This window comes from Mirounga leonina, unplaced genomic scaffold (assembly GCF_011800145.1).
Source record: "Mirounga leonina isolate KUSES-001 unplaced genomic scaffold, KU_Mleo_1.0 Mir_170, whole genome shotgun sequence".
In the NCBI taxonomy this organism is placed as follows: Eukaryota; Metazoa; Chordata; class Mammalia; order Carnivora; family Phocidae; genus Mirounga; species Mirounga leonina.
In genome coordinates this window covers 7,637,474-7,706,013 of record NW_023270433.1, presented here as the reverse complement: position 1 = coordinate 7,706,013, position 68,540 = coordinate 7,637,474, and the positions used below count along the sequence as shown (strand labels likewise).

General features: G+C 54.2%; 3 protein-coding genes across 5 annotated transcripts in view; 2 read left to right on the top strand and 1 right to left on the bottom strand.

Moving 5' to 3' along the window:
* CDK9 (cyclin dependent kinase 9) overlaps positions 1 to 2,428 on the top strand; it is a 3,829-nt gene extending 1,401 nt beyond the window's left edge. Inside the window, exons 4-7 of the mRNA XM_035015746.1 lie at positions 275 to 441; positions 560 to 731; positions 889 to 1,037; positions 1,526 to 2,428. Coding sequence (XP_034871637.1) covers positions 275 to 441; positions 560 to 731; positions 889 to 1,037; positions 1,526 to 1,891 — 854 coding nt within the window. The 3' untranslated portion in view covers positions 1,892 to 2,428. The remainder of the gene's footprint in view (positions 1 to 274; positions 442 to 559; positions 732 to 888; positions 1,038 to 1,525) is intronic.
* Positions 2,429 to 18,126: 15,698 nt separating this feature from the next.
* On the top strand, positions 18,127 to 28,156 carry FPGS (folylpolyglutamate synthase). 2 transcript variants are annotated; one of them, XM_035015744.1, is made up of 15 exons: positions 18,127 to 18,297; positions 19,473 to 19,601; positions 19,692 to 19,745; positions 19,830 to 19,894; positions 22,136 to 22,250; positions 22,367 to 22,447; positions 22,551 to 22,612; positions 22,692 to 22,794; positions 23,032 to 23,109; positions 23,339 to 23,486; positions 23,590 to 23,679; positions 24,665 to 24,815; positions 25,065 to 25,140; positions 25,915 to 25,981; positions 26,976 to 28,156. In XM_035015744.1, the coding sequence occupies exons 1-15, from the start codon at positions 18,160 to 18,162 to the stop codon at positions 27,383 to 27,385; spliced, it is 1,767 nt and encodes a 588-aa protein (XP_034871635.1). In that variant the 5' UTR covers positions 18,127 to 18,159; the 3' UTR covers positions 27,386 to 28,156. The 2 variants fall into 2 exon arrangements, with proteins under 2 accessions (XP_034871635.1, XP_034871636.1); XM_035015745.1 differs by lacking the exon at positions 18,127 to 18,297 and adding an exon at positions 18,595 to 19,040.
* Positions 28,157 to 28,264: 108 nt separating this feature from the next.
* Positions 28,265 to 62,328, bottom strand: ENG (endoglin). 2 transcript variants are annotated; one of them, XM_035015742.1, is made up of 15 exons: positions 61,908 to 62,328; positions 53,144 to 53,286; positions 42,713 to 42,853; positions 40,085 to 40,247; positions 39,199 to 39,364; positions 38,809 to 38,935; positions 38,200 to 38,374; positions 37,853 to 37,995; positions 33,032 to 33,169; positions 32,766 to 32,804; positions 32,143 to 32,259; positions 31,593 to 31,844; positions 30,289 to 30,343; positions 29,177 to 29,278; positions 28,265 to 29,046 (listed from the first exon to the last, which is right to left on the bottom strand). In XM_035015742.1, the coding sequence occupies exons 1-15, from the start codon at positions 61,972 to 61,974 to the stop codon at positions 28,922 to 28,924; spliced, it is 1,953 nt and encodes a 650-aa protein (XP_034871633.1). In that variant the 5' UTR covers positions 61,975 to 62,328; the 3' UTR covers positions 28,265 to 28,921. The 2 variants fall into 2 exon arrangements, with proteins under 2 accessions (XP_034871633.1, XP_034871634.1); XM_035015743.1 differs by having other exon boundaries at positions 32,143 to 32,256.
* Between the last annotated feature and the right edge of the window lie 6,212 nt (positions 62,329 to 68,540).

Below are 68,540 nucleotides of genomic sequence, written 5' to 3'. Positions count from 1 at the left end.
TGGACACACCTAAATTGCCTCTTCTTAACCCAGACATACCAACTGTGACTGCTGTCTCGGGTCCCTTCATCGTAGCTGTTGCTGCCCCAGGGCCTGCCACAGCACCCCGCCCAGAGGAGGCACTCAGGAAATAGTTTTCCAGTGAAGGAATGCACAGCCGGATATCCGAGTGTCCACGGGTTGGAGGGGTGGAAGCTGGTTGTGGGAAAATGAGTTGCACGTGGGGTTTTTTACTTTCTTTTTCTCCCCCCTCCCCCCATTCTTCCCATCTCAGCTTCCCCCTATAACCGCTGCAAAGGCAGTATATACCTGGTGTTTGACTTCTGCGAGCATGACCTTGCTGGGCTGCTGAGCAACGTCTTAGTCAAGTTCACGCTGTCCGAGATCAAGAAGGTCATGCAGATGTTGCTCAACGGTCTCTACTACATCCACAGAAATAAGGTGGGGGTCAGAGTGGGGAAAGGGACCGAGGCTTGGGTTGGCCTTGGCTCCCACTGCTGGGTGGGTGTGACTGAAGGGTCCCCGGAAGCCTGATTGAGCCCTCTCACGCTTCCTGCAGATCCTGCACAGGGACATGAAGGCAGCTAATGTGCTCATCACTCGCGATGGGGTTCTGAAGCTGGCCGACTTTGGGCTGGCCCGGGCCTTCAGCCTGGCCAAGAACAGCCAGCCCAACCGCTATACCAACCGTGTGGTGACGCTCTGGTACCGACCCCCGGAGCTGTTGCTCGGTGAGGACTCCCGAGCGGGCGGAGGGGGGCAGGGGCTGGGCACTTACCCAGCCTCCGTCCCCCACTGCCAGGGCTTCTTGAGCCACCGGCCCCGGGGCGTTGCGTCTCAGGAGGCTCTCGGGCTCAAGGGGCCCTCCTGGTGCGCTCTTCTTCCCAGGGGAGCGGGACTACGGCCCCCCCATTGACCTGTGGGGTGCTGGGTGCATCATGGCGGAGATGTGGACCCGCAGCCCTATCATGCAGGGCAACACCGAGCAGCACCAGCTTGCCCTCATCAGCCAGCTCTGTGGCTCCATCACCCCTGAGGTGCGTGGCCAGGCTGCCTGGGCCCCTGGTCCCCACAGGATGCAGAGATCCAGAAGTCCTCCTGGCAAGGGAGGAGCGGGGAGCGGAGTAGAAGGAAAGCTCTGGACAGGTGGCTGGTGGACGGACAGGGCCTGCTCTTTAGAGCCTCGCGGGCTATGCTTGAGTCTCGCCCCCATCACAGTTCGTGGCCTTGGGGAGGGCATTTGAATCCCTCACCTCGGAGCGGAGTTTCTCTTCTGTGGAACAACCATGCCTATATCAGGCTTGGTGGATGTATTCCAGGTGACTGTATAAAAGGGCCTGGCACTTGGGGTGTGCCAGGTACATGGTCACTGCTGCTTTTACCTTGGAGAGGTCAAGTTTGCCCTCCAAGGGTGGTCTGGGAGCATCTGAATGGGAAAGTTTTAGTCCCTTCGGGTGCCTAGCCAGGGGACAAGCCACGCACCCCCTGAATTAACACCCATCTTGTCTCCATGTCTCCTGCGCAGGTATGGCCCAATGTGGACAAGTACGAGCTATTTGAGAAGCTGGACCTGGTCAAGGGCCAGAAACGGAAGGTGAAGGACAGGCTGAAGGCCTATGTGCGAGACCCCTACGCGCTGGACCTCATCGACAAGCTGCTGGTGCTGGATCCCGCACAGCGCATCGACAGTGACGACGCCCTCAACCACGACTTCTTCTGGTCAGACCCCATGCCCTCGGATCTCAAGGGCATGCTGTCCACCCACCTGACGTCCATGTTCGAGTATCTGGCGCCGCCGCGCCGGAAGGGCAGCCAGATCACCCAGCAGTCCACCAACCAGAGCCGCAATCCCGCGACCACCAACCAGACGGAGTTCGAGCGAGTCTTCTGAGGGCCAGCTGCCCATGCTTTTCGTTAGGGTGGTTCTATTCTTTCTTCTGCTTTGTGACTTGGACTGTGGAGATGATGGGGCATCTGAGTTTTCTCTAGTGCTTATTTCATTTCATCCCCACCCTGGGGCACTGGGAACACCAGCTGAGCGGACTGGAGGAAAGCTTTGGCTGAGAGGCCAGGAGGGCACTGGGGTGCCTCGCCGTGTTCCTTGGCTTTCCATTTACCTTCAGACAGGAATGGGGTGGGAGGAGAGGCACACCCCACCAGTGACTTTCTAAGAGTTCCCAGCATGATAGGAGGAAGGGACAGGTCCCTTGCCTGTCGCCAGCCCTCCTCTCAGGATGAGAGACTTGCGTGGGGGACAGAACTGGCCCCAGGAGTGGGCCACTCTTGGTCCGACCCTCAGAAGCCCTGGGGCTGGCAAAAACTTGGTTTTTTCAATAGAGAATTTTATCGTGTTTCATTTGTTCAGTTTGGAGACATCCCTGGACACCGTTTGGTCAGTTACAATTAAAGTTGACTTTTTTTTCAGTAAGTGGCTGCGTGCTGTGTTCTGTGTTCAGACCCCCAGCTCTTCACGCTGTGGCCAGCACAGTGGGCCTAACAATTGGGATTTGATTTGTCAAGTCTTGATTGTTTTCTTCATCCCAGTTCATGTCCCCGGACATAATTGCAGAGGACTTTTGTCTTTTGAGTACCTTCCAGAACACTTGTCCTGCTCCACCAAGGAGCGGGCGCTATTATGCTCCCTTGCTCCTGTCCCTCGGTGTCTGAGGGAGAGGGAAGACAGGGACAGGGTCTCGGCTCCCCGGAGAGGGAACCGGGGAGAGTCTACTGTGTGCCCTGGCTCGCCTGACGTGCTCGAACTTGACTCATGAGCACAGGAGGCTGCAGAAGGCTCTCCATCAGCGAGTGACAACAGATCTGTAACTTGCGAAGGTCCCTCAGGCTGCTGAGCAGTGGGAGACCTAGGGGAGGCAAGAGAGAAAGGACCAGAGCCATTGGAGGATGATCTCCAGGGTCTTGGGGAGGTGGCAGTCACTTGGATTAGGATGGCGAGTGAGCAGAAGGACAGAACAGTGGGAAGGTTGAGGTGTCACATGTCAGAGCTATAATCCTTGGAGAAGAAGCACATTTTGGTGGATACATTTGCTGTGAGTGTGAAGCTGGGGACAGACACATTTAAGGCAAATTCTACATTCGTGTCACGGGAGGAGGCCTTTTGAAGGAGGACCCCGAAGGAAGGTTGGCAAAACTTTAAACCAGAACTGTCTCTGTAGAAATTGACCCAGATCTCCAGATCTCAACTTCACAAAGACCAGAAGTTTAAAAACAAAAAAACAAAAAAACTAAACTTCTGACTAGTGTTTCAGTTTGTCAAGGCTGCAGTAGAAAATCACACCGTCACACAGACAAGGTGGTTTACAACAGAAATTTATTCTGTCACAGTTCCAGAAGCTAGAAGTCTGAAACCCAGGTGTCAGCAGGGTTCATCAGCGGGGCTCTGCCAGAGAATGTTCCATGCCTGTCTCCTAGCTTCTGGTGATGGCTGGCAGTCCTTGGCTTTTCTTGGCTTGTAGATGAACCTCTCCAATCTCTGCCTCTGTCTTCACCCTGTGTTCTGCCTTCTGTGTGTGGCTGTCTAATAAGGACACCAGTCATTGGATTTAGGATCCACCTTGATCCGGTATGATCTCATCTTAACCAGCTACATCTGCAAAGACCTTTTAAAAAAATACATATATATATGTACATACATATATATATATTTTTTTATTTGAAGGAGAGAGAGAGTGAGCAAGAGAAAGCACAAGTGGTGAGGGGTGGGGAGCAGCAGAGGGAGAGGGAGAAGCAGATTCCCCACTGAGCAGAGAGCCTGATGTGGGGCTCGATCTCAGGACCCTGAGATCATGACCTGAGCTGGAGGCAGACACTTAGCTGACTGAGCCACCCAGGTGCCCCTGCAAAGACCTTTTTATTTATTTTTTATTTTTTAAATATTTTATTTATTTATTTGACAGAGAGAGATACAGCGAGAGAGGGAATGCAAGCAGGGGGAGTGGGAGAGGGAGAAGCAGGCCTCCCGCGGAGCAAGTAGCCCAGTGCGGGGCTTGATCCCAGGACCCCAGGATCATGACCTGAGCCGAAGGCAGCCGCTTAAGCAACTGAGCCACCCAGGCGCCCCGCAAAGACCTTTTTAAATAAGATCACATTCTGAGGTTCCAGGTGGACACGGGCTTCTATTCAACTCAACACACTAGCAAGTAATCAAATCCATATGGAAACAACTGTGAGGTGTCCTAATGGCTATTGAGTCAATAGTTTGTTTTTTTTAATGATTTTTAATTTATTTGCATGCAGAGGGAGGGGCAGAGGGAGAGGGAGACAATCCCAAGCAGGCTCCACACCCAGTGTGGAGCCGGTTGGGGGGCTTGATTTCATGACCTAGAGACTATGACCCAAGCCGGAACCAAGAGTTGGACACCCAACCAACTGAGCCACCCAGGCGCCTCTCAAGTCAGTAGGTTTTTTGTTTTTTTTTTTAAAGATTTTTATTTACTTATTTGACAGAGAGAGACATAGTGAGAGCAGAAACACAAGCAGGGGGAGTAGGAGAGGGAGAAGCAGGCTTCCCGCGGAGCAGGGAGCCTGATGTGGGACTCGATCCCAGGACCCTGGGATCATGACCTGAGCCGAAGGCAGACGCTTAACGACTGAGCCACCCAGGCGCCCCCAAGTCAGTAGGTTTTGAATGACCTAACTGATGAGGGAAAACTCACGGGGCTGGCCAAAATTGTCAGAGGTGTGGTTTTTTCTCTGAAGGATAAAGAAAGCTGCTGTGAGAGAGGCTCATGTTCTCTGACCAGCAGTTCCTCTTACAGAAGTTTCCACTGACACACAGTGACAGCCCATTACCTCATCGAATCCTCACTACCAGCCCAGTAGTTTCATTCCTTCATTCAGCGTGTATTTATTGTCTGCATCTTCCAAGGACCAGACTTTTCTAGACTTAATAGTTAATAAGCCGTGGCCACCCCCACCTCTATGGAACTCACATTCTAGTAGGTTCGAACTAGTCTGATGGGAAAGATTGTGTGGCAAACGATAAAGTGGAATAAGAAGGGAAAAGAGTGGGAGTCAGTGGAGGGGCTCAGGGTGACAGGGGAGAGCAGAAATCCCAAGAGAATGGGGCATATGGGGGGGCTAGAGGGTCGCACAAGTGCCAGGATCCAAGGCTAGGAAGTTTTCAGAGAGCCTTGTGCGGAGGGGGACACACGTTTCAAAAGGTCCCAGTGACTATGTTGGAAAAAACAGAGCTGGAAGCCGGGGGAGCAGTTCGGGCTGCTGGAATAATCCAGGCATGAGGTGATGGCGGCTTGGGCCGGCCTGGTGATGTAGCTGTTGGCATGTGTGTTGATTTATGCGTGGCTGTGAGGGCAGGTCTGTTTTCAGGTTGGATGTGAGTGTGAATGAAAGTAGTCCAGTGAGTCCCAGCTTTGCTGGAGGGAGAGCGGGGTTGCCATCTGAGAGACCGGGGAGGCTGTAGGAGGTCAGGCCAGGGCGTGGATGGCCCAGCATGGTAAGATGAAGAGGACAGATGGACAGCCACTTGAGTTGGCAGGTGTATATCTAAGGCTGGCTCAGGGCCCCCGGAATCTGGGCTGGGGGCACACTTGGGGGAGCTGCCAGTGCCATGGTTGGGAAAGGTCCAGGGCAGGAGGAGATCACGTGGCAAGAGGGGAGAATGGAGATCGTGGTCTCCTGGGCCCTCCAGTGTTCAGAGGTCCTCAGGGAATCAAGAGCAGCACCGATGAGGTAGGAAGGGAGCAGAGGGAGAGGGTGTTCTGGGCAGGAGGGAGTGGTGGCTTGGACAAGCGCCACTGATAGGTCTAAACAGTGGAGTGAGGGCTGACCATCAGGCGGAGCCACGTTGGGGTCAGTGGTGGGTGCTTCGGATGAAGGCCTGCCGAGAGCAGTAGGATTACTGGAGATCGAAGGGAATCCAAGACGGGAAACAGCAGCATCTACTGTAAAGGAGGAGTAGGGATCCAACTAGTCTTGGGTAGTCTCAGACGAGAGCCATGATGTCGTGGAATGACCCAGGAAAGACACACGGCACATGTTGATTCTCGTCCTATAGACAGAAGGGCCATGTGGCCAAGTGTTCAGTGGCCAAGCAAGGGCTCCTCCCCTAACCCGTTCTCTGCTACCTCCTCCCAGTGGGTCCATGACCTTCAGGGCAGCTCTGTGTGTGTGGAAAAGCTGGGAAAACCTCTGTCGGCTTCAGTAAGTTCAAGCAGCTCCTCACCTTCAGCGTATGTCCAGACCCGGGACTCACAGGTCGGGGTGGGCGCCGCTAAGCATGAGGCTGCTGGTTGGGACTCGGGCAGCACTCGCAGAGCGCAGGCCCACCATGGAATGCGAGGCAGCTGTGAAAAAGGATGTGGACGCATGCGCACGGGGACAGAAAGATGTTCCAGAAACAACCGGTGGAAAGAGCGGTTAATAAAATATCTATTGCTTGAACTCATTTTATACCGAAAACGAGGACTCACACGAACACATTACCTGTGGTTATTCTGGATGGTTTTGTCCTTCGTGTTTCTCTGTGTTTTCTCCTATTTCCTGAATTCATATTTTCACTCATGCAGTCAAACTGTATTTTATTTTATTTATTTTATTTTTTTAAGATTTTATTTATTTATTTGACAGAGACACAGCGAGAGAGGGAACACAAGCAGGGGGGAGTGGGAGAGGGAGAAGCAGGCTCCCCGCTGAGCAGAGAGCCTGATGCGGGGCTCGATCCCAGGACCCTGGGAAGGCAGACCTGAGCCGAAGGCAGTCGCTTAACGACTGAGCCACCCAGGCGCCCTCAAACCGTATTTTAAGCCAACAAAGCAGGCCCTAAGCCCTGGAGCTGCTGGCTCCGAGCTCCCCCAACACAGAACTCCCCCAAGAGGGGGCTGGACTAGCCAGCCTCAGACCCTGGTGCGCTGGAGGGGTTGCCCCGGTGGAGGGGGCTGGCTGGGAATAAAAGCTCCCAGGGGGCAGGGCCGCGTGGGGCATTCCCCTGCGGCACCTAGAGGAGGGCCTGGCATCTGCGAGTCCCCACTACCACACTGAGTCAGCCCACACAAGCAGTGATTGAAGAGGCCGTGTCTTGTCAGGGGGAAAGGCCTCCTCCAGCTCCTTTGGGCCGGCTCTCCGTGTCACCTGGTAGGCCGGGAACTCGGTCTGTGTCCTGGCTCCTTTTTGAGCACATGATTTGGTGAAACACAGCTTCTCCCCCACAGCAGGCTCTGACTCCTCAGGTCAAGGGTGCCTGGGTGTCCCCTTGGGGGTGGGGACTGCACGCAGGGCCGGCGCAGAAACGGCCCTAACCATAAGTGGAGGTGGGCTGTGATAACAGAGGCCAGATAAGGCCAGCCCCAGGGTCTGGAAGTTTTCCAAGTGCTCCCCTGCCTGCCCACTCACCTATTTAACCTTCCCCAGGCTATTATTTAACTTGGGAGATTCCCGGGAGAGGTCCCTCCCTGGGCCGATCCCAGGATGAGAGCAGACACCTATCAGGTAAGACTGTCCTCCCCGCACACAGGGGAGGCCTGGGCCAAGGGGCAGGGAGAGGGAATCCCCAATATTCCCCCTCCTCTCTCTGGCCCAGCTGAACCTCAGGCGGAGCAGGCTTGACAGAGGTGCCCTCGCCCATGAATCACTTTGTGCCCAGCCTCGCTGGGGTGCGGGAAGCCCGGGGATGAAAGGTGCCAGGTCCCTGGCAACCCTCTGGCCGGCGGCTGAGAAGGTGTGGTGGAGAGCAGCCATGGAGCGACCAGGCCCATCTGCGAGTCCTTTGTCAGCTAAAACTGCCTCCTTCCAGGTAGGAGAGCTTCGTTACTTTGGGCCTGCCTCTCCAAGCTTCCATTTCTTTCCTCTGTGTAATGTGTGTAAATACCCCTCGGGGCCCAGGGCCATCAACAATGATAACCCCACACGTGGCAGGGCCCCAGGGGCAAACCGTGTCCTCGCTAAACCTCGTTCTATTGGCTTGGGGTGATCAGGGGCCCTGCTGCGGGCCCCTTCAGACCCAGCTGGTTCCACCTTCAGACCCAGCTGGAGGCTCCAGGGAAGCTCCTGCCTACTGTGGTGGTCGGGGAGCTCTTGCGGAGGGGTCTCCAGAGCAGAACTGACAGCAGGCCTGGGAGGTGCTGAGGCCCCCTCCTGGGGCTTCCTGTGCTCCAGGCACTGTGGATGTGGTTTCTAGACTGGATCTCACCGGATTTAACTCTGTTCTGTCAGGAAGGCTTGTTAGCTCCATTTAACTAATAATAATAGTAGTAATAATGGCAACCCTGGTCCCATGCTTCCTACCTGCTGGCCCCATCCAGTGTCCATGCTGTCTTCGTTTTATAGATCCGGAAGGTGTGGTTGTGAGCAGTTAGGGACCTAGCCCGTTAAAGATTTCTTTTTTTTTTTTTTTAAGATTTTATTTATTCATTTGACAGAGAGAGACACAGCGAGAGGGAACACAAGCAGGGGGAGTGGGAGAGGGAGAAGCAGGCTTTCCGCGGAGCAGGGAGCCCGATGTGGGGCTCGATCCCAGGACCCTGGGATCATGACCCGAGCCGAAGCCAGACGCTTAACGACTGAGCCACCCTGTTAAAGATTTCTTTTTTTCTTTTTTTTTTTTTAAGATTTTATTTATTTATTTGACAGAGAGAGAACACAAGCAGGGGGAGTGGGAGAAGGAGAAGCAGGCTTCCCACGGAGCAGGGAGCCCGATGCGGGGCTCGGTGCGGGGCTCGATGCGGGGCTTGATGCGGGGCTCAATCCCAGGACCCTGGGATCAGGACCTGAGCCGAAGGCAGACGCTTAACCATCTGAGCCACCCAGGCGCCCCCACCCTGTTAAAGATTTCTAACCCCCATCTGGAGCTTGCTCTGGGCTCCAGGCCCAGCACCCTCTCATTCTGCCTCACCCCACCCCTCTGAGGTGGGCACGACAGCGACCCCTGCTTTACAGATGAGGAAATGGGGCTCAGAGAGGTGAGGAGACTGGCCCAGGCCGCCCACTCTGGCTCCTGCGAACACTGGCAGGAGCTGGGGTAGAACCGGCCAGGCTGCAGGAGTCCAAGCAAGGAGATCAAGGTTCAGGACCCGACAGGCACTAGACCAGTCTCTTGGCCTCATCAAGCCTCAGTTTTCTCCTCTGCTGAATGGGCACACAGCGAGTCAGTGCCTCCCTCCCTCTCGGGGCTGTAGTCTGAAGCCCAGTCCAGCACTGTAAGCCTGCCGTCAGCCAGTGTCCCCTGGAGCTGCATGCCAGGCCAGACCAGGCCAGGCCGCCCTTACCCAGACTGTCCTGGCCCACAGAACCTTCTGCCCAGCAGCAGAGGAGGGGTGGCCTCAGATGCCAGGGTTTGAGGTCATCCAGGCCCCCTTACCTGAGAGGCCAGGACCCTAGGGAGGTGAGGTGACTTGCCCAGGGTCACACGGTGTGGGTCCCCTCACCAGGGGAGAGAGAACTGAGGACCCCAAGGGCTGTGGGGTATCGACATTTCACATGGCTCCTGGAGGCAGTAGGCCTCCCTCTGAAGTAAGAGCCAGCTCAAGGCCAGAGCCCCATTGATCAAATGACCAGGTCACCTGGCAGGACATGGGGGGGAAGGTCCAGGGGTGACCTGGGGGTGGAGTCTGGGGCCCAGCATGACAGACACCTGTGAGTGACTGAGCTGTTTTCCCTAGTAGGCCTTCCTCTGCCTCCCCTGAGAAATGGGTCCAGGAACAGAAGCAGTGCGTAAAGATCTCTGCACAGTGCTGATGTTTAGAAAGAATTCGTGTTAACTATTATTTAAGAAAATCCAAGTCACCAATAAAATAAAATAAAAAAAGCCAGGGATTCCCAAGCTTGATCAGAGGTTCTAAATCAGAAGCGGCTGGGGGCCCCCGGCTGGCTCAGTCGGTGAAACACGCTACTCTTGATCTTGGGGTTGTAAGTTCAAGCCCCACACTGGGTGTAGAGAAAAAATAAAATAAAAAAATAAATAAATCGGGGCGCCTGGGTGGCTCAGTTGGTTAAGCGACTGCCTTCGGCTCAGGTCATGATCCTGGAGTCCCGGGATCGAGTCCCGCATCAGGCTCCCTGTTTGGCGGGGAGTGTGCTTCTCCCTCTGACCCTCCCCCCTCTCATGTGCTCTCTCTCTCTCTCTCTCAAATAAATAAATAAAATCTTTAAAAAAAAAAAATAAATAAATCAGTAGCGGGGTGGAATCAAATGGAGCTGGGACTGAGCCGAATCCTTGCTCTGCCACTTGTCAGCTGGGGAACTTCACGCAGGATTCTGCACCTCTGGCCCTCAGTTCCTTCCTGGTCAAAGGTGCTCAGCACAGCACCTGCCAAGGAGGAGACTCATAAATCTCACACCCCAGGGAGGAGGTGCTGAAGATAATTGTGGTTGCAGAGTGAGATAACCAACTGAAAAAAGAAAATAATTCCAGACACTTTCTCCCCCTCTGAAGGTCAGTGAGATAGCTGTCCGTAGGTATGAGCAGAGAAGGCGTCAGCCAGCTCAAAGAGCACTCAGACCCCTGGGGAGGAGGCTGGACTGAAACCAGCCTTTCTGGGGCCTGGCCCATTGCAAGGCCTCGTGCCACACGCCTGGTGCCCTCTGAGGGCCCCTCTTGGCCATTGAGTGGGGAACCCCAGGAACACCCCAAGAACATCCGTGGAGCCATGCCTGGTTCCAGGTCAGCTGTGGCCCCTTGCTGGGCCTCGGTGTCCCCAGCTGCTGAACAAAAGGGCAGATGGTGAGCACAGTGTGGCAAGAGGATGACATTTGAGCAGAGACCTGAGATGATGGGGAGTCAGTCATGGGAACTTTTGGGGGAAGAATGTTTCAGGCAGAGGGAACCACCAGTGCAAAGGCCCTGAGGCTCTGTCATGCATTCGCTCTGTGTGACCTTCAGCTGGCTGAGTAACCCTCTGTGCCTCAGTTTCCCATGTGTATAATGAGGATAATCACAGTGCTGGAAAAGCTGTTGTGAGGATGACATGAGTACCTTTAATGCTAAGGGCTCACTGGCCATGGACCTTTGCAGAGATGATGGGTTGTGAGCCGGTGTATCTGAGGATTACAGAAGGCCAGCAGGGCCGGGGGTGATGGTAAGAGATGGTAAGTTCAAAAGTTTGGATGTCACCCGAAGTGCTATGGGAATTCACCGGAGGGGTTTCAGCAGAAGAGAGACAAGATCTGATCTTCTTTAAAAAATGACAAGAGAATGTTTTGGGGGGTCAAGAGGAGCAGCAGCGAGACTCCAGGGCAGATCAGCAGTGGTGACGTGGAGAGAAGTCGGTGGCTGCTGGAGAGGCTGTGCATTGGTGGGGTTGGAGGGCGAGGGAGAGGGCAACCCAAGGTGAGAGCAGCTGGGCAGATGGTGAAGCTGTGCCCCAAGCTGCGGAGGCCCGGCTCGTTTCAGGGAGGAACACAAGGGAACACCTGCTATGGGTGTGACGGTTTAAGATGCCTGCTGTGGTCAAGCCTGGGGGAGATGTCAGGACGCCTCTCGTGTCCGCAGCTCAGGGAAGAAGGGCATTTGAAAGTCAGACATCATCCCAAACCTGGGACCTTGGAGAGAGAGAAGCATGAGCCCTGGGCCCTCCAATATGAGGATGCTGGGGGGACAGGGGGGGACGGTGCAGCCAAGCAAGAAGAAAGAAGAAGTAGAACCAGGGAGGGAGGTGTCAGGGAAGCCCAGAGAACAAAGGGTTTCGGGAAGGAGGGCATCATGAGCCTTGGATTGTAAACCTGCCATCTAAGATGGAGGGTGATCAACATAGCCCGTGGGGCTCTGAACACAGTTCCAACTGTTTCCTCAAGGTCAGTTTTAGAAGTGGAATTGCAGGATCAGAGGGAGGCCCGTTTTTAAGGCCCCAGTTGTCCTCCCAATAAACTAAAGCCATGGACGCCTTAGTAGCCGGACTCAGGGTAGGGATTTGCTACAGCCGCACCACTGAGGATATGGAATTCCGTCTAAGGCAAGTTTTCTTCCCCCAGTTACAGAAAAGTGTTTTCTTATAGGCCATTGGATGTAAATAGATATTCAGTGGTGGAGGAGTCCTTATGTTTATCAGAGGGTCAAAACCCTGGGGTGGCTGTCAGGCTTCTGCACAAACCTGCCAATGAGCTTGAACCTCCCTTGGTCTCCACAAGGGGGAAAGGGACATCTGGACCCCTCTAGTCCAGGCTCTCTGGAGTACAGTGGCCTTTGGAGACTCTTGTCCTCAGTGAAATACCCACCCATATATATCCCCAGGAATTATGGGCTGGGGCAGAGCTCATTTCAGCTCTCACGCTACTAAGGAGGAGACCAAGGGTCAGACAAGACCAGAGAAGGCAAGCAAACTGCTCAGGGTCACATAGCACATTGACAACAGGTGAACCTCCATTTCTCCACCTATAAAATGGGGCCAACTTCTAATTCACACAATTTTCAAGAACTTGAAAAGAGATTGCAATGTCAAGTACAAGGATAAGTGCTTAATAAATGTTAGCTGAAAGCAACCTGCCTGAAAAAGCAAAGGAGAAAAGCATAGGGGAAATGTATTTCAGGCAAAGGTAAATGTGAACAAAAGCTTGGAGGTGGAAGACACCAAGGCCAATTCCTACAGTCCTTGCCAGCTGCAAGGATGGTGCCCTGTGGGGTGGATGAGGTGGGAGGTGGGTAGAAGCCAGGCAACGGTGAGCTTATGGGCTTTATTAATCTGGAGGGCATGATGGGCCAAGAGAGGGGACAGTGACTCAGGCAGATCTGAGTTTAGAAGGTCCACCCTGGGGCCCACCTGGGGCCTTTGCTGACTTGCTGTGTGACCCCAACTGTCTCTGTCCCTCTCTGGGACTCAGTCTCCTGTCTCTATAGCAGTGAAGATGGCTCTGATCACGGTTATCAGGGTTTGCAAATATGTATCTTCCTTTCTGAGTTTCCTTCTTTACTGTCTTCCCACCTTGGACAGGGAGCTCTGCAAGCAGGACTTTGTCATCTGTCCCCAGAACCCAGTGTCTCCAGCACCAAGCCCAGGGTCTGGCACAGAGGTGAATGAGTGAATAGATGAATGAATGGATGGGTGGATGACACCCTTTCCCTTTGGGAGGGTGGGGGTAAAGTAGAATCCCCGGCTCTTACTCCACACACACCTGCAGATCTGCCTCTAGAGGGTGGACACTGACCCACTTGCCAATTTTCTTGCACCCTTGTTTTCTTTTTTCTTTTTTTTTTCTTTTCTCTCTCCAGACAATGGCTTTCTTTGTATTGTTCTTTCTGGAGAGCAAGAACACTTTCATGCTGGCACCAAAAAGCCAACATTTGTCCTCCAGGTGTGTGATGAAGGTGCTTTTGATTTTCTCCTTTACACATTTCTCTGTTTCCTTCATGAACATCTGTGGCTTCCAAAAGAAAAAGCAATGATACAAAAGAGGTTAGCAGATTACACGTACAAATGATTTTTAAACATAAGAAAAAGTGCTCAGCATCCTCCAAATAAAATAAATGCAAGTGATAACTACCTTGAGAATCCGTTTCTCCACCTATGCAATTGGCAAAGATCAAAGGTGGCTAAGGTCTGTGTTGGTGAGGAAATGGCTGGCTTGTGCATGCTTGGGCATGGGGGTGGAAACTAATCCTACCTATCCTTTTGGAAGACAATGTGTATGTGTATGTGGCAATATGTATGAGGGTGTTGAATGCCAATCACCTTTGACCCAGCAATTGCACTTCCTGGAATTCATCCATCAGATGTCCTCACACATGGAAGAAATGATGAGGGTAAAATATTACCCATTGCAACATTGCTTGTGATGACAAAATATTAGAAACCTAAATGTCCATCAGTAGGAGACTGGCTGAATCCACAGTAATACTTCCACACCAGGGAGTACTGCTCAGCTTCAAAAAAATAAATTAGCCAATGAGGCAGCTCTTATGTACCAACACAGTCCAAAATAAGGTCCAGGATATAAAGGTACATGGAAAAAGTACAGTGCAGATTTGTGTATATAGTCTACTATCTGTAAGTATAAAAGGGAAATCTCTATATATTTATATTTGCTTGCAAATGCATAACATATCTCTGGAGCAATCATGGGAAACATAACTGATTGTTTTGTTTTTTAAAGATTTTATTTATTTATTTGAGAGAGAGAATGAGAGACAGAGAGCGCGAGAGGGGAGAGGGTCAGAGGGAGAAGCAGACCCCCCGCTGAGCAGGGAGCTCGACGTGGGACTTAATCCCGGGACTCCAGGATCATGACCTGAGCCAAAGGCAGTCGCTTAACCAACTGAGCCACCCAGGCGCCCTGTTTTGTTTTTTTTTAACTGATAGCTTTTGGAGAGGGGAATTAGGATGCTGGGAACTGGCGTGGGAGGGAAGCTTTTCATTGTACCTTTTTTTTGTACTTATATTTGAATGATATGATGTATTATCCATTCAAAAAATATTAGGATTTATTTTATTTTGATTTTTTAAAATCTTTTTTAGAGAGTGCATGGGGTGGGGGGAGGGGCAGAGGGAGAGAGAGAGAGAGAGAGAATCTTTAGCAGGCTCCATGCCCAGCGCGGAGCCTGCCGAGGGGCTTGATCTCACAACACTAAGATCATGACTTGAGCTGAAATCAAGAGTCAGACATTTAACCGACTGAGCCACCCAGGCGCCCCCCACCTCCCCCCAAAATATTAGAATTTAAAAACAAAATAAAAATAGGAAAAGTTTTAATAAGGAAAAGAAGATAACTCTATTCTACCCCTGCCCCCTTAAATGACTCCTACAAATTTCCCAGTGTCAGTGGCTATGATGAACATTTCCTTGGAGACCATGGAGTAGAGGTCCAGGGGAAAGGTGACATGACCTGCCCAAGGCCCCTGGGTGGCTTTGCCAAGGCCCCAGTCACCACTTATAATTTCCTGCACAACTGGGATGAACCAGGTAGACCCCTGGAATTTTCTGGGCTGCCGCTTGCTTTCATGCTTGTGCATCTATTTCTATTTCCAACTGGAGCTGAAGTCAGTAGCTTGATGATTTTCAAGATTGCAAATTCACGGGGATCTAGAGAAGGCCTGAGGGGAAAATTGACACAAACTTCTTTGCTCAGGGCAAAGAGAAAGAGATTAGTTAAGATTCAGTAATGTAGACAAGCTGACCTGGGAGGAGGGAATCTCCCTCCTGGGATCTCATTTTCCCTGCCATCTCATTCTTGGAGGAATGACCCAGAGCAGGATGTTAATACTAGCACCTGTCGGGGCACCTGGGTGGCTCAGTCGTTGGGCGTCTGCCTTTGGCTCAGGTCATGATCCCTGGGTCCTGGGATCAAGCCCCATGTCAGGTTCCCTGCTCCGTGGCAAGCCTGCTTCTCCCTCTCCCCCTCCCCCCTTTGTGTTCTCTCTCTCTCGCTGTGTCTCTGTCAAATAAATAAAAAAATCTTAAAAAAAAAAAATACTAGTACCTGTCTTATAGGGTCATGACAGATAAATGACCAACTATATAGAAAGTGTTTAGAACAGGGCCTGGCTCAGAGAAGCGCTCCTTAACTATTTGCTTAGTATCTTCGAGGGATCCCTGTAAGCTTATTGTTGACTAAGAGTGTTAAGAGGCAGAAAATAGGGGCGCCTGGGTGGCTCAGTAGGTTGGGCGTCTGCCTTTGGCTCAGGTCATGATCCCAGGGTCCTGGGATCGAGCCCCGCATCGGGCTCTCTGCTCGGCGGGAAGCCTGCTTCTCCCTCTCCCACTCCCCCTGCTTGTGTTCCCTCTCTCGCTGTGTCTCTCTGTTAAATAAATAAATAAAATCTTAAAAAAAAGAAAAAGGCAGAAAATATTGTTATGTGCATCGACAAAGTCCTATAGATGTCTAGATGTGTCTGTCATCTCATGTGCTTAGAAAACTGTGGGATGCATACTTGGATGTCACCAAAGGTGGAAGGTAAGGGGTGAGAGGGTGAGCAAAAGAAACCATTTGTTTTTTATTTTTAAAGATTTTTATTTTTAAGTAATCTCTGCACCCAACATGGGGCTCTAATTTATAACCCCGATATCAAGACTTGCATGCTGTATGGACTGAGCCCGCCAGGATCCCACAAAGAAAAACATTTAAAGCTCCTTTAAAAGATCATTTGTATGCAGTTATTATGCAGTGTATGCATAAGCATAGAGAACATTTCAATGATGAAGAAGAAGAAGAGGAAGAAGAAGAGGAGGAGGAGAAGGAGAAGAAAGCCAAGAAAGAAGCACCTTTCTATTTCCCATGGAGCCAGGGTCAGGGTGCCCAGCAGTGATGTGAAGAGCAGAAGTCCAGCCAATGATGGAATCTTTCCAACATGCCATAGGTTTATTTCAAAATCAAACAATCTGATAAATATTTACCCCCAATGCTGGCAGGAAAGAGGGAGGAAAAACAACATCCCATCAGTTGTTTGAAGGATGGTCTTTTGTCTGTGGGGACTTCCCTAGAGGGTTGTCTGTAGCAACCCCCTGCCCCCACCCCCCAAAATCTACACATCTTTCTGACACCTGAGATATAAAAAGGGAATCTCCAAGTCAGGTCAGCTGTGGAGGGCATGGGAGCCTTTGCTGCCAGGAGCTGTCTGCCCCGGTGCCCAGGCTGCCAGCCTTTGGATGGATGGGGATTCTTCACTGGTGACTGTCGCTTCAGCCTTCCTGGTGTGGCTGATAGTCAGATTGCTCTGTTGTGCTCCTTCACCTTCTCCTAAAGATGCATTCTCTTATTTCTACACTTGCACACTGAAGAATGCAACATCTTGATTAGCTTGCTTAAGGAATGTCATAAAAATCACAGCATTCTGAAATTGTTTGGTCATTGCAATGATCTCGATCAGGGAGATGAGAAAATGCTTGAAGAATGAATACAAGGAAAAGAGGACCAAGAGCAGGGAGCATGGCAATGCCACGCAAAAGAGACTTTTTAATCCCTCAGAGGGATCTGAAAAATAAATTACAGGCATATCTTGTTGTATATTAAAAAAAAAAGGAATCTCCATGCTACTTTTTCCATGCTAGCAGTTGGGGCCAAGAAGGTCAAAATCAGGAAAAAGTCCTGGATGAGTCCTCCTCACCCATAGCTAGGATAGATTACTGTCTCCTCCCCACATGGCTCTCCAATTCACTCTCCACACGGTAAGTCTTCCAAAGTGCAAACCTGATCTTGTCATCTTTTTTTTTTTTTTTTAAGATTTTATTTATTTATTTGAGAGAGAGAAAGAGAGCGAGCACAAGCAGGGGGAGCGGCGGGGGGGGGGGGGGGGGGGGGAGAAGCAGGCTCTCTGCTGAGCAGGGAGCCTGAGAGAAGAGGGTGATAGGTCCCAGGACCCACAGATCATGACCTGAGCGGAAGACAGACGCTTAACCGACTGAGCCACCCAGGCGCCCCTTGTCATTTTTCTTTAAGGCCATGTTATTGTTGTCCAAATTTAATCCAAATTTCTTAGGCTACAAGGTCCCGCTGGATCTGGTATTCTGGGGCAACCGGGCCCCCACCCGGTGGAAGTGCAGTTGCCTCGGGCTAGTTAGTTCTCTTTCTCTCCTCCTTCTCTCTCTCCCCCCACCCTATTCACCCCTCCCTCTCTTCAGTCCTTTGCTTTTCAAACGCATTCTCTCCCTTTGCCTGGAAACCTCTCCCAACCCCCCACCCGCTCCGCCACCTCGCTGACTCCGCCTCATCCCCAGGCCTCTGCCAGGATGTCGCTTCTTCCAGGACGCCTTCCCAGGCTGCCCAGGGACGGTAGTGACCCCAGTAGCGAAGGTGCTTGGGTTTTGGTCTATTGCCTCCCAATCGGGTTGTCAGATTCAGAAGTGCAGAGGCCCAATACCCGCAGCCTGCGGTCTCTGCGTTAAGCCTCGACCTTTCGGGGCTTGAATTCAATGACCTCCATACAAGCGCACGCTAGCTGCGTCTTCTATCCCGGCTCAGAGTTAGTTCTGACGGATCACCAGAACGAGGGTTGCAGACTGGGACTAGTTTTGGGGTGTGGCCAGGTCCTGGCGAAGCTGAGTGCGTGCACAGAGCGCCGCGGAGAGCGTGCCCCTCACAAAGAGGGACGAAGCCCTCCACCCCGCCCCCGGGCCTGCCCCTCACAAATATGGCACCCCGCGGATTCCTATTGGTTCCGGAAGACTCCCTGGGCGATGCTGACTGGCGGAGGGCAGGGGCGGGGCGGGGAGGGGCGGGGCGTCTCCGGCCCGGGCCTGGCGAGTGGTAACAGGCGCTAGGAGTATGTCGCAGGCACGCTGCCACCTGCGTGCCGCTCTCTTCCTGGCAGCAGTTTCTCCGCGCGGTGCAACGACCGGGGTCACGGCGCGGCGAGGGTTGAGCGCGTGGCCCGCGCCGCAGGAGCCCGGCATGGAGTATCAGGTATCCGGCGGGCCGACGGGCGGTACTGCGACGACACGTGGGCCGGGCCTGAGCCACACAGCGTCCGGACTCCGCGGCCTGAGGCTGGGGTGGACTGGGAACCTGGCAGTGGGGGACTCGGGGGCGGGGACAGGGACCAGGAAGTTGGGTCTGGGCCGCGGGTTCTGGGAATGCTGAGGCTCAAGTGTCCCGCCTTAGTGGGAAGGGGCGCCCAGTGATAGGAGGTCCAGAGCCCCAGCTAGCGGTTGGGGCGTGGGGGGTGGGAGGGGAAAGAGTTTCAGGAGTTCAGACTTGAGAGATCCAAGAGTTGATATATGGGGTTGGAGTCTCCAGGAATCGGGAGATAGAGATCCAAGTGCCAGGAATTGGAGGCAGGCAGGAATCAGGGGTGTTGGTGGGGGTAAGATTCTGGAAAACAAAATTTCCACCTGGCTCTGTTGTAAGGGCCGGTTTCCATAGACCACACCTGCTGCCTGCCAGGCAGATGACACAGTTTAATGGGTGTGGGGCTGCCGGCCAGCTGTTGAGGCCCCTAAGGGGAAATAAATAGCATCTCCACTGTCAGCCCCAGTGGACTCTCCTGAGGCTGCAGCGACCCACCTTCCTGGCTGGGTGGCCCCGGGTATACCCTTCTTCCCTGGAGCCTCCTCTTCCCCATCTGGATGCTTCAAGCAGCGCTTCTTTGGGTCAGAATGTGGAACCCCATTCTCAGGGTTGGGCATGGAAGCCTCCAGGGATCCCTGGTTCGAATTCTTCCTGTTCTAAGACCCCAGCCTTCTGTGGTTCTGCTCCTGCACCCCCTCACTCCCCCCTCCCAATTTAGGGCCCAGTATAGCTATGGACGTCATTGGAGGGAATGAGGGCAAAGGCCTGGGTGTGGGGGGTGAAGATTGGGAAGCCCAAACTGGGAACAGGAAGCAAGGCTTCTCCCGTTAGGCACTTAACCTGCTTTGCCTGACACTTGTGGGTGGGGCCAAACTGCCCCAGGCTCCCATCTCTGCCGGAGCTGGAAAGATGCCACTTCTCTCCCACCAGTGCCTAACCTCAAGGCTGGGGCAACGGGGCTGGCATTGGTAGGCTTGGTGCCCTGGCTTGGCAACTGATGCCTGGGGTCTCTCTGTTTCTGGGGACTGTTGGTGAGTCTTAACATGCTACCTGGGGACTGTGGTTGCTAGGATGCTGTGCGCACACTGAACACCCTGCAGACCAATGCTGGCTACCTGGAGCAGGTAAAGCGCCAGCGGCGTGACCCTCAGACACAGCTGGAAGCGATGAAGCTGTTCTTGGCCCGGAGTGGGCTGCAGGTAAGGTGTGCAGGGCCTGGGACCACCCCCATCCCCATCCCCACCCCCACCCATGAGTCTGTGGCTGAGGCATTTGTCTATATGTCTCAGGTGGAAGACTTGGACCAGCTGAACATCATTCACGTCACTGGGACCAAGGGGAAGGTGAGGGATAGGACTCAGGGATAAGGTATTCACCTGATGGGGTGGGAGGGTGGGGCCCGCCCAAACAAGACCTTTTCTTTCTAGGGTTCCACGTGTGCCTTCACCGAACGTGTTCTCCGCAGCTATGGCCTGAAGACGGGATTCTTTAGGTACTGAGGTGTGGAGAAATATGGGATCTCTTAGCTCTCTGGGGGCACCGTGGAACCAACTAGCAGGAGCTCAGCTGCCTGTCTCTTTGCCCAATGTTGATTGATTCAGTAACCATTCCCTTAGCTTTTATTTTATTTATTTTTAAATTTTTTTAAAGATTTATTTATTTATTTATTTGAGAGAGAATGAGAGAGAGCATGAGAGGGAGGAGGGTCAGAGGGAGAAGCAGACTCCCTGCCGAGCAGGGAGCCCGATGCGGGACTCGATCCCAGGACTCCAGGATCATGACCTGAGCTGAAGGCAGTCGCTTAACCAACTGAGCCACCCAGGCGCCCCTCCCTTAGCTTTTAACATATTGGCCAAAGTTTGTGGCAGTCTTTAATTTTCATAATGAAACAAATTCGGGAGGGGGGCAGCAACTTGAATGTGTAAATGAAGTACATAGCTAGAGTCATCAGGTACCTTTTTATTAAATTCCATGTACAGCTTTTATTAAGATTATTTTATTTTTAGGGGTGCCTGGGTGGCTCAGTCGGTTAAGCGGCTGCCTTCGGCTCAGGTCATGATCCTGGGGTCCTGGGATCGAGCCCCACGTCCGGCTCCCTGCTCAGCAGAGAGCCTGCTTCTCCCTCTCCCTCTGCCTGCCACTCTGCCTACTTGTGCTCTCTATCTCTCTGTCAAATAAATAAAAAAAAAAAATTATTTTATTTTTAAGTAATCTCTAAACCCAATGCGGGGCTTGAACTCACAACCCCACAATCAAGTGTTGCATGCTCTACCAACTGAGCCAGCCAGATGCCCCCACATACAGCTTTAAAATCACAGAGAAGTATTTATCACTTCGGATGTCTTTGCAGTGAGGAGCAGAAGATCTGGCTTGTTAGGGCTTAAGCACTGAGGTAGTTTATTATGTTGGCGTGTCGAGGCCTCCCTTCCGCTCTGTGGGCCTCAGGTGCCGCGTCACTCTCCAGGCAGCATCTCCTCGTGCTCGCCCTCAGGCACCCAAACTCACACCAGAGGATGGGGTATGGACCAGACGTGGGGCCCTCTTCCCTGCGCTGCATACACCTCTCCTTAGCTGGTCACCAGTAAAGCAGTGGGATTATGGTGGTGGTGAAGTCCTCAGGATTTGGTCCTTGAGGTGGAGGGACTTAAGATTTTTGCTTCCTTTTATTTTACAAGTTCCACCAAGTGACTTCTGTAACTGTCTGAAATCAGCTGACTGAGGCTCATTTCAGGCCATATTTTCTCTCCACAGTTCTTTGTTCAAAAGAAAGAAATGTAGGGAAGGACTTCTTTTTTCTTTTTTTTTTTTTTAAAGATTTTATTTATTTATTTGACAGAAAGAGACAAAGCGAGAGAAGGAACACAAGCAGGGGGAGTGGGAGAGGGAGAAGCAGGCTTCCCGCCGAGCAGGGAGCCCGATTCAGGGCTCGATCCCAGGACCCTGGGACCATGATCTGAGCGGAAGGCAGACGCTTAACGACTGAGCCACCCAGGCGCCCCTAGGCAAGGACTTCTAATACAAGAGGGGCTTGGAGGATTCAAATATAAGCTGACGGACGATCTCTCTTCTAAAATAATTTCTGGGGTGGGGCGACCTGGCTGGCTCAGTGGGTGAAGCGTGCGACTCTTGATCTCTGGGGTTATGAGTTTGAGCCCCATGTTGGGTCTGGAGATTCCTTTAAAAAATAATGAAATCTTAACAAAAATGTTTTTAAAGATATTTTTGGGGGTTAAAAATCCAGCCTTTGACTTCGGCCCATGTAGCCTTGTGGGTCGGCCTGGGGATGCATCTTGAGTACACAGACGGGGCCTTGCCCTCCAGGGCTGGAAGACACAGTGTGGGGGCAGATGTTGGCAGAGTGACTGATGGGTGTGTGATGGGTAAAGCACAGGGACCTGTTGGAGCCCAGAGCACATTCCTGATCAGCCTGTTGGGGTACCGAGTGGGGCGGGACAACTCAGTTGAGACGTGTGGAGTGAGCCAGGTGCGGGGGGCAGGCCGGAGGGGCTGGGCCACAGGGAACTGCTGGGATACAGGAGGGGTGAAGCACAGAGGCCAGCAGCATCAGTCCCACCAGGACCTGGGAGGCTGGGTGAGGAGCTGGGACGCTGGAGGCCAGAGGGAGGTCCCAGAAGGACTGTCAGCAGGGCAGTGCATGGTCAGATCTGGGTTTCTGAAGACAGGTGTGAGGGGCTCGGGAAGGGAGTCCCGATGACCACAGGTCTCCCGGCAGCTCTCCCCACCTGGTGCAGGTGCGGGAGCGGATCCGCATCAACGGGCAGCCCATAAGCCCCGAGCTCTTCACCAAGCACTTTTGGCTCCTCTACCACCGGCTGGAGGAGACCAAGGTGAGCGTGCAGGACGACTGGTGGGTGGGCAGGGTAGGGGGCGCTACGTCCCAGAACCCCATCTCCCCAGAGCGGAGGTGACAGGGCCTTGGGCTCTGACATGTTCTTGTCCACAGGACAGCAGCAGCTGTGTCTCCATGCCTGCCTACTTCCGCTTCCTCACACTCATGGCCTTCCACGTCTTCCTCCAAGAGAAGGTCTGTGCCCACTCCCCAGAGTCCTGTGTCCGAGGCCATGGGGAGGGGAATCTCAGCAGGCTGGGTGCGCGGGGCCCCTGACGTGCCCCCTGGTCCTCTGCAGGTGGACCTGGCAGTGGTGGAAGTGGGCATCGGTGGCGCTTACGACTGCACCAACATCATCAGGTGAGGACCACTGCTTCAGGAGAAGGACGGTGGCCATGAGCCCAGGGCAGCGCCATCATGGCCCTTCTGTCTCCTGCAGGAAGCCTGTGGTGTGTGGCGTCTCTTCTCTTGGCATCGACCACACCAGCCTTCTGGGGGACACAGTGGAGGAGATCGCATGGCAGAAAGGGGGCATCTTCAAGGTACCAGGCAGCCCTGGGGACAGGAGGTACCTGGACGGCCTGGGCCTGGCCCTTAAGGCTCAGGCAAGCGGGGCTGGGACAGGGTCATCTGTAACCTGACTCAGGATAAGGTCTTGGGCATCAGCGGGGTCTGGAACAAGCGGGGTCTGGGGGGGAGAGGCGAAGTGAGCTGCCCAGACCCAGGGACGGAGGACCCTCAGCAGCCCGTCTCCCTCCTTCCCTCCCTCTCCTCCCCAGCGTGGCGTCCCTGCCTTCACGGTGCTCCAGCCTGACGGTCCCCTGGCGGTGCTGTGGGACCGTGCCCAGCAGATCTCCGTGAGTCTGGAAGCCCTGGGGCGGGGGTGGCAGCTGACTGGGGAGGCACGTCATCCTTTTGGGCCTCAGTTTGCCCATCTGTGCAGTGAGGGGTAACCGCTCGTCCAGCTGGAGCACATTTTGGTTCTCGGATCCGAGCTTGGCGGGTTCTGGTTGATGTGGACAGATGGAAGGACTCACAGCGTCAGGGAGGGCTCCCTTGACCCAGTGTTGCCCGTCTCCTTGGCAGTGTCCTCTCTACCTGTGCCCACCACTGGAAGCCCTGGAGGAAGGGGGGCCGCCGCTGGCCCTGGGCCTGGATGGAGAGCACCAGCGGTTCAACGCCGCCTTGGCCTTGCAGCTGGCTCGCTGCTGGCTACAGCAAAAGGGCCACCAGGGTAAGTGGGCGGCGCGTGGGGAGGGGGCACGTGGAGCCTGCCTCTGAAGGTCCCCTGCACACTCAGTCCACACAGCATCCCCTCCGCTTCCCTTGCTCCTCAGGCCTCGGGGAGCTGAAGGTGTCTCGGCCCAGCGTCTTGCGGCAGATGCCCCTGGCACCCGTGTTCCAGCCCACGCCCCACATGCGGCATGGTGAGGCGGACCTTCCTGCCCAGCCAGGCCCCCTCAGATGGTTCTTTGAGTTTCCTGTTTGAGAGGTGGGGGCGGTTTGAGATGGTGCCCAGGACAAAGGCCTCTGAAGTCAGTAAGCTTCCCTGGTTCGTGGACTTTGAGCCTCCGTTTTCCCACCTGCCAAATGAGGTGATGACAGGACCCACTGTGAGGTGACATCACCAAGGGGCTGAGGCCAGGGCATGGTGGGTTTGGGATATAGCGCCCAGTCAGTGGTTGCTGCTGTTACTGGCATTCTTTTTTTTTTCTTTTTTTTTTAAAGATTTCTAATTTATTTGACAGAGACACAGTGAGAGAAGGAACACAGGGGGAGAGGGAGAGGGAGAGGGAGAAGCAGGCTTCCCTCGGAGCAGGGAGCCCGATGCGGGGCTTGATCCCAGGATCCTGGGATCATGACCTGAGCCGAAGGCAGACGCTTAATGATGGAGCCCCCCAGGCACCCCGGTTACTGGCATTCTTGTCATCATTTTAAGACCATGAGGTCTGGAGAGAATAGACATATTCTCAGGCTTCTTGCTTCCCCCGAAACTTTCAGCCCATAGTAGGTGCTCGTAGCAGCTAAACCCCTTTGGCCAATGATTCCAGTGTGCCCACTGTGTGCCAGGCCCCAAGTCAGGGCCATGACAGAAGCCAGGCAGATCTTGGATTACATCCGGGCACACTTGGCTCTGTGACCTAATCTCTCTGGGCTAAGGGCTCTCCGCCTACAGGTAATACGGGACTAATAGATGATAGGGCTGCTGGGAAGATTCCATCAGAGGAGGCAGCCCGCGAGCTGCTCCCGGTGGCTGGCGCCCAAGAGTGAGTTCCAGCTTGGCTCATCGGCTGAGAGGGCTCGGGGTGGGCAGCCTCAGCCTCCAAGCAGCGAGCACCAGGGGGCGCTGCGGGCAGGTTGTGTGTGTGAGTTGAGGACCGGGCTGGGAGCTGGCTGCCTTGCCCCCTGCAGGGCTTCGGGACACGGAGTGGCTGGGCCGGACACAGGTGCTGCGGCGCGGGCCCCTCACCTGGTACCTGGACGGCGCGCACACCGCCAGCAGCGTGCAGGCCTGCGTGCGCTGGTTCCACCAGGCGCTGCTCCAAGGCCACAGGCCCGGCCGGTGAGCTTCCGGGGCGGGGCTGCACGGGGCCGGGCTGGGGGGAAGGGGGGTTGGGATAGGGTCGTGTCAGGACTGGGCCTGGGGGGAGGGTTAGAGGGGCCAGATGCTGGGGGGCGCTGCTGGGACTGGATCAGGGAGGAGGAGGGGAAGCTTCTGGAGGAAGGATGGGGCAGGGCCCGCAGAGAAGGGTGGGAGGTACCCCTCTCTCACCCCCCCCACCTCCCCTCCTCTCCGCACCCCCCCCCCCAGCGGCCCTGAGGTACGCATCTTGCTCTTCAACTCCACCGGGGACCGGGATTCCGCCGCCCTGCTGAAGCTGCTGCAGGTGAGGGGCAGCTGGGGGGTAGTCGGGTTCTGGTGGCCCCTGGTTCTGGCCTTGGGATCCCCAGAGGTGCCTTAATCCCTGGGCCTCTGGCTCAGAAATGGGGCTTCCCTGAACGGTAGTGAGGATTAAATGTAAAGGCACCGGGCTCGTAGGGAGGTCTAGGCCCAGGTAGGTCACTGCCCTCACCCTGCGGGGTCAAGCTGAAGCCCAGAGTTAAAGGGAGGACCAGGTAGGGGCGTAAGGTATAGAACTCGATTGGCATGCCCCTTCAACCACTAGCATATGACAAGAGATGGCATTTCAGAGATGGTTTAAGGAGTTTCTGAGTTAATAGAGCATGTAGGGGCCCCTCTCTGCTTAGGAAAGTTGAGGTGCCCTTAGCTGTCAGGGCCGAAGTGGGTTCTGGGGATCATATCCTATTTCACAGACCAGGAGGCTGAAGCTGTTCATCTCTCTCATTGTGCAGACAAAGCCTTTCGCCATCCTGGATAGCTGGGTGGTCTTAAGCAAGTCCCCCTTCCCAGCCTCAGTGTTCCCATCTGTACAGTGGGCCATGTTGCCCAGGCCACGGGCCTGCAGGGTATACTGAGGTAGACGGGCCGCTGAGGGGCTATGGCTGGGTTTATAAAGTTTCACTCCACTTTAGCTGGGTGGAGGCATCTCCAGAGATGGGGATGTTGTGGGGGGGGGCGCCCGAGGGGGCTGCTCTGTGCAAGTCGGGGTGGTGGGCCATCCTCTCGGGACTCTGACATCAAGTCCTTCCTCTTGGCCTAGCCCTGTCAGTTTGACTATGCTGTTTTCTGCCCTAACCTGACAGAGGTGTCGTCTGCTGGCAACGCAGGTAAGAGGTGACAGGCATGGCCTCTGGGTGTGAGCAGGGGGTGGAAGGCCCTTCAGTGGGCTGCTCTGATGGTGACAGTGGGGGCTTCGAAACGGGGGGTCCAGGGAAGGAGCTAGATTTATTTTATTGTAAAGATAAACACTCTTTGGTGCGTTTTGGATATTGTGACCGTGGTACCAGAACGGAATTACTGGTGGGGACGGGAATGGTTTTCAAACTGCAGGCTGCAACCCACTGATGGTTTTACAATCAATTTAGTGGGTATAAACCAGCATTTTTAAAATGAAATGCCTTGCACAAAGGGTAGGTATTGTTTTATGACGATTCTGTCCCAGACACCTGTATACACCTGTGGGAGTACTGAGTTGCCATCATAAGGTGTATTTTTTACTGTGGGTCACGTTCAAAAAAATTTGAAATAGTGTAAAAAAAAATGCAGATCCTCCGGCCCCACATCAGACAGTTGGGGAGAGTCCAGGAATCCGCATTCTACTCATGCCCACCTGTGTGCCGGACTCTGCTTTACAGTTGAAGGCAGTGAAGCTAGGGTGGGGAGATGTGTTCAGTGGACAAAAGCCCCAGCTTTGGAGCTAAGCTGCCTGGCCCTGCTTCCCACCAGCTCTGGGACCGGCGGCAAGTCCCCATCTGCGTCTCCGTTTCCTCCCAGCACGGCCCACCGTGAGGCCCGATGGTGCGGGTAAAGGGCCTGGCTTTGTTTTTTTTTTTTAAGATTTTATTCATTTGACAGAAAGACAGCGAGAGAGGGAGCACAAGCAGGGGGAGTGAGGGAGGGAGAAGCAGGCTTCTCGCTGAGCAAGGGGCCCACCATGGGGCTCAATCCCAAGACCCTGGGATCATGACCTGAGCCGAAGGCAGACGCTTAACGACTGAGCCACCCAGGCGCCCCAAGGGCCTGGCTTTGAGCAGGTGCCCACAACGTGCCTCCCCCGCCCCCGGTCCCTGTGGCTGACGTGCCCGTCCTTATGCCCCGCAGACCAGCAGAACTTCATGGTGACCCTGGACCAGGTGCTGCTCCGTTGCCTCGCTCACCAACAGTACTGGAGCCATCTGGCCGAGGCGCAGGCCAGCCCAGACCCCTGGAGCGCCCCCAGTCCGGAGCCTGGTGAGCCCACATCCTCGCTGCTGGCTTCCCACCCACCCCGCACGCATAGCACCAGCTCCCTCGTCTTCAGCTGCATCTCGCACGCCCTGCAGTGGATCAGCCAAGGCCGGGACCCTGTCTTCCAGCCACCCAGTCCCCCACAGGGCCTCCTTGCCCACCCTGTGGCAGGCAGCGGGGCCGGCGTGCTCCGCGAGGCTGCCGCCATCCATGTACTTGTCACGGGCAGCTTGCACCTGGTGGGCGGCGTCCTGAAGCTGCTGGAGCCTGCCCTGTCCCAGTAGCCCAGGCAGTGGGGGTGGAAATGGGGGTTCTCCCACGCCTGCCCTGCAGCTCTCCATGAACTCCTGTTAGGTGCCTTTTGTTGTCAGCTTTTTGGATTCTGTCCAGAGTGGCCCAGGGGCCCCGGCTCTGGGCAGCAAGATCGAGGGCTAGAGCGGGGGAGGCCAAGATGGGACATCCTCTGAGCCTAGGGTGCCTTTGGCCTCTCCTTCCTCCTGAGACAGCCTGAGGGCTTCCTGGTTCTCCCACTGCTGTAGCAGGCCAGACTGTGCAGCCCACCTCCCTTGCCACCTTTGCCTGCCTCCTGGCTCCGGCCCAGCTCACTATGTGAGCTGCCTGGCCAGGCCTAGGGTCCTGCTGGGTGCTGGTTGATGGGTTACCTCTTAGTGGCCTTCTGGGGAAGAGAGGGCTCCTGCCTGGGGTCCACTAGAGACAGCGGATGGCTGGAGTCAATTAAAGCCTTTAACTTTCTTAAAAAAGGAAATGGCAAAATGTTTGAGCGACTCAATCTCTAGCTCCGTTAGCACACAATAGGGGCATGAGGGCTGCAGCTGGTCCAGGAACTGGACAGGGGAGGAACCCAGGCTGTAGGGCCTGGGACAAGCCACCCCCACCCCTGGCCCCTGAGCCTCAGGGGGGTCTGTCTGCAGCCAGAACACTGGACTCAGGTCTGTTGGCCACAGGCCAGGCGCGGATTTACAGACCTCCCCCCAGAGACCTTGTGACAGATGAGGGAACTGTGGCTGGCTCAAATAAGCCACGGTCCCTGGCCACAGTCACGTAGCCAATTCAGTGGCAGATTCAGGATTTGATCCCAGAGCTGTCACCTCCCCACCCATTTTAGGCTTCCCGCCCTTTGTCCCTGCCCAGCCCAGCACGGATTTCATGGTCTAATTTATTGGTGGTGAGTATATAGGGTGGGTCCAGGCCAGACAGTAGGGCCACTTCCCATCAGATGCCTGCCTCCTGGGGGGGGGGGTCCTCCATGTGACAGTTGCGGGAGGAGCTAGGGTCCCCACTTCCCAGGCTGGGCACCCCTAGGCTTCTGTTTCCCTTGCCAGAGTGGTGCCAGGCCAGGTGTGGAGGCCGCTGGGAGCAGGTCCAGGTGGCTCTGGGCTGGCCCTCTTCTGTTTCCGTGCAGGAGGCCTGGGTGAGTCTGTTTTGAGTTCTTCTCTCCCACCCAGCCCAGGTCACCAGGTGCTGGATCCAGGTGAAAACTACAGGGATTCGGTTTCTACAACAGTGTGGACTTATAGGGCAGTGGTCTCTCTCTCCGTGGTCCTGGGCAGCCGTAGTCCGGGCCCACTGGGTTTGAAGGTTCGGTGGGGTGGGGGGACCCCCAAGGTGTTCCGAGCTGGTGCCCCCGCTGGCAGCAGACCTCTGAGAGGGAGGCAGGAGGGGTGGGTGCAGAGGGCATGGTCCATCCTTGGTCGAGTGGAGGGCTTGGGGTCCCGGGATAAGTTCATGGCCAGTGGTTCCCAGCTGGTGGCTGCTGGGCGAGCGCTGGCTGGGGGGCCTGGAGGTCTCCGGGCCGGGTGCTACGCCACGCTGCTGGTGGAGCAGGGGGTGCTCTGGGTGCTCCCAATGCTGTGGTTGGTGCTACTGGTCTCTGAGGAGGCCGGGGCAGCCACCACCACCACGGGCTCCCGCTTGCCGGGGGGACCTGGGGGCAGGGGCGGAGGTCAGGGCCCCGGCCGGGGCTCCCCACTCCCCCAGAGGCTCCCCCGGGCTCCCCCCTGGTGATGGTGGCAGAGGGACCCTGAGCATTCATGGTGGGGGCCTGGGATACTCACGCGTGTGCGAGTAGATGTACCAGAGCGCGGCAGTGAGCAGGGCCCCAATGAGGAAGGCGCCGAAGGTGATGCCCAGCACAGCGGGCAGGACGAGGCCTTTGTCTGTGCACGCAAGGGAAGGATGGCTGCAGTCAGTGCTCTGGCCCCCTCCCTAGTCCCCTACTGTGTTGTGCTGGCCAGGGGCACAGGTTTGGGCGTCAGTCCCAGCTCGGCCACTGACCCTGACTTCTCTGGGTCTCAATCTTCTCATCTGGCAGATGGATTCATCACACCCATGCCTGGCACTGAGCCATGGCTGTTCTGACCATCCACCCAGCCAGGCCTTTGGGCCATGCCTCTGCCTTCCAAGGCTGATGGAGATGCACTTTTAGGGAGAATGGATGGTATAATCTGAGCTAAAAGTAAGTGGGGCCTGGCAGTGGGTAGGTAGGAATTCCTACTATGGTAGGAATGGGCCGGAGTACTTCTGAGGGCTCTTCAGCTCTGCTCTTGGGTTTTCCCAGGCCTCATTCCATCCACACTCCTGGGTGACTATGGGCTTCCCCTTGGACACGGAGTTCCCATTGATGCAATGGGGTAATTGGCCCTGTTCTCTTGGTCATGGGCTGGGGTCAGGGCTCTATCCTAGCCCAGGTACGGTGGCAAGGAAGCAGGTGCCCCCGACCTCTACCCCCAGTATCAGTGACCTTTTCTGCCTGGTGGGGGCCTGGGCCCACAGGGAATAAAAAAGGAGGCTGGAGGGTGCTGGGCTGAAGGAGCATCCTCCACACTGGGGGCCTCAAGAAGGTGAGGCCAGCCCGGCTCCAGCATGCCTTCTGCCTTATTTGATTCCAGGACCTCTACCCCCACCCTAAGCAAGGTCAGCTAGCAATTCTGGGGATTCAGAAAACCTGAATGCCTGGGATCTGGTCCATGGGGTAGTCAAGAGCAAAGGCTTTCTATCTAGAAGATAATAGCATGCATCCTACACTATGCTGCTGGGCGCCTTTCTGCCCCTGCTCCCAGGGATGCTCTTTCTGGGGTCCTCCCTGCATGTGTCTGTGCTGCACCCCTCTGGGCCACCCATCAGGTCCCACACTGGCCTCAGCCACTGGAACCCTAGAGAGACTCACCAGGCAGGCCAGGGCTGACGATGTTCAGACGCGTGGAGATAGTCCTGTGGGCGTCCTGGGGGAGGAAAAGAGAGTGGTGGATAGCACAGCCTGCAGGAGGCAGTGACTGGGCTTATTTCCTGGCTCTGTGACCATGGCCTGTCACAACCCGCCCTGGGGCCTTGGCTTTGGATCCTATCCCACCACTTTCTAGCTGTGAGCCTTTGGGCAAGTCCTGGGAGATCCATGCTGAGGGAGGGTGTTGGGTGGACAACCCTTGGCTGCTACGAGGATGTTCCCTGGGAGGCTCCCGAATCCCATGAGGGTTGTAAGGGCACTCTGCGCTGCATCTGTGACCCTTGTGAACACCTGGGAGAGATGAGTCAGGTTAGCCCAGAGGCCCATGCTCACTGAGAGGGGAAGACCCACTCAGGAGTGGCCCCAAAGGCTTGCCTAGCTTCATACAACCAGGAAAGTTTCTAATCCTGGAGACCCTTGTGTGTGCCGGGACCTGGGGATGTGTGTGTCCAAGGCTGTGTGCCTGAGGACAGGGATCCCCACTGGATGGTGAAGGAGAAAAATCAGAACTTTGTGTCCTTTATCTTAACCCTCTTTGCTGAGATCTCCTGTTTAATGCAATGACATTGGTGACTATACCACATGGAAAGATGGGTGAGTGCATGGATTCGTGGGTGGACGGATCAAGGGATGACTGGGTGGGATGGTAGGAGGCTGGCTGGCTGACAGGGATGGTGGAAGGACTATGAATGGATGACTGGGTGGGAAAGAGGGACTGTGGATAGATGACTGGGTGGGATGGTAGAAGGCAGGATGGATGGAGGGGGATGAATGGAAGGATAGATGGAAGAAAAGGACAGATGGTAGGGGGATGGGATAAGGATGGATGGATGGATAGATGGAAGGATGGGTGAGAGGATGACTGCAAAGGATGAGTGGATGGAGGGATAGATGGTGGAAGTATAAGTGGTTGGAAGGATGGATAGATAGTGGAAGGATGGATGGAAGAAAAGGAAAGGATGAAGGATGGAAGAAAAAAGGGATGAAGGATGGATGGGAGGATTGATAAGGAAGGATGGATAGTGGAAGGAAGGATGGATGGACACAGCTGCAAATCCTACTAATGTCCAATACACAGCAAAGCCATCAGAAGGCTGTAGGGTGGCAGAAGGAGTAGCCTTGGTAACCAGAAACCACACACCAGTCTGGTTTTGCCCCTTACCAGCTGGTCCCACATCATGGGCTGTCGCATCCCTTCCTGGAAACCCTAGACCCGAAGCCACCCTTGAAGCTGGGGCCCCACTCACCGGGGACAAACTCCTTGAACGCAGGGCTATGGTGCAGCTGAGGGTGCCAGTCGTGGGTGTGGGCACCATGTAGCCACGGAGGAGGAAGCTGAAGCGCACGTCCCCACCAGGGCCTGGGGACAGCAGGCTTACGCAGCTGCCCTTGGCGGTCTGGCTCTGGATGAGTTCCACGGTGTCCGCGTCAGGCCCCAAATCCAGGTGGCAGCTGTCCAGCTGGAGCATGAGCTCCGGGATCGATGGGGACATGCTCACCTACATGGGCAGGTAAGAGTGACGGCGCATGGTCAGTTACTCAGTGCTGCCCTCGTGAAATACGCTAGATTCATTCTGAGGCTCCACCCTGGCGGTGGAAGGACAGCCCTGGGCCCGCCTAGAGCAAACTCTAGGAGGGGACATTCCACCCAGTGTCTCTCTGCTGTCTCTCCCCTCCGCCATGTACCCCGCCGGCTCCCTCCTCTGGGGGGTCCGGTGCACACCTCCCCTCTACTAATGGTGCAGTGAAAGGCTGAGAATCCCAAGAGTGGGCGGGCCTGGAGGTCAAGTCCCGTACCTGCACAAAGCCCTGTTGCCCCAGCTCAATGGTGTGGGAGACCTGGAGGAAGTGCGGGCTGAGGTACAGGCCCAGCTGGAAGGAGAGGCTCTCCATGTTGATGCAGTGCACCTTCTTCTGTGGGAGATACGGGGGCGTGGTCAGTCTGGGAGGCATCCAGCTAGAAAGGTAAGGGGTGGGGTGGGAGCGCAAGCCATGGTCCCCAGTTGCTGCCTGGCCCTCCTTTAAAACAAAGCTAATCTATCAAGAACTTGCTCTGTGCCAGGCCTGGGTGAATGCTTTCCCATGTGTCCTATCAGTGACTGCTCATAAGCACCCCCACGGCAGAGATCCTTTTTTAGGCCCCTGTTTACAGATACAGCCTTTGGGTCCAGAAAGCTTAACTGATTTGTACAAGGCCACACAGCCAGTATGTACTAGAACTTTCTGGCTTGAGAGGCTGAGAATGGAACCCAAAACAGTGCTGCTCCCCTTGTACAAAAGGGGAGGCTGAGGCACCCTGAAGATAACATGGCTTGCCGGGATCGGGGCCTGAGTTTCCTGAGGCCTGCTCCCCTCCCAGGCCAGGAAGGGGCACCAGGACCCTGAACCAGATGGGTTAGCATGGTAACCATCCATCTCACCCACTGCGGTGATGAGCTTGACAAGAGGTTGACCACCACCTGCAGAAAAAGAGCCAAGGAACAGGTCAGAGCCAGGAAGTACCCCAGAGGGTATCCCACCCAACACACCCATTTTATGGATGCGGGGACTGAGGCAACCAATGGCTAATAGGCTTGTCTTCCTACTGAGCACCACACCCCCCTCTCCCAAAGGCCCACTGGCCTGGAAGGTCAAGGAGGCACCAGCTAAGCTGGCCGATACCTTTCCTGCCCGCCCTTTTTCTTACCTCATTCCTGACCACATTTTCTGTCACTTTCATGCCACAGTTGGAGTAGGTGCTGCGCAAGACAAACTGGTCGTCTCTGTCCTCAGCCTGGCAGCTGGGGTCCGAGAAGGTCAGGCTTGTGATGGTGCACCTCAGAGTCTGGGCCAGGGTTGGAGTGGAGGGGCAGTGTCAGGAGGTGTGTGGGGGGCTTTCTGGAGCCTGTCCCTCACACCCCAGCACCAAGGACTGACGGAACTCAGGGCTCCCAAATCACAGCCATTCCTCTCCTCCCCTCTTAATTTTTGTTAGATCTTATCAGACTACACCATTTAAGATAATACTTTTCCTGAACTACACTCACTGTTGTACTTAGCCTTGTCCTAAGCAATAATATCTGTGACATCATGAGCTTGATTTGCTACTTTTCTCCTAATACGTGTAATTAGAATAAATGCAGATGTATTAAAAACATTCATTTGAGTTCTACATATAATCATTGCCCACAGCCCCATGGGCATGGAGATCCCACCAGCATAATCCAGTCTCAGAACCCTAGACTCTGGGGTGCCTGGGTGGCTCAGTCGGTTGGGTGTCTGCCTTTGGCGCAGGTCACAATCCTGGAGTCCCGGGTTGGAGCCCTGCATTGGGCTCCCTGCTCAGCAAGGAGTCTACTTCTCCCTCTGCCCCTCACCCCACTCTCTTCCTCTCTCTCAAATAAACTAAAAAAACAAAAACGAAAACCCTAGACTCTTAGATCCAGAGTTGGCAAATTTTTCCAATAAAGGGCTGGATGGTGAATCTGTTAGCTTTTGTGGGTTATGTGGTCTCTGTTGTAATTAACCCAACTTTGCCATCAGAGCCTGAAAGCAGCTATAGAACATATGTAAGTGACTGGGTGTGGCTGTGTGCTAATAAAACTTATTTACAAAAACACGCAAAGGGCCACAGTTTGTCGTCTCCTGTCCTAGTAGAATCAATCTTAGAATTTTTCAGTCACGCTCTTAGGATCAAAGAATCTTGGCGTCTTTGAGTTGAGTGCGCTGTTGGAGTTCCCACTTGAATCCAGCTAACTCACATCTCCAGAATGCCACCCTGACTGCGCTCCTCCTCAGGTAGATAACACCTGAGGAGAGAACAGCCCACCAAATAAAAATGACTCTAGGTGAAGCCCCAGTGACACATACCCTGGGATCCAAATTCTGCACACTGACCCCATTTCTTAAGTCAGTGAGAGGGCAGAATGTTCCATGTCAGGGTGATTCTGTTCAGACCCTTTTCTTTGTATTTTCTTCTATACGGATGCTGTACTCAGAGAAAATGGCAGGGTTTTTTTTGTTTTGTTTTAATTTGGACTGGGCAGCAGCCATGCCGGCTAGTGCTGACCCTGCATGGTCTCCACTTACTGGCACCTGCCAGGCCAGATGGAGGTAGAGGGTAGAAGAGATGGGTAGCAGACAGGTGATACTTCATATCGCCCCTGTACCCCCACAGCCCCCAAAAACGTCCATGTGCACTTAACTGTAGATTTAAGTGTCATTCTAAAGATCCCTGAGGTCATGGGTGATTTGTCAAGGCTCTGGCTGAGATTTCCTGCCTCAGGCCAGGAGAAATCACACAGGGGAAGATGGGCACCTAGGATGGCCCAATGTTTTAAAATGTCCCTAAACAAGGGCAACCCTATCAGGACTCCTCTCACTCTTGAGAGCTTTTTCTGTATCTTCACTTAATAAACTTCTATCACTTTACTCACAAAAAGATAAAAATAAATGTCCCTAAACACAAAAATCACTGTAGCCAAACTTTAGAATTATAGTAAAGATAAATTATTTCAAATTAGAATGGTGGACGAAGGGTCCCAACTTTTTTTCTTTATGTAAAATGCTTATAAAAATCAAGAAAAATACTGAGCTATGTTGATAAAGAGCCTTAGGTTATTATAAGTCACATGGAGTCATGCCCACACTCACTACTAATCAAAGAATTATAAATTGAAACAAGAATGGAACACCATGTCCCACCTCTCATGTTGGCAAAGGTTTTTTTAATTTTTAAAATTTTTTAAAAAAATTTTTTATTCTTATGTTAATCCCCATACATTACATCATTAGTTTTAGATGAAGTGTTCCATGATTCATTGTCTGTGCATAACACCCAGTGCTCCATGCAGAACGTGCCCTCCTCAATACCCACCACCAGGCTAACCCATCCTCCCACCCTCCTCCCCTCTAGAACCCTCAGTTTGTTTTTCAGAGTCCATCATCTCTCATGGTTCGTCTCCCCCTCCGATTTCCCCCCCTTCATTCTTCCCCTCCTGCTATCTTTTTTTTTTTTTTCTTAACATATATTGCATTATTTGTTTCAGAGGTACAGATCTGAGATTCAACAGTCTAATTTTTAAAATTCTATTACTTTTTTTTAATTTTTATTTTTTAAGCACACTCTGCCGCCCAACGTGGGGCTTGAACTCATGATCCCAAAATCAAGAGTCGCATGCTCCACCCACTGAGCCAGTCAGGCGTCCCAGCAAAGATTTTTTTTTTTTTTAAACAAAGATAATAGTCTGGAGAGAGAAATCAAAGTGCTCTCCTAAATTGGCAGTGAAAATTGGAATCCTCTTTTGGAAAGTGGGTTGGCAACATGTATCAAAACTTACAGAATATTCATGCATTCTGACCCAGCAATCTCACTAATGTGGAAATCTAGCCTAAGAAAACAATCCTACATAAAGAATGCCTGGTGATATTTTCTGTGTATTTATAGTGTCGCACAATTGGAAGCAACCTAAATGTCTAACAAGGGAGGAGTTAATTATAGCATGCCAATATGATGAAATAATTTGTGATTAAAGCGACATTAAGTACATATGTCAAAGTTCTAAAAATACAGTAAGTGAATATAGCAGGAGACAAGTGCATTGGAGATGATGACACCATATAAGAAATACACAGAGGACACATTCCAGAAAGAAACACACTAAAATATTGGTAGCCACGGTCTTTGGGCAGGAAGGTTGAGATTTTCTTTTCTAATTTTTCACATTAAAAAAAAAAAACCAGCATTGGGGCACGTGGGTGGGGGTGGCTCAGTCGTTAAGTATCTGCCTTCGGCTCAGGTCATGGTCCTGGGATCCTGGGATCGAGCCCCACATTGAGCTCCCTGCTCCCCGGGAAGCCTGCTTCTCCCTCTCCCACTGCCCCTGCTTGTGTTCCCTCTCTCGCTGTCTCTCTCTCTGTCAAGTAAATAAAATCTTTAAAAAAAAACACACAGTAAGAAATGAGTGGTTGGGCGCCTGGATGGCGCAATCAGTTGAGGGGGTGACTCTTGGTTCCAGCTGAGGTCATGATCTCAGGGTCGTGGGGTCAAGCCCTGTGTCAGGCTCCATGCTCAGCGTAGAGTCTGCTTGCGATTCTCTCTCTCTCTACCCGTCCTGCTTGTGCTCTCTCTCTCTCTCTCAAATAAATAAATCTTAAAAAAAAATGTGAGTGGTAGATTAAATAAAACTATTGAATCAACATTAATTCCACCAAAGTTGCTAACTGTACAGTTGTTATGTAGGAGAATATCCCTGTGCTTAGAAAATACACACTGGAGTCTTTATGTATAAAGAACCATGAGGTATAAAGTCTATGCTTAAATCAGTCAGGACAAGTTATATACAAGCATATATACATACCCATGCATGTGTGAATAACATATAACACGCATACATATATAATCCTACGTTATGTGCTTCTATCTATACATTCTTGCGATATGCATGCAAATGGTTGTGTGTATAGATATATCTATCTCCCCATGATATGAAATAATTTTATCTGAGCAAAGGGTGTACAAGTGGGCTGTTTGTACTAGTCTCATTCTTACAACTTTTCTGTGAGCTTAAAATCATTTCCAAATAAAAAGTTCAAAAAATTGCTCTCGTTTCCTACATGACGAGTGGACTGGGGATTGGTTGGTCCGTCTGCTTCCCGAAATTATTTGGCTAAACCTCTGCCTGCCCAGCGACCCAGCAGCTCCACCTCTGGGCATGTACCTAATTCATATGAGTGTTTATGTCAACCTAAGACTTGTACCGGAAGGTACATAGCTGTTTATTCTTACTCGCCTCAAATGGGAAACAACCGCAATGCTCCTCAACAGTAGAATGGATAAATGAATGGTAGCTCATTTATAAAATGAATAAATACACACAACACCACAGTTAAACCTCAAAGCTGTAACACTGAGTATAACAAGCGAGACACAGAAGAGTGCCCATTATATGGTGACTGTCAAAGAAAATCTTTAAAAGATTTTCTTTATTTGACAGAGACAGCAAGAGAGGAAACACAAGCAGGGGGAGTGGGAGAGGGAGAAGCAGGCTTCCCGCTGAGCAGAGAACCCGATGCGGGGTCGTCCCAGGACCCCAGGATCATGACCTGAGCCGAAGGCAGACGCTTAATGACTGAGCCACCCAGGCACCCCATAAATAAAATCTTTAAAAAAATAAAAATTAAATCCAGTGTTATTCTTATAGTAAATACCCTTGTTCTTCAGTCGGGCAGAGATCACACTGTATAGATATCGTGTTGAGTGCCCGCCGGGCTCAGCCTGCATTTAGGATTAATTAAGGATGACTAGTACCTGTTTGCTGAGCACTTAACTGTGCACCACATCCGGCTTAACGTGTCAGACCTCATTTAATTCTTCCTGCACGGCAATTACCATTATCCAACCCATTTCACAAGTGGAAAACCTGAGGCTTGCAGAGGGATGGGATTTGTCTCCCTGCCTGGGTCAGGACCCCAAGACTCTTGGCCTAAAGGAAGGACCAGCTACCCACGTCCCCAGGGGTTCCCTTACCGAGATGAGATCTTTCTTGAGCACCACGGTCATGACATCTTTGGAGCAGTTGGGCTGGATCAGGGACAGGAGCAGCTCCTGGTTGCAGCTCTCCTTGGGAGGGGTGGTCCGGACGGGTGGGGGAGAGGTCTGCGGCCCACCACCTGCCGGGCAGCAGAGGCCGGCAGGCAAGTCACTGAGCGCTCCCTGGGCACCGGGCACCGAGGGCTTCCCTAACTAGCGACTTTCACTGTCCTCGCCTGCAGACGGGGAAGATGGGGTTCCCGCCGGCTGCCGCAGCACCCTGCTCACACAGCGGTCCCAAGGTCACTGATCCCAGGAGAGGGCAAAGGGAAGAGGGTGCTCACCGCAGCTGTGGGCCTGCAGTGAGACGACACTGGCCAGAGGGAGCTCCACAAAGGACGCTACCATGCTGGCGTTGAGTCTCCGGGCCTCCCCTAGCAGGCCTTGGGGTGTATCCGGGAGCACGAAGCCACGGATGTTCTTCTCTGGAAAGATCTTGAAGGAGTATTCACCAGTGGTCTAATGACAGAGGAGGAAGCCACAGACACAGTCAGGGGGGCGTGCAGCCTGGCAGGGGCGCCACCAGGGCCAGCCAGGGTTATGCCAGGCCTCGGTGCCACTCTATCCTTTGCTCCTACTTGTTTCCTCCCCCTGGGCCACCTCCCTCATCTACCGACTCCTGCTTGTCCTTCAAACCAGCTTGGGGTTCGCTTCTCCAGGAATCTTCCCTGGCCCTGTGGGCTGGGGTAGGGGCCTTCCTAGGGGATGATGGAAGGCTTTGAGCAGGAGGTACCATCTGGGTGAAGGTTTGAAGAATAGCTAGTGCACAGAGCAAGGGGGTGGGTGTGTAAGGGCTCAGGGCTGGGGTGCTGATGCCGGGAGTTTGGGTTTTCTCTCCGGAGAGCCTTGGCGACGCCTGCGCCCGGCTGTCTGGGTCGCGGAGCAAGACTCACCCAGATCTGCATGTTGTGGTTGGCGTCGATGAGCCAGGACACGTAGGATGGACCTTGCAGGATAAGCACAGCGTCGGGATCCCCCGAAGCACAACGCAGCTCCACCTTGACGGTCACTGTCCGGGGCCTGCGGGGAGACAGACCCCGGCGTCAGCGTGGGGCAGGAATGTGGGGTCGGGCGGGGACTAGGCCTGGGGTCGGTTGGGCAGCAGCTGAGCGCTTTCACCTGGTCACTGTCGGCCGGCGGGAGGGGCGCGGAAGTGGGCGGGGCTTGGCCAGCAGGGGCGGGCCCCAGAGCTAAGGTGGTGGCAACGACGCTCTTACCTAGCCAGGGATGGGCGGGGCTTGATGTGGGCGGGGCTTGATGTGGGCGGGGGCGGGCACCCTTACCCAGCCTCGGTGCCTGGCAGGACCCTCACGATGTGCGCTTCCTTGTGGCCAGGCACACCTTCCAAATGGCAGCCCCGGACAGAGGCGCGAGTGAGCGGGCTCCATTCGAGAGTGTGGCCCATGTCCGTGAGGGGTTCCGGATTGCAGGAGGATGGTACCCTCGGGGCTGTGGGGACAAGCACACCTCAGTTCCCTCCCTGAAAAGCCTGGCACTAATACAGAGGCCCACCCTCACCCACAGTAAAGGGGGAGGTGGGCAGGGTGGAGCAGCAAAGAAGTGGGGTGCCTGGGAGGACCTGAATTGAAATCTCCCCTCCACCACTTACTGCCATGTGACTGGGGGCAAGCCCCCTGGCCTGTTTCCTCATCTGTGGACACAGGGTTAATAAAGGCACGAACCCATGGCACGTGTTAGGTGTGCAACCCTGCGACCACCAGCACATCCCCTCACTTTTCTCTTTCCTGTGGCATTTACCATGACCGGAAATTGCGGAATTTTTGAAATTATGGAATTACTCTGGAATTACTATATGGAATTGTAATTATTCAACTGTTATGGAATTATGGAATTATTCATCTGTGTACATATTTACTGTCATCTCCTCACCAGTGTTGGCTCCAGAACGGCAGGATCTGGGTCTGGCTGCACAGAGTCCCCAAATGCCTAGCATAGGACTGAGCACATAGTAGGTGCGCAATAAATAAAAGTGCTGCTTTCTAGGCCAAAAATTACTGTCCCCATAGAGCACGGACTTGTTATATGTGACCTGGGGCGAATCACATCCCATTTTGGAGCCTTGGTGTCCACATCTGAGAATGGGCCAGGAGAATTCACATTTTTTCAGAGCTGAGTCCTGAGCCCAGAGAAGCTGCGGGGGAAGCTGACCTTGGTCCAGACGGAGGAGGATGCTTTGAGGGTCGTTCAGCTCAGCGATAGATGCAATGGGGCCCTTCGTTTCTGCCCAGTCGAGGAACTGCTTCTGGGTGGTGAAGGGTGGCAGCTGTGTGGTATTGACTCCTGGGTGCCCTTGGAAGATCAGTTTGGGGTTCTAGGAAGACACAGGGGGGCTCAGGGTGCTGTTCCTGGGCCCGAGCCCCCTCTGTCCCATTCAGGAGGTTGGGAGGTAATTTGGGGAGGCAGCCAGTTGGCTGAGAGGAGGAGGCAGAGCTGAGAATGCTGAGGTTGATAGATCTGAAGTCAACCCAGAGCCCTTCCACACCTGGTGCTGGACGGAGACACATCCTTATTCATCCAACTGTCCAAACATCACCTCCCCACCCCTCCACAGTCTTACTCATACCACCCACACTTGCGACATCATGTGGCTAGGGTCTGTGAGACACAGCGTCTGCCCTGCCTATCCCCGCATGGTGCCGGACACATAGTAGGCACTGGGAAATACTTGACTCTCCTGACACGTCAGCTTTACCCACACACCTAGCACACAGCAGGTGCTCCCTGCACAAGGGGAGGGAAGAAGGGAGGGAGGGAGAAACAGATGAATAAATGAATGAATGAATGAAAGCCTAACGGGGATTGTCCCTGCCCTGGGGGGATCTTGCCATCCAGAAACTAGTCCTGCCTCAAGTCACTTGAAACACCAGAAGACAGAGGATGTTATTTAACAGAAGCAAGGGAACAAGACAGGCCTCTGGATGCACAGGGATGGGAATGTGGGTGACTCTAGCACCTCACCGCCTCTACTGCCCGGGCCTCAAGGAGAGACCGTGGTGGAAGGAAACAGGGAAGACTTCCTGGAAGAGGTGTTCTACCGGGGCCCCAGACTCAGAGTTCCTCTGCATTCCATCTTCAAAGCCAGGGGCATTGCTCTGAAGCAACAGCAGTATAAGGGCTTCAGGCTAGATACTAAGGGGGACTGCCTGGCAGTGGCAGTAGACAAGATACCATAGAATGGTCCACCTAGAATGGAGCAGGATTTAAGTAAGGGGGCAAAGTGATGAGCGCCTGGGTGAGGAACTCAAACCGCACGATGGAAGGGCTGGGCAGTGTTTTAGAGCGGGAGGAGGTTAGGGACCTTTACCCAGTCTGACTCCCAGGGTCATCATCTGTAAAATGGGGATGTGACAGGGATTAAAGGCGAGGCGTTTTGTCAGTCACCTGGTGCTGGGTCAGACATAGGCCCAAGCTGCAAACCCAACTGTGACCCCTCTTGTGGAGTCCTCGCCCCCCTTCAGGTAGCTGTAACCTCCCCTCCTCACCCCCTGCAGCTCCGACAGTGCCCCACCCCCATCGCCCGACTATTCTTAGCTCTGAGGAGGAGGAAGGCCTGGTCCAGACCAGAGCCAGCAGCTGCCGCGACCTTCCTGCCCTGCGTTTCATATTCCCTGTGTCACCCTGGGCCCCACTGGGGCTCAGATCCCTGCCTGCAGGGCCCAGGAACGGGAAGGGGAAGAGGGGGGGAAGAGTTAGGGGGAGGAGGAGCCCTGGCAAGCCCTGGCTCCCCACGGGGCCTCAATTTACCCCACTGGGAACAGAGGGAAGTTCCACATGGAGCTGGTCCAGTTCATGGCTCCCTGGCCCTGTCCGTCCGTCTCTGCTGTGCCTGCTTCGAGCCTGGATTCCTCACCCCACCCCCAGCCTCTCTCTGTCTCCGGGCCTGTCTCCCAGGCAGCTCTGGATCTGGGTCTGTCTTTGGATCCCAGCTCTCCTCCTCCTCTCTCTGAGTGCCTATCTGTCCCTCCCACAACAAGCTGGCTCTTCCTAGTTCTATTTTTCTTGGTGTTTCTCTCCCCCTTGTTAGCTTTGCTGTCCGCCCCCACCCCTGCCCTCTACTTTCTCTGGCTGTAAACAGCAGCTGCTTGCATCTGGGGACCACCTCCCAAGGCCTTCCAGTGGGGGAGGCAGTGCCCACAGGCCACCCCACCTCCTCCAGCCCTGACCCCCACCCCTTGCTGTGGGTCCCAGCCCGTTGACCTCTCTCTGGTGGACGTGCCTGACACTTAAAACTGGAATTTTTGCAAAATATTTTTTCTCCAATGTAGGCCGTGTTCATTAGAGCAAATCTTGCAAATTCAACGAAGTATAAAGCACAAATAAATAAATGCCTCTCCTATTCCCATGTCCCCGCCATAGCCACGATTAATACATCATTAGGTTTCCTTTTCCTTTGTACTTAAATATTTTCAAACATATCTTGTAACTTTTTCAAAGACAGTGACAAGATTACTTTATGGGAGGTCACTGGATCCAATTCTGCCACTGGGCAGATGGGAAGACCAGCTATGCAAGAGGACTGGACTTGGCCAGGGTTGCCCATCAACCTGACTCCCACATCTGGGTTTGGACTCTTCATCCCAGACCCTGCTGCCTGGGTTCTCTCAGGCAGGGCCCCATGGGATTCACCAGGCAGGGTGAATAACGTCACGGTGAATAATGTCAGAATGAAAAAGAGAAGCAGCGTTGCTGGGGCAGGAGAGCTTGGCCTACAGAGACAGACAGCAGGGGCCTCCCATGGCCAGAGCCTCAGCCCACGGTTGGAGGTAACACACTCACGAAGGCCAGGTTGAGTGGGATTCCTGGGGCCTGTAACTGCAGGAGCATGTTCTTGTTTGCACTGAGCACCAGAAGCACCTCTCGGGGCCGAGTGTCATTTTGCTTGGACTTCTGGATAGTCAGCTCCAGCTCTGACACCTCCTAGGGTGGGGACAGGAGAAACACACACACACAGACCAGTCAGGCCTGCGCAGGCTGTGCCACCCGGATCGGTAGTAAAGACTCACTCCTCAGCAGCTTCCTCTCTTCTCTCCCTGCCGCACTGGGCTGCCCCTGCCTCCCAGTGCCCAGCACTGTGCCTGGCTGGCGGGAGATGCTCAGTTGTTAAGCATCTGCCTTCAGCTCAGGTCATGATCCCAGGGTCCTGGGATCGAGCCCCGCATCGGGCTCCCTGCTCCGCGGGAAGCCTGCTTCTCCCTCTCCCACTCCCCCTGCTTGTGTTCCCTCTCTCGCTGTCTCTCTCTCTGTCAAATAAATAAATAAAATCTTTAAAATCTATATATTTGCTGAATGGATGAAGGCAATTGGTTTCATCAAATTCAGAGATTTTAAAAAACTGCAAGAAGCCGGAACTTTATCCAACAGTAGATCAAAGTTTGCCGGTTCCCTGGCGCACCTGCTCTATGCCAGGCCTGTGAGCATCTGCGTGACTTGGATGGTACCCTGTGCCCTTTCTCTGGTCCTAGGCAACGTGTCGAGGCATCAACCCCATCCCAGTTTCCTGCATTCCTGTTTGCCTTCCTAGTTTAAAGTACTAAAATGCCCATGTTTTTGTTGATATAATACCATCATTTTGATATAAGACTGTGAACTCGAAATCATTACATCCTGACAAATACCTACCACATGAAAAGGGTTAATTTATCATGGTGTGTGCATTTAGAACGCCTTCATAACCACCACCACAACCACATCCACAGGAATAATAAAACCTAACCCTTGCATAGTGCTTGCTATGTGCCAGGACTCTTCTGAGTGCTTTACATATTGACTCATTTAATCCTCACAACAACCTTATTCTCACTTAACAGATGAGAAAATGAGGCACAGAGAGGTGAAGTCATTTGCCTAGAATCACACAGCAAGTACGCATACAGCTAGGATGTGGATCGGGCAGGCCTCTGCTCTGACAATATGGCCCCCCAACATTTTTCTACACCTCCTCATTCCCTAGAAGGAAAAGGACACAGCGATCCCCAAGGCAAAGCTCTATTGAAAGAACAACCTCAGGGGCGACTGGGTGGTGCAGTTGGTTAAGTGTCCAAGTCTTGGTTCCCGCTCAGGTCACGATCTCAGGGTTGTGACATCAAGCCCTGCGTTGGCCTGTGTGCTCAGCATGGAGTCTGGCTTGAGAGTCTCTCTCTCCCTCTCCCTCTGACCCTCCCGCTGTGCTCTCTCTCAAATAAATAATTTTAAAAAAGATTTTAGTTATTTATTTGAGAGACAGAGAGAGGATGCCTAACCAACCAAGCCACCCAGGAGCCCTAATAAATAAATAAATCTTGAAAGAAAGAAAAGAAAGAAAAGAAAAGAAAGAAAGATAGAAAGAAAGAAAGAAAGAAAGAAAGAAAGAAAGAGAAAGAAAAAAGAAAGAAAGAAAGAAAGAAAGAAAGAAAGAAAGAAAGAAAGAAAGAAAGAAAGAAAGAAAGAAAAAGAAAGAAAGAAAGAAAAGAGGGGCGCTTGGGTGGCTCAGTTGGTTAAGCGACTGCCTTTGGCTCAGGTCATGATCCTGGAGTCCCTGGATCGAGTCCCACATCGGGCTCCCTGCTCGGCAGGGAGTCTGCTTCTCCCTCTGACCCTCCCCCCTCTCATGTGCTCTCTCTCTCAAATAAATAAATAAAATCTTAAAAAAAAAAATAGAAAGAAAGAAAAGAAAAGAAAGGAAGGAAAGAAAGGAAGGAAAGGAAAGAAGGGAAAGAAAGGAAAGAAAGGAAGGAGAGGAAAGGAAAAAGGAAAGGAAAGGAAAGGAAAAAGGAAAGGAAAGGAAAGAAAAAAGAACAACCTCAGCTCTGCTCAAAGACTTTCTGAACCAGCGGACAGGCAGGGATAGATGTCGGAAGCCCTGCCCCAGACTCATGAGGACAAAGACGAATGGAAACACTCCACGGAGAGCAACGAGCTCCAGCGGCTCTCTGAAGCGGGCAGCCTCTACAACAGAGAGAAAACTTGACCCCCCAAATCTCCTCACACTTATCAAAAAGGAGAGAGGTATTTCAAGATGAAGACATCAGTGGAAAGTTTTAGATTTCACTTCCAATGATCTCCTGGACATTTCCCCAGCTGATGTCACAGAGCCAAGAGAGTGTTTCAGCCACTGGAAAAATCTGCCCAGAAATATTTCCGTTAGTCAATAATGACACCATAGTCACTCTTTGTTTGTAACTTTGCTCTTTAAAACAAAAGAGCGAATAATGTGATTTCATTTTCAATGTTTTACAAGTAACTTTTTTATTTTAGTGAGCTATTGACGTTGCCTATCTTCGGATCACTATTTTTACGTGGATTTATGGAACGATAATATAGGTTTCAAATTTATGTTTTGTAAGTTCACATTTTTTATTAATTAGAGTTTTCTAATGGGTTTTATAACCTTTTGGGTTTTTTTTTTTAAGATTTTATTTATTTATTTGAGAGAGAGAGAATGAGAGACAGAGAGCATGAGAGGGAGGAGGGTCAGAGGGAGAAGCAGACCCCCTGCCGAGCAGGGAGCCCAATGCGGGACCCGATCCAGGGACTCCAGGATCATGACCTGAGCCGAAGGCAGTTGCTCAACCAACTGAGCCACCCAGGCGCCTGACCTTTTGGTTTTCGAAACATCTTTTTAAATCAATTTTTATATTTATTTTTTTATTTTTTTTTAAAGATTTTATTTATTCATTTGACAGAGAGAGACACAGCGAGAGGGAACACAAGCAGGGGGAGTGGGAGAGGGAGAAGCAGGCTTCCCGCCGAGCAGGGAGCCTAATGCAGGGCTCGATCCCAGGACCCTGGGATCATGACCTGAGCTGAAGGCAGATACTTAACAACTGAGCCACCCAGGCGCCTCTTAAATCAATTTTTAATAACATTTATGCATCTGAGGGGTATCTGGCTGTTTGGCCGGAGGAGTGTGCAACTCTAGATCTCAGGGCCATGAGTTTGAGTCCCATGTTTTGTGTAGAGGTTACTTGAATAAATAAAACTTAAAAAAAAAAGAAATATTTATGCATTCTAAACACATTAAAAATTAAATACTGGATTTAATATATTTTGGTAAAACATGAAATACAAAGCTAAATGTCACAACTGACGTTTTGTTCCAGGATTATGATCATTATCTGAAGTTTTCATTTAATTCATTAATTTATTTAAAAACTGAAGTATAGGGATGCCTGGGTGGCACAGTCGGTTAAGCGTCTGCCTTCGGCTCAGGTCATGATCCCAGGGTCCTGGGATTGAGTCCCGCATCCGGCTCCTTGCTTAGCAGGGAATCTGCTTCTCCCTCTGCCTGCCGCTTCCCCTGTTTGTGTGCTCCCTCCCTCTCTCTCTCTCTCATAAATAAATTAAAAATCTTAAAAATAAATAAATAAATAAAAATTGAAGTATAATTGGCAGACTACCTGAAATTAACCTGAGCAGAGGGAGACCCACCTCGGTGGTGTTGGGAAAAACCCGGTACAGCCGACCTGCCAGAATCCTGGAGAATGAGAATCTTTGAGAATCTCTGAGAATGGACCTGCCCCCACCTTCTTACCCTGATTGCGTATGTACTGTTAGCTTGAACAATCGAACAGGATTGCACAATCCTGTGTATCTACTAAAAACCATTCAATTGTACACTCTAAATGGGCAAATGTTATCTGGATAAAGCTGTCAAAAAAACCAACAACTGAATATCAGTAATTTCACATGGTTCAACCTAATCCGTGCCTGGCCCTGGACTGAGCGTGTGTTACATGGGTTTTCAGTGAAGCAGAGTCAGGTATCCTCCCAGTTTACAGATGCAGCAATTGAGGCTCAGGGAGGGAAACTACCCAGGGATCTGCTGGGGGCAAAGTCGGGGACCAGAGTGGAGCCCACAGCCCCTAGACCTCTCCTGGGCCATGTCTCCCTCTCAACCCTGTTCTTCTGGACTTCCCCACAGTTCATCACTGTCCGGCCCCATCTAGCTGTCCTCACCCAGGGGAGTGACCTCTGGGGCCCTCCACGCAGTGAAGAGATGGGCGCTGGGGTTTGGAGATGCTGCTGACGGGCTGCAGTGGATGAGGTCCATCCTCTGCCCCTTCGTGGGCATCCACAGGCCGAGAGCACTGCGGGTGACAGAGCAGCAGGGAGCATGGCCTCAGAGCTGACAGGAAAGAACCCTGTGAACCTCCATTCTTGCTGCTGATCGGCAACTGTCACTATTCCTCTGTACCTCAGTCTCCCCACTTGGTAGGACAGGGTTGGGAACAGATACCTGGTGGGGCTCTAGATAAAGGAAGTTAGAAAAGAGAAGTGGAGGTCAGTGTCGGGTCATGCCAAGAGTGAGGGCATGAGGAGACTGGAACTCTGTGGGGACATTTATCACGACATTCAGCTCCTCACCCATCACTCAGTCGTCACCGCATCCCTACTGGTAGAGCTGGGGGCAGAAAGTGGGTGAGGCCATGGGGCGGGGACACGCAGCAAGTGAGCAGTGCGCAAGCTCGGGGAGGCAGGAAAGCTGGGCCCCCCGGGGGTCTCTGAGCTCCCGGACCTAGCTGAGGCCAGCTGGTTACCAGAAAACCCCAGTTGGGTTTCCACAGCAAACATTTCCATCCCATGGCCCTGACTCATCACCACAGTCACTCATGCGCACATTGACTTCCCTCTTCCCTCCCGCCCCCTCCCCCCAGCCCGGAGCCCAGAGGCAAAGCAAGGGGTCTGCCTTGCCCCCCCACCCTCAAGCTCCCAGTCTTCCGAATGGCACCCTGGGAATTCTGGGAGCCCAGCCGAGGTAGGCAGGCCGGCCGGCCCCTCACTCCCAGCTCCGACCTGGGCCAGTTCAGGCCTACCCCCGCCCCTTCCCTGAGTGGGTGGGCAGGAGACCGAGTTTCTATTTTTGTGCCAGTGTCCCAGAGATACCATTGTTGGCCCAGCGGTTGGTGGCGGGAAGGGGGGATTTCAGTGAGGAGGCCCTGAACACTAGTAGCCACTTATAGAAAGTTGCTTCCAGCAATTCTTCTAGGAGTGGAGCCTTGGGGCTGCCTGCAGCCCCCACCCTCCGAGGGCCAGACTGGAGCCGGCCAGATTGGAGCCGGCCGTCCCTCTGCCCAGGCAGCAGACTCAGATGATACAGGCAGGATGGCAGGGGCCAGGGGTCAAAGCCAGACTGACCTGAATTCCAGTGTGGGCTCAGTCATTAACCTGTGACCCTGGGCAGTCACTATTCCTCTCTGGGCCTCAGTTTCCTGGTCTGGAAAATCGGCTGAGCAATATGCCCACTTCATAGACTTGTGAGGATTCAGTGAGATGCTGCCTGCAAGGTGGGGCGTCCGGTGCCCCGCTAAATATACAGCAGTAGATTCGGCTCTCATGACCCGTGATTCCCTCCTTGCCCACTCACCCAGCGGAGGGCCATGGCCTGGGGGCTGGCGAGGTTGGCGTTAAAGGTGGGCAGCAGTTAGTGAGAACTGGAACATGTTGAAGCTACGCCTCACTGTGGCATCCCCTCTCTGGGCCTCGGTCTCCCCATCTGGGTACCGAGGAGTTGGGCTCAGCGATGTTCTAGTATCGTGTGGCCCCTGGATTTTATCCTGCCTCCTGGGGTCCCCATGTTTGGCATCCCAGAGTCATGGTCTCTAGCCAAGTGGACACCGAGTGGGCTTCCAGAACCTCCCAGAAGAGACGTGCTGCTTTCCCCGGCTGAGGGCCCCTGGTCGGCCCATGTTCTTCCCCCTCCCCTGTTCATTTGTGATTCTGAGAGGCCAGTGCTGGGGGCCCAGCCTAGGGTTTCTGTGCTCTTGAAGGGGCACAGGAAGTAGGCACAACTCTATCCTCCAGGAGTTTGGCAGAGAACTAACACCCCTCAACAACCAGAGGTGAACAGCGAGTGCCACCACTAACCCCGTGGGGAGAGTCCCTCAGCAAATGCTCATGCACATGTATATTTCTCCTTCCCTCCTTCCTTCCTTCCTTCCTCCCTCCCTTCCTTCCTCCCTTCCTTCCTTCTTCCCACCCTCCCTCACTCTCTTCCTTCCTTCCATTATCCATCCATCCACCCAACTACCCGATCGTGACTGACCCTGAGCTGGACACGGGGGACACAGCAGTGAGACAGCAGACATCAGCCCTGCCCAGCCTCTTGGGCCCCCGATCCATGCCTTTCCACTGAACCTGCCCCTCATATCAGCAAGGCCTGGGATAAGAATACAGATGGCAGCCCCCAGCTCCCAGCCCACCCTCCTTTTTTTTCACCTCCTTCTCTTCATGAGTACGGACGTGGGTGACCCAGCCCAAATGCCCATGCTCTGCCATGCCTGCCCCCTTCACGTAGTCACCTTGCCCAGCCTTTAGGTGTGGCAGACCTTCCTCCAGCCATGCAGTGCCCCCTTCTAGAGGATGGGACAAGAAAGAGCCCCACGCAGCCCGGGAAGGAGGCTCAGCATATATGGGCAGGGAATTCTGGAGTCCAGGGACCCAGAGCATGGACTCAGGTGACAGGTGCAGGCTCCGGGTGGGCATGTCCCTCTGGCCCTGCAGATACCCTATCCCCGGGGCGGGGGAGGTGAGGAGTGCAACTGGAAGAGGGCCAGAGAAGGGCCATTAATTGTGGGGCCTGAACAGGGGCCCCCATTGCCCAGGTCTGAGAACAACACTGACCTCCAGAGCCCTTCACAGCCTCCTAGGACAGTCTGGGGGAGCCCCGGGCCCCTCCTGCTCTTCCTCTCTGCCTGAGCCGCCTTGCCTGCCCCTCTGGTCAGGAATGAGTCAGTGCAAGAGCCCAGCAGCTTCCATCTGCTTGGAGGTGGGTGGGGTGTCCTCAGCTCCCCGGGTTTGCCCAGAAGTAGGGTGAATCAGCGGCTGCCCCAGCTCTGGCCCGGCTGCCTGGGGCTTGTAAGGAAGACAGCAGACCCGTGCAGTCAGTCTGACGGGAATCGCTGAGACACCAGGCCAGTTTCCTGTCTCCGCGGGTCAGGATGTGACCCCGGGCCCCCTCCCGGAATCCAGGCTCCGGCCTGCCCTTTGGGGACCCAGCGAGATAGAGCCTCTGCCCAATGGTCCCCTCATCTGTCTGCCATGGACCTTTCTTCCCTGAGCCTCTTGGCTGCCACAGCTCATCTGCTGCCCACCCACAGGAAATCTGAGGATGCGGAGGCTATGCAGGGGTGGACGGGAAAGCCGTTTCTGCGGGCCAGGGTTGGAAGACGGCGGCCACAGGTTGGGAGGGCTGGGGCTGGTTGCTGAGACAGCTGCCACCCACGCGCCCGCCGCCAGCTCATGTTTCTGGCCCCAGGGCTTTGCTTGTGCGGTGCCCTCTGCCTGGGATGCCCTTCACCGCCGTCTCTGTCTGGCTGGACACCGAGAGCCTTTCACTAACGCCCCTTTCCCTCCCCAGCCCCGTGTGCCCCCCATTGCCAATCCCATCAGCCTGCCGATGCCCACCTCTGCCTCCCCTGGCTTGGGAGTGGCTCAAGGGCAGAAGTCGGGTCTGCTTTCTCTTTGCATCATCAATACCCAACACAAGCTGGGCACCGAGCAGGCACCTGGCCAGGACTGTTTGGTGGGGGGGGCTGTCAGGCTATGGATCCGATTCCCGGCGGGGGGGGCCTACTTGGAGAGGAAGGTGCCTTCCATGTCACAGAGTAGGGTCTGGGGGGGGGATCATGGGCCCCTGGGGCAGGGAGGCCAGGAGCTCCTGGTGGGGAGGCCCAGCTCCATCGGGCTGGGCCTCAGTGGCCCCCTCTGAAAAGAGATTCATGGCCCCTGCCTCAGCTACCTGGTAGCAATAACCTTTGGGGATCAAATTATTGGGCCGATGTGAAGATGTTCTGAAAACTACAGCATGCTTGGTAAGAGGAGGGTATTTACAGGGGAGACCCGGAAGCCAAAGATAATAACATATAATAACAACAAGATATTATTGTTATATAATGTGTGTGTGTATGTGTATAAATAATGTGTGTGTATATATATGTGTGTGTGTGTGCATATATAGAAAGATAATAACATACGAGTAACAACAAGCAGAGCTACTGTAGGATGAGCAGTCACTCTGGGCAGCCCCGCACTCAATATTGGCCCGCTCTGCCCCACCGGATCCTCGCAAACCCCCTGTGAGGGAGGTACTATTATCGTCCCCATATTTCCTGTGGAAAACCAAGGCCTAGAGAAGTGGCCCAAGGTCCTGCTGCTGTAAGGTGGGAAGGCAGACTCCAGTCTGCAGACCGTCCAGCTCCAGAGCCCGCATTCGCACCTGCTGGGTCGAGGCCACCTAGCAGTGCGTTCTTGCTCTCACGCATTCAGCAAACGGTTATTTGCTATCTGCCGGGCCCTGGGCCAGATTCTGACACTGTGATTCTTCACTGAGTCCCTGAGCTCCAGAATTGTGTGGGTGTGGAAGAGTGAGGGGAAGGAGCCCCCTCCACGTGCCAGGTACTATATGAGGTGCTGGTCAGTGACGTAGCCAAGGCTGGAGCCCCAGTCTCCTGAATCCCAGCTCTCTCTACCACCCCCTCAAACAGATGTGCCTGACAGGCCTGGGGCTTGCAGCCTGGCTTCTTGGATTAAAAGCCAGATGCTCCACAGGCTGAGTCCTCCGGAGGAGACGGAGAGCGACAGAAGGGTCTGTTGTCATGAGCTCTAGGATGACGTGAGTTACACTGCCATCCCACCATGGCCCTAAAAACCCTCCAATGACTCTCACTGTCCACAGCAGAAAGACCAAACTCCTTAAAATAGTGGCAGGGCCTTTGCATCTCCCCAGCCCTGCCCCAAGGTGAACTATAAGCTCCCGCCGTGGTGAACACCTTGACCCTAACCACGGTCCACTCACCTGCCTGTGGTTCACTCTGTCCTCAGCTCTTCTCTACCACCTCCTTCACTCCTGGCCATCTTACTGTTGTTGCTTCCTCCTGGAAGCCCTGTCTAATCCCACAGCAGCTGCCATACCCCTGTCCTGCGCTCCCCAAGAGAGCACCCATTACCCAGATCCTGGCTGGCTGTCTACACATCTGTTTCCCACAGACCTGGGCACTTGGCAGGGGGCTTTTCTCGGACTCCGGCCCGTTGTTGAGTGATCTGGGGGGGTGGGGGCGAATCCCAGTCACCCAGTGACCGGTCATCAGAACAAACAAAATGAGCTTACAGAGGGCAATCTTATGTTCCGTATCATTACCAAACGTGAAAAAAATTACAATGGCTTTGGAAACCATATAACGTGTGTCTGGCACTATCTCAGTTTGGGGATTATCGAGGCCCACAGTCCTGGTGGCAGGCAGGGCGGTGGGGAGCAGGCCCCCCTCGATATTGGTGGTCTGGGCACCATCTTATCACCACACAAACGCCGAGCAACTCAACAGTTTCAGGAGCAGCCCAGCCACAAGTTTACTGAGCTGACGCCACTAAATCGCTATCAGGACCTGAGGCCACACCAGCCAGGTGTGGCCACCAGCCTGGGCAGGCCAAATGCTGCCAGGACACAGATCTGCTGGGGAGCCAGGTGACAGCCTAGCTTGGGGCCTCCCAGAATCTAGTGTGAACTCTGGCCTTGGGCATGGGACTTCACCTCTCTAGGCCTGCCTCAGTTTCCTCCTCTGAAAAGCGGGGGCAATAACAGACTCTGACAGATAGGCCCTTGGGAGGCTTCATACATGGAAGATGTTGAGCCCCATTCCCGGCTCTTAGTAGGCCTCTAACAGAACCTAGCACACAGCAAGCCCTCCATAAGTGTGGTATTATCATTAGGAGGGACTTCGGCTAATGCTGGACCTCAGTAGGGACAGTGGTCTCCAAGGTGGCATCACTGGCTTCGATCTCTGTGGGCTGCCTGGCCAGGTCACCGATGTTCAGTGGGGGACATTGTAGGGAAGGAGACTTGAGCTCAACTGAGGGAAGCACTTGCTCAAAACCCAAGCTGCCTAGAGGGGAGCTCCGTCTGCCGAGAAGCAGCAAGCTCCCCATCACTGCAGGTGCACAAGTGACAGCTCACCTGGTCCCTGCCACCGCTCACCTGGCTCTTCTCCAATCACTGGCCACACCCAGCCCTTCCCACCTGGGCCTTGGGGCTTCCAGAAGACCTCTGTGATGCTGGCCCCGGAAATGCCATCCCTTACTGGCCCTGCAAAATGCCCATGTATCCCTCCTGGCGGGGACCCTGGTGAGGACACGGCCCGCTGCTCCAGGGACAGCCACAAGGAAGGCTCCCCTCATCCCATTGGCCCTGGGCCTTTCTCTGGGACCCCAACCCCAGCCCTGCCACCAAGCACTCACCCTTGAGGATTCCAGGAAGAGAATGTGAACTTCAAGGGTGGCATTGGGGACCTGAGCCACACAGCCCTTAGAAACCTGACTCGTAACATATGTCACCTCGGCGTCCACAGGCTGTAGGTCACAATGGACTGTTTCTGCAAGACCTGTTGGGGAAGCACATCCAGAGAGAGCACCAGGTGAGAATACGGTGGTGACAGTCACTCCCAAGATCCGAATGCCTAGCGCTTGGCACTGGCTTAGGGCTTTCTGCATCCCCACAACTGCCCTACAAGGTGGATATCATTATAACCATTCCACAGAGGGAGAAACTAAGGCTCAGGAAGGAGAAGTCTCTTGCCCGAGGTCACAGTGTGACTAGGGGTAGGGCTGACAGATAAAACGCAGGATAGCTGGTTAAATTTGAATAAATAAAAACGATTAATTTTTAAAAGTATAAGTATATCCCAACTATTGCATGGGACATACTTACACCAAATTTTTTTTCACTGTTTATCTGACACTCAAATTTAACTGGGCATCCGATGTTCTTATTTGCTACATCCCACAACCCTAGCTGTGGGGCTGAGCTCACAGGTACACACACCCAAGCCTCCGGGCTGGTTCACTCTGAAGGGAGACAAGAGCTAAGATTGGGAGAGGAAAACTTCCCAAAACTTCCCTGCGCCTCGGGGAGGCTGGGAGGAATGGGGCCAAGGAGGGTTGAGTCTCCTGGCCCCAAGGGAGGGAGCGAGCCAGAAGGGCGGCCCGGGTTCAGAGGGCGGCTTTGGGAGGAGGCCTGGGCCACGGAGCCTGCTCTGCTCCTGGGCTGCTCGGAAACGCAGGTCCTGAGGGAAGGCAATGGAATTTCACCCTGACCCAGCAGAGGAGGAAGAGGAAATGAGGCCCCTACACCTCGTCCTCAGGAATGTGCCGAGGAAGGGGGGGCTCCGGAGGAGGGAAGGAGGACAGAGAAGGGGAGACTGTTTGGAAGTTTGTGTCTCCATCTTGTCGCGCTCACTTCCTGTTTTCTTGGAGATCAAAGATGGGCGCGGAGGGGCTGGCCCCACGTCCAGCCGTCGCCAGCTCAGAGGAGGGGGGTAGGGAGGCTTCTTCCGAATCCCAGGCTATCGGGCCGTCTTTTTCCTAAGCCAGCCTTGCTGGGCTCAGGACCCCCGGAGGCCAGAGGAGGACTTAAGATGGCCGTCCCTGGCCGCGGCCACACCACCCGCCCCAGCACCTTGGGAGGGATAACTTCAGGACTAGGACGTTTGGCGACTACGGGGGCCCAGACCTTGTAAGTCCTTGCCCTGGCCCTGTCCTGTCTGCAAGGGTCACAGAGCAAGTGTCCTTTGGCATTGTGATTCAAGGCAAGGTCCCTGGAGCCAGGCCGACCTGGGTTTGAATCTCAGGCCCGCACTTACTGGCTATGTGGTTTTGGTGAGCGATTTCACCACTTTGGGCTTCAGTTTCCTCATCTGTGAAATGACAGTTAGAACCCACAGAGGTTGTTGGGAGGACTCCCTGAGAACAGGGCATATGGCGGTTCTTTGGGTCACCATTATTTGGTTGACTTCAGTCACTGGAGAAGAAGGGACTCTCTTAGGGGGTAGGGGTGAAGTGGTGGGATGGGGCGGTCTGCAGGTCAGTGGTGTCCCAGGCCAGGAGCCCCCCTCATCCCAGCAGACACAGGGCTGACACCATCTCCTGCTGTCCCACCTCCTGGTGACCCACCAAGCCCCTCAGTGCTCCCCACCCCCTCCCTCCCTTTCCCTATCAGCGAACACAGACTTCTTAGCTGCTACCTGGTCTAAACCCTTCCTATACAGATGGGGAGACTGAGGCCCGGAGAGGCGGGGTGTGCCAGAGTCACACAGCACGTGGCTGACCAGGCTGGGCCTCGGACCCACCTCTCTCTGCATGACGCGGGGTCTGGCCTGCAGATTAGTGCAGTGCCTTCCTCCTTTCCTCCGGACTTTCCCTGCCCGCTCCCCAGACTTCCAGGAACCCCAGTTCCTCCTGGATTGCCTGGGCCGCCTGGGGCCACCTCCTCCATGCCGTCAGCGGGAGAGGCCACGGGCCTGGCCATTATGTAATGATCAGATAACAGGCCAGGCTGGGAGATCAGATAAGAGGTCCATTTATTTTGGGGACTTTTCGAATCCTGGCTGCCCCCACCCCGCAGACGAGAATGGGGAGACAGGAGGGAGTATGACGCCCGGGCCTGTCTCCCGGAGCCGGAGGCGGGCCCAGACAGAGCTGAAAACAATCCCCTGGCACCAAGGGAAACGCCAGGGCCTCCCGGGACCCGGGTTGGAGGAGGCGCCGCTAGGGGCCTGGGTGACCCGGCCCGAGTGAGAGACCCAAGAGCCACCCCCCCCACCTCTGTCCCCTTCCTCCTCTGCCCCCACCCAGGAGCATAGAGCCACCTCGGGGCTTTCCGCCTGGCCACCCCAGCACCTTGAAAGGCCACAGAGAATAACGGTCAAGGAGAGCAACTCCAGAACCAGACGGCCCGGGTCAAATCCCAGCTCTACCCCTCAGAACAATGGTCACCTTGAGCAAAAGCCCAACTTCTCTGAGTCTCAGTTTCCCCCTTTGCAAAACAGCTTGCATCACGCTTACTGAGAGCCAGATACTGTTGCGAGGCTTGACACGAGTTCATTCATTTGATCCTTGTAGCAGCCCTACAGGTGGGTACTCTTATTGGAACCATGTGACACCTGGAGAGACAAGATCCACCAGGTACAAGAATTTGCCCGAGGTCGCCCGGCTATTACGTGTCAGGGTCTGTATTTGCAGCTGGGCATCCGCCTGGTACCCAGTAAGCGTTCTGAACACAGTGGCTGTGATTACTTCCTAATACAAGGGCAGAGCCTTTCCCACAGGCTTTCTCTGTTTTTTCTCTTCTTCAATCACCCATCCACCCTTTGCTCCTTTCAGGGTCCCATTATAGCCTCCCAGATGTCCCAGCATCCAGCTCAGCCACCCCCAGCAAGGCCTCAAGGTTCCCATCTCCAGTCTTCCCTGTGGCTCCTCAGTGCCTGCAGGGTCAAGTCCACACTCCACCACCTAACATGGAATTAAAAAGTGCAGGGATCTGGGGCACCTGGGTAGCTCAGTCGGTTAAGCGTCTGCCTTTGGCTCAGGTCATGACCCCAGGGTCCTGGGATCGAGCCCCGCATCGGGCTCCCCGCTCAGTGAGGGGTCTGCTTCTCCCTCTCCCTCTGCCACTCCTCCTGCTTGTCTTCTCTCCCTCAAATAAATAAATAAAATCTTAAAAAAAAAAAAAGTGCAGGGGCGCCTGGGTGGCTCAGTTGTTAAGTGTCTGCCTTTAACTCGGGTCATGATCCTAGGGTCCTGGGATGGAGCCCCACATCGGGCTCCTTGCTTAGTGGGGAGCCTGCTTCTCCCTCTCCCTCTGCCGCTCCCCTTGCTTGTGCTCTCTCAAATAAATGAATAAAATCTTAACAAAAGTGCAATGATCTGATGGATGCCAAGGTTCAGATCCTGATTCTGCCACCTTCCAGCTTCCTTTCTGTGCCTCAGTGTTATTAACTGTACAATGAGGATGATGGCAACCCCAATAGCTTCCTCATCGAGTTGCTGCAAATGTTGGTCGGATGACATTTGCACAGCGCTCAGCAGACTTGTGATGCATGAAGAGGCTCAGGACTGGCAAGTGCTCTCATGAGAATGTATGCACACTGGGGAGAGGTGAGCTCTTCCTCCAAACACACCTCATTCCCTGTGGCTGCCCTGCTCGCTCCCAGACCAATGGTCTTCCTTTACTTGACCTCTTGGTCAACTTCTGTTCAACCTTCAAAACCCTATTGTGAACGTCGTCTTGTCGGGACTGATCTGGTGGCACTCTAGCTGGGAGGGCAAGAAGGGGACCAAACCTCATCTCCCCACAGGCAGTGTGATGCGATGGTTCGACCCAGGGCCCAAGCCCCAGCTGCTCCTTCCTGGGCTGTTACTTGGGCAAATTTCTTCACCTGCCTGTGCCCCAGCCTCCTCAGCTGTGCCGCTGGGGAGACAGGAGTGTCTGCTCCACTGGGCTTTTGTGAAGGTTAAGTCTGAGGGTGCACATCAGGCTGAGAGCGGTGTGTGGCAGAGAGTGCGAGCTGAATCAGTGTCAGCAGTGACATTTGCCTCTTCGCCCCCATCCTTACCCCACGTATGAAGTCAGCTCAGCCCTGGAGGATGGTCCTCTTCAGCCTCCAGGGCTGATGTCCCAAAGCCGGGGCTGGAGCTGGGTCTTAGTGTCACTCTCCGTCTGGCTGAGATGAGAGAGAATCTCAATGGTCATGTCCCCACCGTCCCCAGGGGCTCATCTCTCCTGGCTCACACAGCTCCTCTTTTACCTCCTGGCAAATGGGAAGCTGCCCTGAAGTGCGGGCTCTAAGAGATGAGTATTTGTGGTCTCTGTCCCGTGTCACTTGTCCCCTCTCCAGAGAGGCCCAGATCCCCACACAGGTGGTAGGCAGCACAGGCCTCCAAGTCCCGCCTCTGTTCCTCCAGTGAAGGCTTGTCCACACTCCACAAACACGCTTTGATCCCAGCCACCCAACATGAGCCTCAAATCCCAGCAGCCCCACTTCTGGGACTCTATCCAAGTGAAATACTCCAAAATACAGGAAGAGGTGCATGTACCAAAAACGTGCACGGTGGTGGTATTTATAACTAGCCTCAACGGGGAAACCACCTAGATATTCAACAATAAGGGATTTGTTAGACAAACGACGGGATGGCACATCTAAGGGACAGAATATCCCGGAACCACAAGGGGACGGTTATGGAGTCTACATGACAACATAGAAACCTTCTGGGTCATAAGAAGGGTCCCCCAAGACTCCCAAATGTTGATCCATCTGCATTAAAATTACCTTAAAGAGCTAGACAAAAACTATAGGCAACCCACCTAACAATGCCTATGTTAATGAAGGAACTTGGGAAGTGATTTTTTTTTTTCTCCTTCTTACCTGTTTTCTTTGAGGAGTAGACTTAAGTGACTATATAATTAAACTGCTCTTTAAAAATCTACGTTTGCGGGGCGCCTGGGTGGCTCAGTCGTTAAGCGTCTGCCTTCGGCTCAGGTCCTGGGATTGAGCCACGCATCAGGCTCCCTGCTTGGCGGGAAGCCTGCTTCTCCCTCTCCCACTCCCCCTGCTTGTGTTCCTGCTGTTGCTATCTCTCTCTGTCAAATAAATAAATAAAATCTTAAAAAAAAAAAAAAATCTGCGTTTGCTCTTTAAAAAAATATCCCAACGTGGCAAAAAAGTGTCTTTAGAGACAATTCCCTAGAGAAAGCTTGTGCTGGAGAACAGAGACATCGGGATTGTCCCCACGTGTACCGTGCACTGTTCCTATCTTTTTTTTTTTTTTAAAGATTTTATTTATTTATCTGAGACAGAGAATGAGAGAGACAGAGAGCACATGAGAGGGGGGAGGGTCAGAGGGAGAAGCAGGCTCCCCGCTGAGCAGGGAGCCCGATGCGGGACTCAATCCGGGGACTCCAGGATCATGACCTGAGCCGAAGGCAGTCGCTTAACCAACTGAGCCACCCAGGCGCCCTATCTTTTTTTAATATCTTATTTATTTGACACACACAGAGAGAAAGAGATAGTGAGAGAGAGAGAGCACAAGCAGAGGGAGTGGCAGGCAGAGGGAGAGGGAGAAGCAGGCTTCCCGCGGAGCAGGGAGCCCGATGCGGGACTCGATCCCGGGACTCCAGGATCATGACCTGAACCAAAGGCAGTCGCTTAACCGACTGAGCCACCCGGGTGCCCCGTTCCTATTTTATTCTGACAGTAACGGATTCGCTGCTTTTGAAGCACCTAACACTGGGTCCCAGACATCTGTCCACAGTAGTATAGATACAAATCCAGCTCTTTCTCGGTGTCGGCTGCGTGGTATTTCACCGAATACTAACTCTTTTGCTAGGGCCCAGGCTGATGGCCATTTGGGTGGTTTCCAGTTGGGTTTTTGTTACAGGCACCTATGGACTATATGGATCTTGACAGACTTGGGCAAGTAACTCCAAAAGGCTAAAGGTTGAGCCGGCACACAGGTTAGGGTTTTAAGAGATTCGGCCAAGCTGTGTTCCCAGAAGGCTGGACCATTCTTGGACCTGTTTTGGACCCATTTTTACCCTCTCCGGCGTGATTGAGGATGCCTGGGTCACTCCCACCCCACCCCCCCGTGTGGAGATCTGGGTTCCACACCCTGACCGGGGCCTCTGTCTGCCCTCCATGGGCCTCAGTTTCCCAGACTGTCAAAGAGTTGGGCTGGATGGTTTGGAATGTCCTTGAACCCTATGATCACTGGGGTACTGGTACCCACTCCCAGGAGCAGATTGATAAATTATCAGTTTTTCCAACTGGCTATTAAACACAGCCATTATTGGGCACCTGGGTGGCTCAGTAGGTTAAGCATCTGCCTTCAGCTCAGGTCATGATCCTAGAGTCCTGGGTGGACTGGAGTGGGGAATCTGCTTCTTCCTCTCCCTCTGCCCCTTCCCCTGCTCGTTCTTTCTTTCTCTCTCTCTCAAATAACATCTTTTTAAAAAATTGAATTTGGGGGCACCTGGCTGGCTCAGTCAGTGGAGCATGTGACTCTTGAACTCGGGGTTGTAGTTTCAAGCCCCACATTGGGTGTAGCAATTACTTAAAAAAAATAAAATCTTGGGGTGCCTGGGTGGCTCAGTTGGTTGAGCATCTGCCTTCGGCTCAGGTCATGATCCCAGGGTCCTGGGATTGAGCCCCGCATCGGGCTCTCTGCTTGGCAAGGGGGCTGGTTCTCCCTCTCCCTCTGCCTGCTGCTCTGCCTACTTGTGCTCTCTCTGTGTCAAATAAATAAATTATTTTAAAAATAAAATCTTAAAAAAATTAAATTGTGGGCGCCTGGGTGGCTCAGTTGGTTAAGCGACTGCCTTCAGCTCAGGTCATGATCCTGGAGTCCTGGGATCGAGTCCCACATCGGGCTCCCTGCTCAGCGGGGGGTCTGCTTCTCCCTCTGACCCTCTTCCCTCTCGTGCTCTCTGTCTCTCATTCTCTCTCTCAAATAAATAAAATCTTAAAAAAAAATTAAATTGTATAAGCTTAAAAATAAATTGTATTTTTAAAAAGGTAATAAATATCAAAACTCATTACTTCCTAATTATTTTACTCCATTTTACTATATTCTATGCTCTTGAGGTGATGTCTGTTGCATCTGTGTGGTAAAAATATCCGACAAAGGTCCTGGGGACACAGCATCCCAACCGCAAGCTTGGTGAGCTGGTAGCTTGAAATCAGCCATGTGGGAACATTTACACCCTGGACATTAACAAATACTATCGCCAGCGCCCTCCACCCCTGTGGTTCATTATTTGCCAGCACACCACTGCCTTCCATCCTATAAAACCAGACCCTAAAGATCTACAGGGATCTTCCTCTGATGACGACAAAGATGGCAGTGTTATCAAGCTAGAAATGTGGGAGAGGTGGGAGAAAGGCAGGGCAGCCTGGAGGCCTATGGAGGAGCTCAGGTGGGCTCCTGTCCGAGCTGTGTGAACTTGGCAGATCACAGCCTCCACTTCCTATCCTGTAAGATGGGGAGATACAGGCAGCCATCTTGCGGGGTTGCCGGGAGTTATATGGGGGCGGGGGGGGGGGGGGGTGCACACCACACGTGGTTAGAAGCCCAAGTCTAGGGTCAAATCTGTGCTAGGTCACTTAGTGTCGCGACAGTTTCCTGTGATCAGTGAGGCAGTCGTAGGGGTTTAGAGACCAAGGACCAGGGGCTTTAAAATGCCACAAGGTGGGATCAGGTAGGGAGGTGGCCACCGTTGTGCTCTTCCCCTGTTTCCCCCCCCCCACCCCCAACACCAGATTCTTTAGAGAGTTTCTGGATGTGCCGTGGGTGAAGGGGTGCCCATAGGGCTGTCCTGTGGTTTTAGGTGGGTGAGGGGCGGACACAGCAAGGCCCACATGAGTGGGATGAAGATCTGGGAGTCCCCAGCTCCTCATGGCCTCTCATCTGGTCAGTTTCGGAAGGCCGCAAAGCCATGACCGCCTGGAAGAACCCCCAGGCTGAGCCACCCCCGCAGAACCCTTAGTCTAGGCCTGTGTCCCCACCCTGCTGCATCTTGAGGAAGAGAGGGTAAGTCGAGGCAGAGAGAGAGCGCTAAGTTCAAGAGTGTTCTGGGTGCCACTCACAGGCACTGAGAAGTGAGAGGCAGGAACTTAAAGCTAATCATAAAGCCACAATAACAACAGAGAATCCTCCAGCCTGCTCCGGATCTCTACAAGCAGGGCCTCACTGCCACCCCCCGCAACAGCCCCAGAGGAGCTCCATTCCCATCCCGCTTTGCTCAGCGGCCCAAAGGCAGTCCCCCAATATCACACCGCGAGGAAGTAACCATGTGAGATTTGAACCCAGAGCCCTAGTGCTGACTGTGAATCCACACGCCCTCCTTCCCACAGGTTCCTCAGATGGGAACCTTAAGGCCCAGAGAGGGCAGGAGACCCTCCTAGGGCTGCACAGCACGCTGGGACCTGGGCTTCCTGGGGGAGAAACTGGACATAGCTGGGAGGGCAGAGGCCAGAGGCCGGGGTTAAGGCAAATAACTCATGCCCATTTGTTCTTTGTCTTGCCAAACCGGGGGGGTTGGTCACCCTACGCTGTCCACCTTGGGCTGTCCAAACCCCCCAGGACAGCCCCACTGGGCATGAGGTCAGGACCAGGGTAGAGGCCGGGAACACCTGGGGCCGAGTCTCCCCACCCGGGGTCCCTGGACACCTACTTGTGGGCCTGAGGCTGCAGACGGCCAGCAGTAGGGCAACGACGGGGGGAAGCGAGCGGGGGTCCATGCTGTCCACCAGGGGGTCTGTGCGCTGGGCCTTATCCGGTGTCCAGGGGCAGGGCTGCGGGCGAGCGTGGGGGCCGGCGTGGGCGCGAGCGGGGACCCAAGGGGAACAGGCGGCCGGAGCGACGGCGTCCCTGCTCCAGCCTTCTGAGGTGGCGGCCGAGGGGTCAGGAGAAGTGGGCACGGGGGCGCAGGGCCGGGCCGGGGGTCGCTGGCCGAAGGGTGAGCGGGGAGGGGGTGCTGGGCTCCCGCGGACGGCAGCTGCGGCGGCAGTCCCGGCCTGGGATGCGGATGGAGGCTCGGGTATGACCCGCAGCAGTGGGGAGCTCCCGGCTCATCCAGCCTGGCCCGGGGAGGCAGGAAATGCGCTTCCTTAGAGAAGGGGCCGGGCCAGGCGGCCTGCCAGGCGGGGAGAGGAAGTGCCACGGGCTTTGTCGCTGGGTGGGGGGCCCTGTGGGGGGAGGCAGTGGGGTGGGAGGGCCCAGGCTCCAGGCTCGTCTCCTCACACACCCCACCCTCTCCAGGGCCGGCTGGTGGGGCATATCTGGCAGCCCCCAGGGGGCAGATGAAAACAATCACCCTAGCAGCCCACCAAGGAGACTTTTCAGAGGCCAGGCTCTGACCAAGGAGGCTCAGGAGGAGCTCATAGCCCCTTGAACTCAATTGTTCCCATTTTGCAGATGAGAAAACAGAGGCCTGATGGGGTGAGATAATTGGCCCCAAAAGATGGTGGAGCTGGGATTCGAACAGGAGGGTGTCCTCAGGCACCAAAAGTGGCTTATATAAGCCTAATACTGGCTCATCATTCCTTGCTTTGCAGGCAGGGAAACTGAGGCCCCGGATAGGGAAGGAACACTCCCAGATGGCAGCTGGGGCTGAGGTCTCAGGGCCCAGGGAGGACAGGGGAACGTTGGGTCTGCCCCCTCCATGGGTGGAAAATCCTCCAGGGACATAGGACAGCCCCAGATGAAAGAGGGACTCTCTTCAACGGCGTTTCTGAAGTCAGACGGCCCTGGGTTCAAAGCCCTGCTCTCCTTGCTCTGAGCTACGAGACCTCGAGCAAGGTTCCACAACCTTCGGTCACCCTGTTTGTAAATTGGGCACAGTGGTGCTTTCTTGGCCAGGCTGCTGTGAGATTTGGGGAGGTCCAGGCACTATGGCACTGAGCTTGGGCCCGGCCCAGGAAGCACTCCCCGCATCAATGCTCCCTCAGCCTGGGAGAAAATGCCAGAACTGCCCCCTTGTTCATTCTGCAAACAGTAAGTGCCAACTCTGTGCACACCAAGGTGTTGGCCCTGGGTAGCACCTAGGGTCAGGCCAAGGGAGCTCAGAGGAAGCAGCCTGAGCTGCCTGGCCTCTGAAGGACTGGGTGAGTCGGGGGAGAGGCATAGAAGAAGGGGGTCAAGAAGGTACATTGGGCAGGGGACCAGCCCCAGCAAAGGCGCAGAGGCAGGAAGTGGTGGGACCACTGTGGGACATGCAGGGGGTGTGGTGGGGACAGGAAGCCTGGAGAGGCAGACTCTGGCCCAGCTCTGGGAGGGCGGGGGTGTCTTGAATGAAGGCCAGGGGGTATCATGGAGGGTTCTGGGGCAGAAGGTGCTGGCTTTGAGAAGACAAATCGTGCTATGAGCTGGCGGGACCCACAGACGGGATGGAGCTGGGAGGCCCTTCTCTTTATCCTTGTCCTGGGTCACAAATGGAGAAATGGAGGCCCAGGGAGGGAGGAGAAGGCTGGAGCCCTGGGTGCCTCTGGAGGGAGCAGAGCAGGAGTGTGTTTGTCTCTGCAGGAGCTGAGAGGGGGTGGGAAGGGCGGGCGTGGCTCCTTGGGTGGGGTTTGGGGGAAGGTTCGCTGCCCAGCCCTGGAGCTGCCTGGCCAGGCATGGGTGTGGGTCACGGGAGCCCCGGGCCTCCATGTCCTGCAAGCGGGAAGGCCGTGATGGGGAGGATGGGCCATCCCACGAGCGGCAGCTTCTCTGCCTGTTCCTGGGGGCGCAGAGATGGGGAGGTGGGCACCCCCAGGCAGAGGGCGGGGATGATGGAGGGGGCTGTGAGGCTCCCCCCTCCCCAGGCCCTCAGAGCAGGGTCTGTACCTCAGGGACAGTTAATCCAGCCCCAGGGGCTGAACTCCCCAGGGCACAAGGCCCCGCCCTAGGCTGTCACCTTATCAGCTCTGAATCCTCACAGACACCCCTGGAGGCCAGTGACATTAAACCATTTACGGAAGAGGAACCCCAGGCTCCCTGGAGTTTACGTGACCCCCAGCAGGAAAGTGGAGACCTCAGGGCTGCCTGGCTACAAGCTCACCTCCTTCTCTGCTACATGTGGAGAAGACTCATGTCGCCGTGGCGGTGGGTGTCACAGGGTGCAGAGCATCCGGGGCCAGAGCAGGGACCCCATGGGAGGCTCTCCCCAAAACTTCCTCCCTCCCACTTCCCCCCATGCTGCACAATCCATCGCCATGCACGTTCTAAACAAGACCCACTGGATTCTCTAGAAAGCAGGGGAAGCTACAGGCAGACCCAAGGAAGAACTTCCAGGGACAGAAAAAACTACAGGCAGTTACAGGAGGGCCTGGAGCCCTGACCCCGGAGACCTTGTGGAGGAAGAAAGAGATGGGGACCCCCCAGTTGTGGAGAGGAGGTCACCCCAGGCCTCCCCACCACGCCCTAGCCTGTGTGGAGTCCTATTGTGTGAGTCTCTCCACTTGACTAGAAGCCCCTTGAGGGGGGACTCTGATACGTCTGCACCTGCTGTGGCCCCAGCACAGAGCCCAGGACCCTTTGGGCCTTAAGATATCTTTATTGAAAGCACAAAGTACCCAGGAAGGTAAGGCAAGAGTGGGGGCCATGGAGGCACAGGGAAACTGAGGTGCAAAGAGGCAGGTCTTGCTAGTCTTCCCAGTGGAAAAGGCCAGTCCTCATCTGGCTCGCCTGTCGCTGGGAAGCTTGACGGCCATATGGTCTCACAGCTGGGGACAGACCTTGGGTTGGCTATCTTCCATCTCCATCTCGATGGACACATCTACTGCCTCTCATCCCCCTCAGCCCTGCACAGATGACAGGGAGGGGGAAGGAGGAGAAGGGGGGGGTTTCATTCCTCTGGCTCTTTCCCTGTGGAATCACTGTAAATTAGTGGCCTCCCTCCCCTGAAGGCCACAGCCCTGACCAGGCCCTCTCCAGGCCAAGGGTGGTCATGGCCCACACTGTTGTCCCTTGTGGTTTCCCTACACCCTGTCCACACCTGGGTAAACAGACCCTTCATTAAATTCTCAAATTATCCCATTGGAGCGTGCCATCTGTTTCCTGTATGGGCTCTGACTGATACAAATGTTTTCAGGTGCCGCCTTGCCACACGCCAAGGAGACATGTGGCCAATGGCCAGGGCCCTGTGCCCCGACCCCACAGTGGGCAGGTGCACAGATTCTGCTCCTTCCTCCTCCTGGCTGGCTGGGAAGGCCAGGGCTACAGGAAGGGATGGAGCACGTCTACCCTGGCCACTAGCCACAGAAGGAATTTTAGGCAGTCCCTGGGGAACCCCCCAGGCGGCTGTCTGTCTCCACCGGCCTGGAGCCAGGGGCTGCTGAGGACATCAGGGCCAAACCCACAAGGACAAGGGAGAAAGTGGGTACACAGGAAAGAGAGCACGGGACTGGGAGTCAGGGTGTCCAGGCTCTGTCTCACGTGGCCTTAGGCGAGCCCTTTCTATGCTCTGGGTCTCATCTTTCTTCATCTGCACCATGGGAGGACAGCCTGCTGGCCTGGAGAAGCTTAAAGCCCAGGACCAGAATCAGAATCACTCCACCATTAACCAGCTTGTCCAGCCCTGTGCCAAGTGCCAACTTACAGCCACCTAATGGCGTGAGACTGTCATGTATCCATTTTACAGTGCAGGAAACAGACTCAAGTGTGCATGACAACAGGGCTGGGGAGAAGCAGAGGATAATAATTCAGGTCTGAGCCCGTAGTTCATCCCTTAGCTTCCAGAACATTCCCGTCTTGTTCTTCCCCCTTCCCTGGTCACCTTATCGGCCTCCTTACTCATTCCTCCTCATCCTCCCAGGCTTGGCCCCTGGGCCTCTTCCCTTCTCTATTTACCCTCGTTCCCAGGTCAGGTTTTCACAAACCTTTGGGACCATGACCTTGTGTCCCAGCACAAACCCTGGGACTCAGGCTCAAACAGTCGCAACGTTCTGTGAACATATATATGCCCTTACGATATGCATTCATCTTGTCTCATTTCCTTTCAAATACTGATCACAAGCCACTCTATCGATTTCATCACCCACCAGCAGGTCTTGGCCATGAAACATGATGCCTTGCTTCCCTGCTATTCCAGCTGTGGTCTAAGCATCTCCTGAGAGCTTCTCTCTGACCCTGCCCCAGACCTGCTGACTCAGAACCTGCATTTTACCAAGACCCCCAGGGCATCCGTGTGCACATTAAGTTTGACAAGTGCTGTTCTGGGTGCCCTCATCCAGACAAATGGCTTTAAGTACCATCTACATAGACGGATGGCTCCCAGATTTCTACTCTCCCCCTGGCTCCAGGCTCCTGGGTGTAACGTAAGCAGCTCAGACTTCATGTGTCCAGAACCACGTTCTGTTGCTTCTGGGCCAGCTGTTCCCTCCTCGGTGCCTCCATCTCAGACCGTGACAGACCCCTCCTCTCATTGCTCAAGCCTTGAGGTGGTTCTTGACTCCCACACCCCTCCTCCAACCAACAAGCGAACCGTGTCGGCGGCTCTCCCGGTTTTCCAGTGTTTGTGGGGCTCCCACCGCCCCACAGCGACCACCCTAGTCACCAGCAGCACCTCCTAGAATATTGCGGTCACCTCCTTAGGGAGTTCCTTTGCTGCCACCCTTACCCCAGCCCATTCTGCACACAGTAAAGGGGGGCTGTTAAAGTTGAGCCAAGTTCCATCCCTCCTGCTCAGCACCCATCTTGGGTCACCATCTCATTCGGTGTAAAAGCCAGAGCCCCTCAAATGGCCAGCAAGGCTTCCCCTGTCCCTTCTCCAACCTCATCTTCTGCTCTGCTCCCCCTCGATCCCCACACTCCAGCCATGCTGGCCTCCCTGCTATTCCTGCAATGTGCCAAACACACACCCACCTCAGGGCCTTTGCACTTGCTATTCCCTCTCCTTGATACACTCTCCCCCTAGATAACCACAGGGCTTTAATTCATGAATCCAATGTTGCATGGTCAGTGAGGACTTCCCTGACCATTGCATTTAAAATAGCCCCCTCCCCACGCCAGCGATTGGTCTCCATCTGACACACTATATATTGTTTTTTTGGTCTGTCTCCCTCTCTAGAACAGAAGTTCCATGAGGGCAAGGGCCTTGCTTTGTTTGCTGCCCCATCCCCATCACTTCAAATAGCACCTGGCCTGTGGGAGGTGTTTGAGAAGTACTGTCAGAATAAATGAATGGGCTAGCAGCTTGAGATTCTGTGGCCTCAGGGTGTGGGTGTTGGAGGCATGTTGAGCCAAGGACAAGGCCTCTGATGAGGGGGAATGATTCCTCAAGGGGACATGGTGGTCACAAGGGTCAGCGGTCCTGCCAGACTGCTCTGTTCTGGAAGAGAGAAGTCCCTCAGGGTCTCCTTCTCATTCCCCAAGGACAGGTCCAGGTACCTGCTGCCTCCCAAATGTTGGCCTTTCTGATGAAACCCACTCCCCAAGGTCCAAAGAACCCATGAGGACCACGCAGGAGGCAGAATTCCACTGGGTCAGGATTCTAGAACCTCCAAGTTGTAAGGCTCAGTGTTCGTAGGAAGAAAGCTGAGGCCCACGAAGGGGAGAGGCTCACCCAGCACTCCATGAACCAGGGAGGGCAACACAGGCAGGAGACCCTGTACCAGAACCCCACGAAAGGGGCAGAAGCCCAAGAGGCAGGTGAGGGTCGAGCCCCGTGCCCCTGCCTTGCTGTGTGGCCTGGGACAAGTCACACAACCTCTCTGGGTCAGCTTCCCCAACGAGGAAGCTCTGTGCTCACAGGCCACACATGTGCAGTAGGACTCTGGCCCCCACCCCTCCAAAGCCCCCCCACTGTGGAGCCGCCAGGCCTTCCTGTTTACTCGAGGCCCCTCTCGAGGCTGGGAGGCGGCAGCCTTGGCCTCCTCTGCTCCCCGCTTCCTTCCTCTCCCACTTCAGCGCCTCCGGCCAGGCCGTCAGGGCCCTCCAGGCCAAGACTTAGGGGCGCAGTCCGGGAGGGGGGGCATCTGAGGCCACCACCTCCACAGAGCACTCTCTCTCTCTGAGACCCTGAGGTCTCTGGCTGGTCAGAATGTTCCGGTACTTTGGGACAAGCCATTGCCTGGAGCACCCCTAGAGACGTGAAGAGTGTGACAAGTGCGATGTCTCCTGCCTGGTCCCAATGCCACGTCCACCTCCCAGCCCACAGGAGCAGATGAGCAGGCGTTCGCTGACCCTACAGACACCCCCTCCTCCCCCGCCCCTCGGGAGCCAGGCCTCCGCTGAGCAGGCTCTCCATGAGCTACCCACAGCGTGGGCCACGGACCAGCAGCCAAGCCTCACCGGCCAGGGCAGCCCTGCTGAAGCAGAATCAGCT

Bases quoted from the DNA above. Each gene is read 5' to 3' on its own strand.
- ENG (XM_035015742.1), bottom strand. From the start codon at position 61,974: ATGGACCCCCGCTCGCTTCCCCCCGTCGTTGCCCTACTGCTGGCCGTC. The intron at 32,260-32,765 runs GTGAGATGGATG...TATCTCCCACAG, and splicing joins CAAGCTCATCACCGCAGTGG to AAGAAGGTGCACTGCATCAA. The intron at 31,845-32,142 runs GTACGGGACTTG...CTGCCCATGTAG, and splicing joins GGCAACAGGGCTTTGTGCAG to GTGAGCATGTCCCCATCGAT.
- FPGS (XM_035015744.1), top strand. From the start codon at position 18,160: ATGTCGCAGGCACGCTGCCACCTGCGTGCCGCTCTCTTCCTGGCAGCA. The intron at 19,602-19,691 runs GTAAGGTGTGCA...TATATGTCTCAG, and splicing joins TGGCCCGGAGTGGGCTGCAG to GTGGAAGACTTGGACCAGCT. The intron at 23,487-23,589 runs GTAAGTGGGCGG...CTTGCTCCTCAG, and splicing joins ACAGCAAAAGGGCCACCAGG to GCCTCGGGGAGCTGAAGGTG.